Source organism: Lactuca serriola, chromosome 3 (assembly GCF_051521515.1).
Source record: "Lactuca serriola cultivar US96UC23 chromosome 3, Lser_US96UC23_V15, whole genome shotgun sequence".
Lineage (NCBI taxonomy): Eukaryota > Viridiplantae > Streptophyta > Magnoliopsida > Asterales > Asteraceae > Lactuca > Lactuca serriola.
Genome location: NC_136410.1, coordinates 208292 through 274951, shown reverse-complemented (window position 1 = coordinate 274951; position 66660 = coordinate 208292). Strand labels below are relative to the sequence as shown.

General features: G+C 38.1%; 1 protein-coding gene and 1 long non-coding RNA gene across 2 annotated transcripts; one reads left to right on the top strand and one right to left on the bottom strand.

The window, feature by feature from the left end:
- Window positions 1-43300: 43300 nt before the first annotated feature.
- LOC145091295 (uncharacterized) lies at window positions 43301-44635 on the bottom strand. The gene is made up of 2 exons (XR_013702100.1): window positions 43813-44635; window positions 43301-43734 (listed from the first exon to the last, which is right to left on the bottom strand). It is a non-coding gene; the product is annotated as an uncharacterized LOC145091295 (long non-coding RNA).
- A 444-nt stretch (window positions 44636-45079) lies between these two features.
- LOC145091294 (Eukaryotic aspartyl protease family protein) lies at window positions 45080-46895 on the top strand. Its single transcript, XM_079028969.1, has one exon. The coding sequence runs from the start codon at window positions 45191-45193 to the stop codon at window positions 46703-46705; it is 1515 nt and encodes a 504-aa protein (XP_078885095.1). The 5' UTR covers window positions 45080-45190; the 3' UTR covers window positions 46706-46895.
- Window positions 46896-66660: the final 19765 nt, after the last annotated feature.

The window sequence follows — 66660 nt, the reverse complement described above, 5'->3', positions numbered from 1 at the left end:
TAATCCGCAGCCTCCTTCCCTGCTGACCGCAACCTGCTGACCGAAGTCCATCCGTGACTGCTGATAGAAGCCCTCGGACCGCAACTTCTGTTCTTCCTTCAGACCGTAGTCACTTCGGACCATATCTCGCTACCGCAGCTCGGACCGCTGCTTGACTTGCCCTTGCTTGCACCGAAGCCAGCTCCCTCTATCCACCTTCCTTTGCATCCGCGCCCAACTCCCCATCCACACCCAACCCTTCTCCACCCGCAATCACCTCCCACCCAAGCCACCCCCTCTCATCCGCAACCTCTTAGACCCACAGCCTCCTGCCTCCGCCCCCTCCTCCTTCGCCCAGACCTCCCCCCCTCCTTCTTCTTCCTTCCTTCCCCCCTCCTCCCCCCTCCTTTCCACCTTCTTTTTCCTTCCCTCTCTTCTTTTTTTTTAAAACTTCATTTTTATTCTATTCATATTTTTTTTTCTGCATCACTTTTTTATTTAGCCAATTTTAGCCATTTTTTATTATAATTTTTTATTAAAACGAATTATTTTTTTTAACACCAATTTTTTCCACAACCGAACCTTGGATTGTCACATTGGTTAGTTCATGTCGGTTATTATTTTTGGAAGAATACTCCTACCGCAGTCAGACTTCATACCATTCTTTGTGACGCTTGCACCGCAACGGCGATTGATCAACAAAGTTGTTTTGCATTCTTCACATTATGGGATTTTATGACTTGTTGCTTATGATTTTTTTGGTTGACGAGTCATGTATCTTGAGCATGTGGACTTTATTTTCTTTGAAGCCACTTCAAGTGTTCCAGCACCGCAGTTTGGATATTTGGATATTATTTTTGGCACAACAGATTGTTTTCTCAGCACAGCTTCAGCAATATGTCACCCACCTTCTCATGACCGCAAGAGTATCTTTTTACACTTTCGTGTTTCCTATCGAGACCCTTCATACATCTAGGGAGAGCTTCTCTTAGCTCTTGGTATCCGACACTCTCCATCCGATGATTTGTTGATTTTTGATATCCGGTCATTGGTTATCAAAAATAAGGAGATAATATCATCTGGATTTGGTTATTATTGTTTGATTTTGGATTTTTGAAGACTTCTGAAGACGATTATTTATTTAGTGATGCGATGTGGCACTTATTTTTGGTCTTCACGGATCAAATTTTTGGCATTACTCGATGTTTTCTGATTCAGATTATTTATTATTTGGACTCTACCACGGGATGATTTTGTGTTCGCATCCGGTTCAGATCTTATGGTTTCACGAGTTTGGATTTGTGATATGTTGAAGACGAATATTATTTTGGCGATGTGACGTGGCACTTATTTTTGATCCTTGGATCAAATTTTTGACATTGTTGGACCATGTTTTTGGACTCACATTATCATTATCTAGATTACATTTTATGGATGCTTCACATTTTTATCAGGTCATTCTTTGAAGAATTTCGGTGTATTATGATTTGAGAACTCGAGATGTTTTTCAGACTTTTGAAGCCGAAGTGTTTCTTTTATTGGATCTTCTACTTGATCATTGTGACCTCCTTCTTTGGGTGATTATGACTGGTTTAAAGATTTGGATATTATCTTTTTTGCTTCATTGGTTGTGCTTTGAAGCCGAAGTCCTTCATTTCAGAGATTCATGGCGAGTTTTAGACTTCACAGACACTTCAGAGCTTCAGAGACATTTCAGCACTTGATTTCATTTTATTACCATACTTGCTAGTCAGATTACTGTATTATAGCCTTGTATCACTTATTGTATCTCTAATGATTTGTAAGCATTTTGGGAGAGAATGTTGGTGCATGTAAATGCTCCACAAATAATGAGTGATAATTAGGTTGTATTTTTCCTTTATTGTATTTATGGCGTAAATACTCTCCCTCCTATATAAAGGGAGAGTTGGTCATTTTTTACTTAAGCTAGCTCATTTTTCTTAGTTAGAGATTACTTTTGTACTCCTCACAATGTAATCTAGAGAGAGAAAAGTGGTGGGTTCTCCCACCCAGGGAGAGTTTCTCTGCCACCATGTTCTTCATTAATATTATTATTCTCTCTTTATTCTTAGCTTTCTTCCATGAACTCATAATATGTTCTTCGTGTTCATACTTACAAAAACACGATTAATCTCGAGATATCTTACTTCCACATTCACCGTTCGTTATAAAAATGGGTCTCTACAATTTCAACATCAAAGTTTTCCCAAAATAATAAGTCAAAACATGAGGATGTGTATGGTCATGCCTTCGCCTTCCCATGGTAATCTAAAGTACCTGAAACATAACTTGAAACTGTAAGCCAAAGCTTATTGAGATCCCCCAAACTACCAACACACAAACAAATAACATATACAATAACAACATGTCGGGTCCAATCAACCATCGGGTTGGAATACCATATGCTCCTCAACCACCGGATTGGAATTCCATTACATTATGGGTCCAGTCAACCATCAGATTGAATACCCCACGCCCATCAACCATTGGGTTGAAATACTAATACACAATGGGTCCTGTCATCCTTGGGATGGAATACCCTTGGGGGAACTCAACAATCGGGATGGAATGCCCCCGATCTGTTGGCTCATGCACAAAGTTGTAAAGCCTCAACCACCAACCAAATATGTGCACGTATACATAACAGATAAACATATAGTCAACCAATAGACAAACAGACAGATCAACTGATCATTGGGCATAACAACATCGTATATACTAGGATACCGATCTAATAGATCACTACAACATAATAGCGTACATAACAAGATATCAAATCCAAAGGTTCGACCTTGGTATCTTCGACCCGCAAGTACAATGAGGAAAACTCACCTCACAAACTGAACAAAAGCTAATGAGGTCCCGACTCTGAATCTCAGCTCTCCAACAACACATATTCCTTCCAAATGATCAATTTCCATCAAAATCCCAAAAAGACCCAAAATACCCTCAAACTCAACTTGGATAAACTTGGTCAAAGTCAAACTGGTTAAACCAACTAGTTTAACTGAGTCAACCCAAACGAGTCAACCCAACCGAGTCAAATCGACCGAGTCCACTCAAGGCAGGTACGTGGGGCGAACTTTGGAGGTACGTTGTTCGCATGTTGACCACCATCAGGGTGGTTGACCTCGTACGTGGGGCTTACTCCGAGTATGCGGGGCGTACCCTCGTAAGTCCCACACTCCATTTAAGAGCTTAATGTCTTAAGCTCTTATGTCCATATTTCAGATCCATGGCCAAAATCCTCCTATGAGTCCTAAAGTCTCCAACTTTATGACCTATCATGTCCAATAAGTGCTTAACACAATATATTATTCCATAAGACCTTCTACAAGATGCATGAAGCAAAACTAACCATTGGGACTTCATTTTTATGACTTAGGACCCCTCGTAGGGTATGAAAGGACAACTCAATCGTCAAGAACATGCCATGCTCAAGATTTGACATTTTGGGACCAAAAAGCATCACTAAAACACCCATAGCTAGATCTACATGATTAAAAGATAAAGTTTCAAGCTTTAAACCTTTTTGAGGTTGCCAACAAGCTAGAAATTCTAGATCCACAATGCACTCCACTTGAAGGTCTTCATGCCACCTTCTTCTTCTTCTTCCAAAACTACCCCAAACTCTCTTGAAAACTCACAAATGGCTTATTTGTTTCTCTAGGGTTGCTTGGGAGTCGAAAATACTGAAAAAGGCTGGATAAGGATAGATTTTATGTCCATAAAGGTGTTTAAATATGATCCAAGACCTTAAAATTAGGGTTTGCTTGACACCCTCGTACGCCCAGCGTACGAAGTGTATGCCCAACATACACCCACGTACGTAGGGCGTACCTCATCCTGCCCAAACTTCACAAAAAGCTAATTTGGCTCCCTTTTTGCCATTTCTCAAATTATACGTCAAAATGCAATGCACTAAATCATAAAGCCCAAGATTAGAAGTAACTTAACATTTAGATGTTACAAGATGATTGTTTTTTCTTTGCTACTTCTTTCTTCAGTTTCCATGCAGTTCTTTCAATTTCAGGATCAAAAACTAAAGGTGTACCTGTACGAAAATTTCTTGGTATAAAACTATTAAAAAGCACTATGCCCCCGACAACGGCGCCGATTTGTTAACACGTTGTCGCGGGCATATTAAGCAAATAAAATTTCACTGTCGGTTGCACTAAAAACATAACACACATAAGCAGAGTCAAATCCTCAAGGATACATCCTAACGGTCAATGCCTTTTTGCATCAGGCACATTCTAGTCAATAAAACAAAATATTATAAATGGGGGGGTTTTGAATTAAACTAAAAACTAAAAATTGTAGTGAAAATAAATTAAATGAAAATCATTAATAAAAACGATTTTAGTTTTGCTGTGACTTTCCTTATCATGCAATCAATTCAAATCTGGTTATTTAGAATGCGTCTATCTAAGATGGTATTGATAAGAACTATCAGGCTCTGGTATAATCTCTTTTACCTAAATCAGTTAACCAAAACAAGCTCTTTGAGTTAACCCTAACTTTTTATTGTTCAATTAAACAAGATCTTAATTAAATCAGAAAAGCAACTTTATAATATGTGTAAAATTCCTAGCAATACCCAATACTTCTCACATGCTCGGAAGCGTAAAGATATGATATTACAATTTATACTAGAGTTAAATATCAAACAGGAAACCTTTCTAATACTTGTTACTTATTACCAGTTGACAAGAACAATTACGGATTCTATCAACTAATTAACTAGAATGATAAAACCCTAGCTAGGTGTTCAAACTAACAAGAATTAAAAATCAAATGTTCATTAAGCTCAAAACTGAAAAAATCAAAATAGAAACACAAAAAAAAAAACTAGATATGATATTGATCACATGAAAAGTACTAGTCCAATGCAGAACTTAAAACTAGGGTTTTAGACAGACGTGGCTAAAGACAAAACTAAACTAAATAAAAGAAAGATTAACTGAATAACCTTCTTAACTAAACGAATGAGATTATTCACAACCTTTAGATCTTCAGAAATCGCTGAAAGGTATCAGAAATTGCCTTCAAAAGTATTTTCCGTTACCTGTAACTTTCTCATCTTTGAATCTAGTTATGAGGGTCGTATTTATACTCAAGAAAAACGCGTCCGGAACAAGTTAGTGAAAAATGTGATCGCAGAAAAGGGAAATGTGATCGCAGAAAATGTGATGAATTCCATAAATTCCATTAAATGATGTAGGAAGTAGTTTATGAAGTTTCTGAGGTTGTGACACAAAAATGTGAACACAGAAAGGCCTTATATGATCACATATCTTGCTCTTTCTTCTAGAATTGTGTTTAAATGAAGTACTATGCCAAATTTGAAGTTTATAGAATTGGATAATAGAAATGTGATCGCAAAAAGGCATTATGCCATCACATATTTTGTATTTTCTCCCCAAATGGCCTTCAGATGACTTATTTCGGTCCTACAAAACTTCATGGCATTTAAGCGGTCATAGAAACTGAAAATGAGAGTTTCTGGCTCGTTTTGGACGTAATTTTTCAATTTAAATACTTCATGTTATTCCTTAGTATCCTTCTTTAGTTCCATCTCCATTTTAATCTCCAAACATGCATCCAACTCTTCCCAAAGTACCGCTCCACTCGATTTATCTTAAAACGACACAAAAATGCTAGCAATACAGGGATTCTTATAAAAGACATGAGTTGAACATTATTTACACTAATGACATGAAAATGTACAAAATATGATGCTAAATGCCAATAAAAACAACCCTAAAAATGTATAAAATGGCATCTATCAGAGAGCCCTTTTCTGCCCAGAGTATGCCTCTTTAGAATAGGTACATATGTTGTGATACTTAAGTATGATCAAGACGAAGATTTGGGAGTTTGTGTCAACTCAGCCATACCGGTATTTGGTAGAGTTTCAGTCAAGTGCTAGGAGGAGGGAGATTGAGTTAAAGATCCAGAGGAAATAGGATATTTCAACTTCAGTGCAGTTGTAGCCATCAGCCAAGCGGTTCAAGTCTGCCGACTCGAGATATAGACTAGTAGAGCAGAGGAGTTCCATGTGTAATAAATGTGGGAAACTTTATGGCGGAAGGTGTTGACCTGTTAGATATCACCAACGTAGCAAGGAGATGTATTTCATCAAAGATTACAGGTAGAGCAGACGAGTTTGTTTCCATTGCGACCAGGAGGGCCACATTAGAGCTCATTTCACCCGTCTGTTATTCGGTGAAGCTTAGGATCCCACACCTTTAGCATGTAAGATCTTAGATGGGCATCGTGGGAGGTTTGAGGTGCCCAAAGCTAAAGAAAGATCCTACTAGTTTGTTTTAAAGGATCTAGATGTGCTGACTATGTCTATTCAGGGTGTGTTTTCAATTTATTTGTTTACATCTTGCATTTATGAATTGGGTATTACTTTTGGAAGTTTCCTTCTAGGAGAAGTTATTATGTATATAACATTTGTATTGGTAATTTTTCAAGGCCCTTGATGGACTGCATTACTAGGGTGACTCAAAATCAAGGATATCTTCTTCATTTCATTTATTCATTAGGGGGAAATAAAATGTAGTGCTCGAGTTAGTTTGAGTTAAAATTTTAGCTTTGTGACGGCCGTGTTTGAATGATTTGTATGTTCCAAGTAGGGAGAGTGGAGATTTTGAGCTAGAAGGATTCGTGTTAGAATACAGTTTTCAGCTAGATTGATCAGGATCAAGACTTTCGCGCAATTATGTCATCTTCTAATTTTTGCATAGGGGTCACCGCCAATTGTTGAATTTCTTTCGAGTTGTTTTAGTGGCAGTAAGGTTAGCAATCTATATGAAACGTCCCAAAAATTATATGGTAAAAATTTCATTTTCAAATCAACCAAAACCACCAATTATCTTTTTCCAAAGATTCAAAAGTATATCATAATAAAACAATTATCAAAGTAAAAGCCCAAAATCATCAAGTTGCGGAAACATGTGTGGATGTGTTGCAATCAATTCGGGCCTTCCCTTTCGAACCGGAAGTACCTGAAACCATAACCATAGAAACCCTAAGCACAAAGCTTAGTGATTTTTCCAAAATACCACATACCATACATATCATAATATAATGGGCCCCGCCTGTCATCGGGCCCCGCTTACAACAGATCTATCAGTCATTAGGCCCCACATGGTATACATTTAAGCACATAACACATGCAAGAGTCAGGCAAAAAACTAACATCCTAATCATAACAAACCATGGGTCGGAATTGGTGCATTCAAACCGTTTAACACAATGAGGAAACTAACCTCAATCCAAGATAACCGAACATGTTAGTTGCTGCTACCGGAATCCTCACCCTGAAAATAATCAAATTATCTATAATCAATAATTAACATAAATTCCCAAAGTCTAAGGCCCAGACAATAATTTGTCTTCCTAAAGGGTAAAAGACCATTTTACCCTTCCCATAACTTTTCTAACAACTCATGGCCCAACTCCTAAAAGACCCAATGCCCAAAAGGCCCAAAACGAGTTTCTCGGGAGTATCCCCCACGTACTGCTCTCTGATGCGCAATGTACATGTCTCGAAGCCGGATCCATGAAGTCCTCCCATTGCACTCGTCAGAGGGACAAAAACTCTCATTAAGCACTTAATGCTTAAGACCAAACTTCCAAACTTGGATCTAACCTCTAAATAAGGTCTTAAACCATAAATTTGCCAATGTTACTCCTTTGCATGCCTTAATGGGGCCCAAAAGCCATTTTTATCCATCTAAACTTATAATATGAACATCAATTTAAGCATGATTCATAATAACCAGTTGTTACAGGTAGTGGTGCGAGAGCATAAGTTGGATGACTTATCAAGATCTTTTGATATTAGACCAGTTGTTATATGTAACTGTTGTATGGTCTATCTTTTGTTGTTTATGCTTTTGGTCTGTTTATCGGAACATGACATCCCAAATATTGTTATATAATGAAGATACATCTCTTGATGAAATGCTTTGATAAACTTTATTTTATCATATTTTGTTTTGGGAACAAATTCCGCAGCTCTTTTAAATCAATGGATTTACTTTGAAATTATTTTAAAAGCATAAATTAAAACGGTCTTTTCTGGCCATGATTTTGGGGATGTTACAATGTCAGCCAGGAAGCCCAATCCAAGAGATGCTCCAGTGAAACAAAGACCGGTTACGTCAAATTCATCTCAACGGCCAACATCAAGTTCAAAAGCAAGTACTGAGCCATCCATTAGATCAAAAAAGAAATGGGTTAAACCTAGCTACCAATGGGTACCAAAGGCTTAATCTCCTAAATCTCCTAATGATTCTAATATTTCTACATCTTCTATTTATGATAAACAGGACATGTCATCGGAGAAAGTATTGTGTGTTGATGACAAAGGTCGACCCAGTTTCAAAATGGACTGGGTTCCAAAGACCAACTGATCCCGCTCTATGTCGGAGCATCTGTGGAGGCATATCATCAGACTTCGGTTTGTTGGTAGGGGTTGTTCCTGGCACATGATAGGGGACATCTCTCAACTATGCAACATTCATATTTTTGTTTGAGAGTATGTGTTCTTTGCGGGAAGGGAAGAAAGGATGGGATCACACATGGGTTTTGTGCTTAATGACATGAAGAATTTTCGGATCTGTTCTGAGATTATGCGTGCTGTTCTCAGACCTTCTGGATGAAAATTCAATCGGTGAATTACGGTTTGCGTTTTCTTCTCTATACTCCTGAGTTTATCTTACTCTGATTCATTTCAAAGACAAGTTTTCATTTTCTTATAGTTTTCGTTAGTAGGTATTGTTTGGGGAAATGATATCAAGAATGTGATAATGGGCAGTCTAAAACATGTGTAAAGGACTGAATCTGAATTGTCTAGACTCTGTGATCAATGTGCTGGTAGGCACGAAGGATTTGAAAGTGTGGATTTAGATAGGATTGTTTGGACTGACCATACGACGCTCGGGTACATTGAGCAGTGAGATAAACACGGGAACCTACAGGATACACTAAATTAATACACATCTAGAATAGTGGTTTGAATTTTCCTTGATGTACGGACTTATGTCCTTAATTCTAGTTCTAATAGGGTGACTGGGGGGTTCTGATAAAGTAGGTATATAGAAGATTATTTGCTTTCTGTCTGTCTGTTTGTCATATGTTGCTTCCTCTACGTGATTGGAAGATCCGACCTGGAATGCAACATATGCAACTTTATTTCTACACATCTCTTTATCTATGAAATTCTTTCTATCTATTAGCCATATGTTTTCCCCTCTATGTGATCGGAAGATTCGACCTGGGACACAACATATGCAACATTCTACCTCTCAATCCCTCTATCTCTGTTAGTCATATGTTGTCCCCTCTGTGTGATTGAAATAGATCTGACCTAGGACACAACATATGCATCTATCTCTAAATCTATCTTCCTCCTTAATAATTGTTTACTCGCCTAAAGTAAGGAGTCCTTAGGAAGTTCTTGATAACCAGGGTATATCGGGAAGTGGGGAACACATTCTAGTGCAACTAAAATCGAGTCATTTAGAGGTTGCGTGTAGATCTCGCTGCTTAATTTAAGTGGACAACAATACCCGTGGTCATCGTCAGCTAAATGGTTTATTTAGAAAAGTTTTTCAATATTCTTCGTGTTTAAGTGGACCGCAATACCGGCAATTGACCAGATCTATTCATGAAAGTGAAGGTACTGATAAACAAGTTTAGGCTGTCTCACAACTTTGATCCCAAATATTTTTGTTTTTGTTAAATTTGTTCATAGTTTTCCTCTATGCACAAATTTAGGGGGAGAATTAAAAAAATTCAAAAATCAAACAAAAATCTGAAAATTCAAAATCAAAAAATAGTGTTATATTCTGTTTTATTTCTTGTTCAAGAAAATCAAAAATCCAAAAAATATTTTTGTTTCTATTTTATTTTTTTCAGAAAATATGAAAAACCCAAAAATATTGTGTGCTAAATTTTCTTTTAGTTTTTTTTGTCTTGAAAAGTGAATTCAGGTGAAGATGAAACTCATGGAGTTTGTGTGGAAGATTTTTGAGCCAAAGCTTCATCCGTGATCATCGAAGAATTCTCATTCGAAGGAGCAAGAAATGAAGATTATTCTTTCAACATTCAATCCTTCAACCCCAGAAGCAAGGTGACGATGAAATTAAAGATTATGTGACTGATTGCATTGAAGCCTCCTCAATCAATCTGCTGCTATCTTGAACCTGCTAAAGTGATCTAGAAGATTTGTTCTCTCTGATGTTCTCTCTGAAGATTCTCAAGCTGAAAGCGCTATCTTTCAAGAATCAGTACGTCAAGCCTCCTTACCAAATGTTCGTTCAATGCCAAATTATGAAGAAAAGCTCAAGTGCTCAAGATGAATTCATTCATTGAAGATTCATCAAGTTTATTTTGAAGCTGTGAAGTCATTGAAGATAAACGCTGAAGCCAATCTCCAACTGAAGATTAACAAGAAAAGCAAGCTACTTTTTAGGGGGAGCTTGTTGGGTCATTTAGAAAAGAAAGTTATAAACCAAGGGGGAGATTGTTGGGTCAAAAATCTGGTTTATATTTTACTTTTCTAGGAAAATGTATTTTTTTGTCTTGGACCGTAAACAGTTTGGTGTTTACGGTCGTATACGTGTTTACAGTTGTGTTTACAGCCGTAAACAGGTTTACGGCCGTAAACCCATTGACGACCCATGTTCACCAAGCCCATGTTTCTCATGTATAAATATAATTGTAAGGGTGAGGAGTAGATTGATGAACAGAAAATGAGTGTACGGCCAAGAGAGAAAGTAAGAGAGAAGAGAAGAGCTTTAGTGTGTGTAAGTGTGTAAATCTTGTGTAAAGGATCTTCATTCATATCAATACATACAAGATTCATCATATTATTCTTCTCCTTCTCTTCTATTTGATCTCACATCATCTGTTTGATTGGGATTCTGCACCATCAAACGGATTTGATTGATACACAGGCAGATTTGGGACTTACAATATCGTATTAGAAATATGGACTTTGGAAAGAAAGTCAATAAGTATTGATTTCTAGAAGTCCAGCTAATTTCTAAATCCATGTGAAAGCTAGTGGGAGCATAAGTGTTATGTTGGTAAAGATATAATTATCATGTTATTGGGAGCATGATTATTATGTTGCAAGTTAGCAATATTAGTTATAGAAAACAAAAGTTTCAATTCGCAAAGTTGCAGAGGTTGAAAAGTTGTTTTACTATAATTAAGGGAGAGGAACTTATACTTTATTTCAAATATAAAAGCTTAGATCGAGAAATTTTAATCAAATTTAGTCAAAAGACATATATGAATGATATGTTGAAAAGATTCAACATAAGGAAATTCTATATATGAATATATTATAGCGAGAGACTGGTAAAAGTATCATGTCTTTATGTAAGACATTATGTATTGTATCCCATACGCTTCGGGTATAGGATCGATTGCATATGTTGTAATATTCGTCCGTTCTGATTTTCCAAATGCCTAGGGCATTAAGAGGGAAAAAGGACCAGAACCAGATATGACGGAAATCAATTAAAAAACTGTCAAGGACAATCTAAGGTTCGCCAAGGATTGGTCACTTGTGGACAGTTGGAAGTATAATATTGGATGGAACATATTGACATTATTATGAATAGATAGGACTCTCTTTAGAATGAGTTGTCATATGGCAAATATGGAAATGTTTCCATAAATGGGAGTTGGATATCAAGAATCTATGTCTAGATTAGAAAATTTTATTCAAGAAAGATGTTCAAAGGAATGTACATTGAATATGAGACTTCATATCTATGGAATTGCCTTGTAACAATCTCTAATAGAGCAATTTGTAATATCATTGGCAAAGTCTTTGTGGCTTTGGTGTTGTGACATTACGAATGGATTGTTGCATAAAATGTTAGAATCTAACATATTCTAACAGTGACAAGAATTTGGTATTCTTACACTTATGATAAGGATTAGGAGTTATGAAATGAGTATCATTGGAAATGTGTTCAATTGATCTATTTCACAAAGTAATGACCATAGGTAAACATAGTGTGCATGCTTGGAGCATGGGACAATTGTTGTTATAATTCAAGTGATAAGTTGATTATCCGAAACATTATACAATGAATAATGTGTAATCAATATGGTGACTAAATAAATGGTGTTTTATTTATACTCAAAAGTTTGGGGCCATATTAGGTTCGATTATTCTTGTGTTTCACTTTGCATGTTTTGACTTCTGGAATAATAAGATTATTCAAACCATCCACATTCGCTCATACTTTGGAAGTAGGTATAAAAGAAGACTGTCATGAATTGGCTTATATATTGTCTAAAGTGTATTATACATAACAAAAGTCCGATGCATGGTTCATGAGTACTTATGAAATAAGATTTGAGTATTGGATTATACCCAAGCTCACTTGAATCACTTCATGGATTTTATCACAAGTGATTAGTGAGACGATGATATCTTATATTCTTGAAACCGAGACATGTGAGTTGTAATTTACAAGTCGGTTGCACATTGATAATATGTAAACACACCAGTAACATGGTGTTATAAACCATATTGTTGTGTGTGATTTGATGAGTAGGTACAAGCGAGCATTTGAGTCAAAGATTATCCTTTCCTTTTACCCTAAGAGGGATAAAAGCGATATATGTAGGCCCCTCGGTGATTTAGTGATGACACCTAAGTTCTTGGCCAAGTCAAGACTAAGTTGACGTGTTCAATTGTAGTCTGTTGTCAGTCGTCATAAATCGGAAATCGGGAACCAACACATGAACAGAGAGTATGATTAAAATCCATGTTTCATTTCATACGATATCTAGAATGGAGGAATATATGATCCCTTATCTAAAGGACATGTTACTGATAAGAACAGAGTTGACAACGGCTTTTGAAAGCTACAATTGTTGATCAGGTTCGGAAGTCGTACTTGCAAAATAGTTATTACACTTATCCAAGTGGGAGATTGTCAGATTAGGTGTCTAAGCTCATAACTATTTTGGTATGTACTTTACCCGATTATGAGCATGGTCCTTTTGGGTTGCCTTCACCATAGCAACTGATAGGATGAATTAAGGAGAAAGAGGATTTATTATGATTTATTAATATATTAAGAGAAATCATATTGTTTAATTAAGATTAGTCTAGAATTAATTAAGAATTAATTTTGTGGCTAAAAGAGATTAATTAAATAAAGGGTATCGATACTGTAATTATAAGATAATTACAAAGTTGGGCTTAGGGTCCATAAAGGAAGCATGGACGAATTCTATATGGAGGTCCATATAGAAATCGTCCAAGGGCCTTCTGGAAGGGTCTTTGGGCTGCTTAAGGATTAAGCAGTTGGATTAGGTTTTTCTAGTTGATAACCTTAGAAGCCTAAGTATAAAAGGAACCCTTGGGCAAGCCAAAAACGTGCCTAACCTTGGAAGAGAAACCCTAGGACGTTTTTGGTGCCTCTTCCCTTGTGACAACCCGATATTTCGAGTCAATGTAATGTAAAACCGATCAAAATTAGGTCAAAATGTAACCTTCCTAAAATCTTGTTCGGATTAAATAAAGTAGTAGGAATCATATCAAGGTTTGCGTACATAAAAAGAACGTCCAAATCTGACTTCGTAAGAGGAAGTTATGAAATTTTGAAGAAATTCCTTAATCACGTCATTTTAATAAATAAATAATGAAAATAATTTCGGAATTTGCCAACGGAATCTAAACGAAAGTTGAAGATCATGGTCTCACCTTCACGTGGATATAAAGAACGTCAAAAACGGAGTTCGTATGAGGGAGATATGAATTTCTGAAGTTTATTTATAATAAATGTAAATTTAATTATAAATTCCCGGTAATATCCGAAGGGGAGTCATCGGATTGGACCGAAGTACGCCCTGCGTACCTTCGTACGCCCCGCGTACTGAGATCGAGGGTCTCGGATCGTCCACGTCGCACTATCCGAAGAATTCTAAACCGTCCGAAGCTCCGACCCATCCGACCCGCTGTCCCGTCCGACCCGCCGTCCCATCCGACCCGCGTACCCAGCAACCCGTCCCATCCGAACCGAGGCAGTCGAGGCTTCGGTCATGCATGACGTACGCGTACGCGCTGCGTACGGGCGTACGCCCCGCGTACGGAGGCAGTTCAGCCTTCCTATAAATAGGATGCGAGGCTTTCTAAAAATGTTGCTCATTTCTCTTCTCTCTCTCACAACCTTGCCTCGTTTTCCGTGCCCGTTATAACCCGAAGCTCTGGTCTTTTTGCTCAAGTCCCGAGGGTCGATTTTATTCCCGAGAATCCCGAGAAAAATCCGTTTTCCGAGACGAAACTCTGCCCGGTTTTCCATCTCGCTTTCTTCAATCAATCATGTGAGTTTCATACCCCTTAATCAACCTTTTTAAATATTCTAAATGCTTTTATATGCTTTCAAGGGGGGGGGGGGATACAAGTTAAATACTTATAGTTATTGTTTCAATCACATGTGATTGCATTAAGCACATGTGATTAATAACTAGGGAAACCATGATTTTATCACTATTCAAACTACCTATCAAACTGTTTTACTTCTAAATGTTTTCCAAACCCATTTACTTTTCGAATTTACACTGCAACTGTGATTTAAACAAATGTTCCATATACTTAATCTGTTTTAATCAAATCTACGCCTTCAAATTGTTTTATAGATTGACATCAAGTCAATCTTTCTTTAAAAATAATACTTATGTTTCAAATGTCTTATAAATACTTATTTATGTTTTTATATTATAAATTGCATGCCCATATATGTATAGACGTATAAATAATGTTTAAATGGCTTAGGAAGGCCATCCACCCTATTTCCTTTTCCTCGATTTGGATGTGGTCTGGTGGGATTTTGGGTGACCATCTGAAGGTCGTTTCCATGTTAATTACATATCAAATATACATATATAGACATAAAAGTACTTCCATAACCATACATACTAGACGCACCATTAACAAGTTACCATCGGGGTAACACAGAACCATACTATTACAACTGCTAGATCAATGAGTCAGTTCATTCATGAGTCTATACTAGGAAGAGAATATATACAACTATACTACGAGAACATATACAACTATACTAGAACAAGAAACATTTCATCACATATGCAAGAATACGATAACAAATGTGATCCACTGTATCGGAGCATGCCTTAAATGTCATGGCCCGAGTTGTAGCCAGAATTCTCTTGGAGGGAGAGCGTTGAGTTTGCGTATAGATCTATACTGGATTGACTATTCTACACCTTGCTGCTAGCTACAGCCGGACCTGCAGGTCTGCGGGTGCCAAACGTCATTCCGTTATTACGACCGTTCTTTATGTTGTTGTTATCAGTCGATAGTATGGTGCAATTATCACATTATACCTTAATATAAATCCGGTTTAAGGTAGTAGTAATTAGTACAACAGTAGTTCTTATTATACAAAACTACAGTACTACAATGATTTACCCATTACATATTTTGGTGATAATCTCACTTAAGCATTAATGTATGAACTATATTTTATCAAATGATAGTTATACTTGGGTAATTACACACTTTTACAATAGACGAGTTTACAAAACATTTAAGCCTCGGTAGAAGGTTACTTTTATAGAAAATATAGGATTTTCTGAGAGATTCAAACTTTTGCAAACACTTTTAAACATTTACTTACATTTTTACAAACTTATACATTGAGACAGGTTCAAACGTTTTTGACAACGAACATTGACACTAAAATACTTATGAACTCACCAGCTTAATGCTGATAAACTCTTTCAAAATAACTTGTATTCTCAGGTCATCAGTAGACAGGTACCGATGCCAGCTTTTGAGATAATGGAGCGTACTCAAGACTCATCATTTTATTATTTTGATTTATGTTATATTTTTGGTGTCTAAAACTGTACAGAACACGCATGTATTAAAATTATATATTTAATGCAATGGATGATGTTGTTTGCCTATTTACATTTACTGTGTTGTGATTACCTTACATGACGTCCTCCGCCCCAGAATGTTTCCGCCGTTCTTGGTTTTGGGGTGTGACAGATTGGTATCAGAGCATTGTTTATAGTGAATTGAGTATATCAACCCATAAAAGATATACTAAACTATAAACCCATTAGGGATTAAACTCTTACCAAGAGTCTATACTTTAAAGAATAAAATATTTAACTAAGTATACTAGTCTGCATTCATACTAAAATAAGTGTCACAATGACAAGAACAAAAGTATTACGATTGTTAAATATCACAAGTGAGCTCGGGGATGTATGGTCAGTCCTGGGAATGGCATAGCCTGATCAACTATGCTGATCCTAGGAGTGATTAGCACATGCCTTAGAATGGTTGTGATAGGTTAACAAGTCTAAAAAATTACCAACAATACCACAAGAAGATCAATAGAACTTAAACTTAAAATACTATAGGAGTATTTTGCGCTACTGGTTACACGTATACTATATTCTTATACCTCTATTCTCGCGTAGATCTTGATGGCTAGATATCCATCATGACGACCTGTACTTTCCCAATGAAGGCAATGCCGGGTGGATCGATGAAGAGCCCGAAGTTGAGCATCAAATTCCTTTGGATGATCGCCTCGCAGAAGGCTTTTCAGATGGATCTGACTCCGAGCCTAAAGTCAACAACCTGAACCGCTGGAGTAAGGATCAGGGTCAACCCTTACAATACTTTGGGGACCGAACCTTTTACAACGTCAGCGATGGTGGCTCTACTGACCGGGCTCTGCCTGTCATTATCCGCAGAATAGCTCGTATGGTCGAGCAAGGTGGAGCAGCCGTCGACCGGGTCATAGAGATTGATGCCGACTCAGGTATCAACACAGTCAGCATCCGCCGTCTTGAAGAAGACATGGAACGGACCCAGAGGACAAATAAAACCCTGCAGTAGCAGTTGGCTGCCTCACGAGCTGAAATATTGGAACTTCGAGCTCGTCAGAGGACTCAGGATCGACCCATTCAAGAGGTGTTTCGTCAAGTATCCGACCGCAGTACTCGCCCGGGACTTTCCCATCGCCGTTGGTTGATGTCTAGTACATCTCCGTCTTTTAATTAAAGGATAGCCTTTAACATCTGTGCCCCAAGTAACACTTGTGTGTAAAATGTCTCTAACTTCCGTACTCAAATTTGAAATCTAAGAACTGTCAAACTTTTCTATATGGTATGATGTATGACCTACTGTTAGGTCGATTTTCCCTGAACTTATTACATCAGTAATGCCAGTATTTTTTTTTTTTGAGATCTATCTATCTGGGAAAAATCCATACACTTATGCTTTCCTTCTAATATTTCTTATTGTGGTTTCAAGCACTCTTTCAACTGTTGGACTATGGTTAGTTAGTCCATGTGTCACTCTCACGTTGCTTACAAATTGATTATTACCATCTTTCTTATCTTTATAAACTTATAGCTGAAGGATGCCTCCTCGCAAGTCTCCCAGGATTAGGAATAATCCTGCACCTCCACCACCTCCTCCGCCTCCGGTCATCGATATTGTAGCCCTGAATGCTGTCATAGCTGCAGCAGTGGCAACTGCCATGGCTCAGTATCACTCTTCTGATGCCAGCAGAGGTGGAACCCCTGTGGAATCTATCCCGATCGAAATCCATGTGCGCTCAAGGGAGTGCTCTTACAAGGATTTTACAAACTGCAAGCCGAAGCCTTTCTATGGCACCGGCGGAGTCATTGCTCTCTCGCAATGGTTCGAGAAGACTGAATCAGTCTTCGAAATCTGTTCATGCCCTGCTGCGTGCAAAGTGAAATATGCCGCATGCACCTTTGAGGGTAAAGCCCTAACGTGGTGGAACGGCCACGTCAAAGCACTAACTCTCGTCGTAGCCAACGACATGGGCTGGGAAACAATGAAAGACCTCATGACTGAGGAATACTGCCCGAGGGGCGAGATCCAGAAATTGGAGCAGGAACTCTGGAACCTGTCGATGAAGGGCACCAATGTGGTCGCTTATATTGCCCGATTCAGCGAGCTGGTGGCCCTCTGCCCCAATTTGGTTCCCACCGAGGGGAAGAAGATCGAGAGGTACATATGGGGGCTAGTGCCTCCGTATCAAGGGAATGTGCTAACGTCAAACCCCGCTACCTTCGACAGTGCCAAATGATTGGCACAACGACTCATTGACCATGGAGTCAAAACCCCTGCAACCACAACCACCCTAGCCATCCCGGAACCCTCCAAACCCGCCGATACTAAGCGGAAATTCTGGGATGAAAGGAAGAAGCATCAGGCTGCCAAAAAGCAGCAATTGGTGGCAATTCATGCCGCAGTAACCCCTACTGCTGCTACTACTGCTCCGGTAAGTCGGTATGCTGGAAGTTCGCCCAAGTGCAACAAATGCAGCTACCACCACAACGGCCCCTGCCGTGAATTGCAGTGCTCTAACTGCAACAGGAAAGGACACGCCCTCCGATTTTGTAAGTTCCCGGCACAACCTATCAACCAAGTCCCTGGCTCTGGCGCGAGCCCAACCTGCTATGGATGTGGTGAAGCAGGCCACTTTAAGAGGGACTGCCCCAAAATGAGGAATGCGGGAGGAGCAGGGAGGGTACTAGCTATTGGCCACGGGGAAGCAGTTGCTGACCCGACAGTGGTGACCGGTACGTTCCTCCTCGATAACTCCTATGCATGCATTCTGTTCGATAGTGGAGCGGAGCGAAGCTTCGTAAACCATAAATTTGCTCGCATGCTTAATCAACCACCGCACGCACTCAAAGAACTATTCACAGTAGAAATGGCTAATGGAAAAACTGAAAATACGAGTAGCATATACTTAGGTTGTACCCTAACTCTAGATAACCATTCATTTCCAATCGACCTCATGCCAGTCTCAATAAAAAGTTTCGACGTCATCATTGGCATGGACTGGTTAAGCCTTCATCGTGCAGACATCATGTGCTTCGAGAAAGCAGTCCGTCTAAACCTTCCGTCTAACGAAACTCTTATATTCTATGGCGACAAACCCGGTGCAAGTCTTCGCATCATATCAAGTATTCAAGCACAGAAATACCTGCGTAAGGAATACCACGCATTCCTTGCTCACGTCGTCGACACGAACCTAGAAACGAAAGAACTAAAGAACCTCCCAGTAGTGAGCGACTTCCCCGACATTTTCCCAGAAGAACTACCCGGGTTGCCTCCGCAACGACAAGTCGAGTTCAGAATCGACTTAGTCCCAGGAGCTACCCCAGTAGCCAAGTCGCCCTACCGTTTAGCACCAGCCGAGATGCAAGAACTCTCTGGTCAACTTAACGAACTGCTCAGCAAGGGCTTTATAAGACCGAGTTTCTCACCTTGGGGAGCACCGGTCTTGTTCGTTAAGAAGAAGGACGGATCCTTCCGTATGTGTATTGACTACAGAGAACTCAACAAACTGACGGTCAAGAATCGTTATCCTCTACCACGCATAGATGATCTATTCGACCAACTGCAAGGGGCGAACTATTTTTCTAAGATTGATCTGAGATCCGGATATCACCAGTTACGAGTGCTAGAGGAGGATGTACCGAAGACAGCCTTCCGAACTCGTTACAGACACTACGAGTTCGTGGTGATGCCATTCGGATTGACCAATGCGCCCGCAGTCTTCATGGATCTGATGAATAGGGTATGCCGACCCTACTTGGATCAGTTCGTCATCGTTTTCATTGACGACATCCTAATCTACTCCCGAAGTAAGAAAGAACATGGCGATCACCTACGACAAGTTCTAGGGACATTACGAAAAGAGAAACTTTATGCGAAGTTCTCGAAATGTGAATTTTGGATCCGAAGAGTCGAATTCTTAGGACACGTGGTAAGCGAAGAGGGAATCCACGTGGACCCATCCAAAATTAAGGCCATTGAGAACTGGTCAGCACCGAAGACGCCTACAGAAATTCGTCAATTTCTAGGTCTCGCTGGCTACTACCGCAGGTTCATTCAGAACTTCTCACGAATAGCGAAGCCTCTTACAACCCTAACCCAGAAAGGCGTGGCCTTTGACTGGGAAGAGAAACAAGAAAGAGCGTTCCAAACGCTCAAACGAGCCTTGTGCACCGCACCAATACTATCCCTTCCAGAAGGAATAGAAGACTTCGTAGTTTATTGCGATGCATCGAATCAAGGGCTCGGATGTGTTCTGATGCAGCGAGGTAAGGTCATCGCCTACGCCTCGAGACAATTGAAGACACACGAGGTTAACTACACGACCCACGATCTTGAACTAGGAGCAGTAGTGTTTGCTCTGAAGATCTGGAGACATTACTTGTATGGAACGAAGAGCACTATCTTTACCGACCACAAGAGTTTACAACACATTTTCGATTAGAAGGAGCTCAACATGAGACAACGACGATGGGTCGAACTACTCAGTGATTACGAATGCGATATTCGTTATCATCCGGGTAAATCCAACGTAGTAGCAGACGCCCTAAGTCGGAAGGAATATTCTGGTCGCAAAGTCAAGTCGTTATCGATAACCATCCATTCACACCTGACTAAGCAAATTCAGGCGGCTCAACTTGAGGCCATGAAACCTGAAAATGTGTCAAGTGAATCCCTTAGAGGAATGGACAAGAATTTAGAAGCCAAGGGTGACGGAGCTTTATATTTCATGAACCGGATCTGGACACCGAAACATGGTGGTTTCTGAGACTTGGTCATGACCGAGGCGCACAACACTTGGTATTCCGTCCACCCAGGTTCAGATAAGATGTATCTGGATCTTAAGAAGCTATACTGGTGGCCTAATATGAAAGCAGAGATTGCTACCTTCGTAAGTAAATGCCTTACTTGCGTAAAGGTTAAGGTCGAGTACCAGAAGCCCTCTGGTTTATTGCAGCAACCAGAGATCCCAGAATGGAAGTGGGAGCAGATCATTATGGATTTCATAACCAAGTTGCCCAAGACGACGGGTGGACTTGACACCATATGGGTCATCGTTGATAGATTGACCAAGTCTGCACACTTCCTGCCTATCAAAGAAACCGACAAGATGAAGAAACTTACGAGAACATACATTAGGGAAATCGTACGACTGCATGGTGTACCTATGTCCATTATCTCCGATAGAGATAGTAGGTTCACCTCAAGATTTTGGCAATCACTACAACATTCCCTAGGAACGAGGCTGGACATGAGCACAGCCTACCATCCTCAGACCGACGGACAGAGTGAGAGGACCATCCAAACTCTAGAAGATATGTTGCGAGCCTGCGTGATTGACTTTGGGAAGGCATGGGATACTCATTTACCCCTTGTTGAGTTTTCCTATAATAACAGTTATCACACGAGCATCAAGGCTGCTCCATTTGAAGCCCTCTACGGCCGTAAGTGCAGATCCCCTCTGTGCTGGGCTGAGGTGGGTGATACCCAATTAGCCAGGGGGCAAACTTCCGACAGTACTCTTACCGGTCCGGAGATCATTCGGGAAACAACAGAGAAAATCGTTCAGATCCGTGAACGATTGAAAGCCTCTAGAGACCGACAGAAGAGCTACGCTGATAAGCGAAGGAAACCTTTGGAATTTCAGGTGGGAGACCGAGTCCTCCTCAAAGTCTCACCCTGGAAGGGCTTGATACGCTTCGGCAAGCGTGGAAAGCTTAATCCGAGGTACATAGGGCCTTTCGAGATTCTTGCAAGAGTCGGCCCCGTAGCTTACAAACTCGAACTACCAGACGCACTTCGTAACGTACATTCTACATTCCACGTATCTAACTTGAAAAAGTGTCTATCCGACGAGACTCTTGTAATCCCACTCGACGAGATCGAAATCAACGAGAGCCTCGACTTCGTGGAAGAACCTGTAGAGATCATGGACCGTGAGGTCAAGCAGACAAAGCAAAGCCGTATCCCTATCGTGAAGGTTCGCTGGAATGCCAAGCGAGGACCGGAATTCACTTGGGAACGTGAGGATCAGATGAAACTGAAATACCCTCACCTTTTTGCTTAGTTATTTGTAATTTCTACCTTGCTTAAAATTCTAATTTCGGGACGAAATTCCTTCTAACGGGGGGATGATGTAACAACCCGATATTTCGAGTCAATGTAATGTAAAACCGATCAAAATTAGGTCAAAATGTAACCTTCCTAAAATCTTGTTCGGATTAAATAAAGTAGTAGGAATCATATCAAGGTTTGCGTACATAAAAAGAACGTCCAAATCTGACTTCGGATGAGGAAGTTATGAAATTTTGAAGAAATTCCTTAATCACGTCATTTTAATAAATAAATAATGAAAATAATTTCGGAATTTGCCAACGGAATCTAAACAAAAGTTGTAGATCATGGTCTCACCTTCGCGTGGATATAAAGAACGTCAAAAACGGAGTTCGTATGAGGGAGATATGAATTTTTGAAGTTTATTTATAATAAATGTAAATTTAATTATAAATTCCCGGTAATATCCGAAGGGGAGTCATCGGATTGGACCGAAGTACGCCCTGCGTACCTTCGTACGCCCCGCGTACTGAGATCGAGGGTCTCGGATCGTCCACGTCGCACTATCCGAAGAATTCTAAACCGTCCGAAGCTCCGACCCATCCGACCCGCTGTCCCGTCCGACCCGCCGTCCCATCCGACCCGCGTACCCAGCAACCCGTCCCATCCGAACCGAGGCAGTCGAGGCTTCGGTCATGCATGACGTACGCGTACGCGCTGCGTACGGGCATACGCCCCGCGTACGGAGGCAGTTCAGCCTTCCTATAAATAGGATGCGAGGCTTTCTAAAAATGTTGCTCATTTCTCTTCTCTCTCTCACAACCTTGCCTCGTTTTCCGTGCCCGTTATAACCCGAAGCTCTGGTCTTTTTGCTCAAGTCCCGAGGGTCGATTTTATTCCCGAGAATCCCGAGAAAAATCCGTTTTCCGAGACGAAACTCTGCCCGGTTTTCCATCTCGCTTTCTTCAATCAATCATGTGAGTTTCATACCCCTTAATCAACCTTTTTAAATATTCTAAATGCTTTTATATGCTTTCAAGGGGGGGGGGATACAAGTTAAATACTTATAGTTATTGTTTCAATCACATGTGATTGCATTAAGCACATGTGATTAATAACTAGGGAAACCATGATTTTATCACTATTCAAACTACCTATCAAACTGTTTTACTTCTAAATGTTTTCCAAACCCATTTACTTTTCGAATTTACACTGCAACTGTGATTTAAACAAATGTTCCATATACTTAATCTGTTTTAATCAAATCTACGCCTTCAAATTGTTTATAGATTGACATCAAGTCAATCTTTCTTTAAAAATAATACTTATGTTTCAAATGTCTTATAAATACTTATTTATGTTTTTATATTATAAATTGCATGCCCATATATGTATAGACGTATAAATAATGTTTAAATGGCTTAGGAAGGCCATCCACCCTATTTCCTTTTCCTCGATTTGGATGTGGTCTGGTGGGATTTTGGGTGACCATCTGAAGGTCGTTTCCATGTTAATTACATATCAAATATACATATATAGACATAAAAGTACTTCCATAACCATACGTACTAGACGCACCATTAACAAGTTACCATCGGGGTAACACAGAACCATACTATTACAACTGCTAGATCAATGAGTCAGTTCATTCATGAGTCTATACTAGGAAGAGAATATATACAACTATACTACGAGAACATATACAACTATACTAGAACAAGAAACATTTCATCACATATGCAAGAATACGATAACAAATGTGATCCACTGTATCGGAGCATGCCTTAAATGTCATGGCCCGAGTTGTAGCCAGAATTCTCTTGGAGGGAGAGCGTTGAGTTTGCGTATAGATCTATACTGGATTGACTATCCTACACCTTGTTGCTAGCTACAGCCGGACCTGCAGGTCTGCGGGTGCCAAACGTCATTCCGTTATTACGACCGTTCTTTATGTCGTTGTTATCAGTCGATAGTATGGTGCAATTATCACATTATACCTTAATATAAATCCGGTTTAAGGTAGTAGTAATTAGTACAACAGTAGTTCTTATTATACAAAACTACAGTACTACAATGATTTACCCATTACATATTTTGGTGATAATCTCACTTAAGCATTAATGTATGAACTATATTTTATCAAATGATAGTTATACTTGGGTAATTACACACTTTTACAACAGACGAGTTTACAAAACATTTAAGCCTCGGTAGAAGGTTACTTTTATAAAAAATATAGGATTTTCTGAGAGATTCAAACTTTTGCAAACACTTTTAAACATTTACTTACATTTTTACAAACTTATACATTGAGATAGGTTCAAACGTTTTTGACAACGAACATTGACACTAAAATACTTATGAACTCACCAGCTTAATGCTGATAAACTCTTTCAAAATAACTTGTATTCTCAGGTCATCAGTAGACAGGTACCGATGCCAGCTTTTGAGATAATGGAGCGTACTCAAGACTCATCATTTTATTATTTTGATTTATGTTATATTTTTGGTGTCTAAAACTGTACAGAACACGCATGTATTAAAATTATATATTTAATGCAATGGATGATGTTGTTTGCCTATTTACATTTACTGTGTTGTGATTACCTTACATGACGTCCTCTGCCCCAGAATGTTTCCGCCGTTCTTGGTTTTGGGGTGTGACATCCCTCTCTACTTGTTCATCTTGTTGCTTATGGTGTTTGTGACTCCATTAGAGGTGTAACATTTCAGGCACTAAGCTTTCAAAAGTCAAGATCAAGAAGTTTTGTGATTGTTATTGCTACATAACAATCAAGGTAAGACTGAAACCCTAATCATATGTTAATTTCGATTATAATATGCTAGATCTAGGTTTTATGAGTTTTGGATGGTTATTGCATGTACAACTAGATAAACTAGATCCAAAGCTTTAGGGTTTGCATGTGCACCATAGGATTGATGTAATGCTCCAAAGCCATCACTTTCGTGTGAGATCCAAGGTCCCAAACTTCAGATCCAACTTCTCCTAGTGTAGTTACCACGTAAAGTAGCAAATTTTACGTGCATGTAATGCCCCACAAGGCTAAAACACCAAAACTAAGGTTCCTACAAGGTCCTAATGCATGGAAAGGGACTATAAAGTGAGCAACTTTATGCCATTGAAGACCTAGAGATGTCTAGATATGGAACCATGTCCTTGTGACAAGTCCAAATCCGAGTGTGACACCCTTTTGGCACCAAAAGTGACCATTTACTTCCAAGAAAGAGATATAAACAACTAAAGGTCAAGATAGTGACTTTATACCTCAATATAGTTGCCAATACAGGGTAGATGTCAGATCTACTGCTTCCCTCTTTGCTCTTTCTTCTTCAAGCTCCAAAATCTTCACAATCACACCAAAAATCACTCTCAAAAGCTCTCTTTCTCTCTCAAGAAGGTGCAAGCCTCATACTAGGGTTTCTCTGGTTGTAGGAACGATGGAAGAGGCTGCAAATGAGCCATAAGTTCTTTAAATAGGGTACAAACCCCTGAAAATTAGGGTTTCTCTTTACAGTGCCTACTCGTCGATTCGGGCCTTCCGACTCGTCAAGTAGGTCTGAAGTCCCGCATCCTCATTATAACCTCTACTTGACGAGTTAGAGCTCCCCAACTCGTCGAGTCCCAGCACAAAACCCTAAAACTTATAAAATTAAATAATACATGGAACAGGTGTTACAAATCTCCCCCACTTGAACAAGACTTTGTCCTCAAAGTCTGCTGACGCGAACAAGTCCGGGTAGTGATCTCGTATCTCCTCTTCCGGCTCCCATGTCCATTCGGAGCCCCTTCGGTGTTGCCATTGTACCTTTTCTAGCTTCACCTCCTTGTTCCGAAGAACCTTGGTCTTCCTATCTAGAATCGCAACAGTCCTCTCAATGTAGTTCAGGCTCTCGTCCACCTGAATGTCGTCCAGAGAAACGATCGTGGCCTCGTCGGTGACAAAGTTCTAAAGTTGTGACACATGGAAGGTGTTGTTAATCTAGCTAAGCTCGTACGGCCGATCCAAGCGGTAAGCTACCTTGCTTAATCAGGCCAAAATCCAGAATGGCACAATATATTGCGGCCCCAACTTTCCTCTCTTCCGAAACCTGAAGAGTCCCTTCCATGGCGACACCTTTAGTAACACAAAGTCCCCCACCTGGAACTCAAGATCTGATCGCCGCCGATCAACATAGCTTTTCTGACGGATCTGCGCGACTCGTAGCCTGTCACGCACCTATTGAATCAACTCGTTCATCTTGAGCACCACCTCAGTGCTCCCCATAACCTGGTGCCCTACCTCGCCCCAACAGACATGGGTCCTACACCTCCGACCATACAACATCTCAAATGGTGGTCGGTCAATACTAGCATGATAACTATTATTATATGAAAACTCTACTAGCGAGAGGTATATATCCCAACTCCCTCCAAAATCCAACACACATGCCCGAAGCATATCCTCAAGTGTCTGGATCTTCCTCTCACTCTGGCCATCTGTCTGGGGTGATACTTTGTGCTAAAATGCAACTGAGTTTCCAGTTCCTTGTGGAACTTCTTCCAGAATCTATATGTAAATCGAACATCTCTGTCAGAGACTACCAACACTGGAACCCCGTGTCTAGCCACCACCTCTTGCATATAAATATCCACCAACTTCTCAGGGGATGATATTTGCATAATTACTCATATATTTAGCATATATTTTTGTTCATTTTTAGCTAGTTATGTGTATAATGTGGACAAAAGGTACTTAATAATGCTTAAATTTTGTTTTCAGTCCAAAAGGCATACTTGGAAGTGAAAGGGAACAAGGAGAAGCAATTAAAGACCAAAGAATGAATATTGAGGGACAAAAGCATAGCTACTCGGCTAGTCTGCGAGCTTACTCGGCGAGTACACTAGAATATTCCAGAAGATAAGTCAAGACTCCCAGTATAAGACGGATAACAAGCATCTACTCAGCGAGTTGGGTCTGCTACTCGCCGAGTACACCCTGTTTTGTGATAATTATAAATACCAAATCATTATCCTAAGGGAAGGGACTTCTGATGTTTTTGGAGCTTCATCTACGATTGAAGAACCCTTGGAGGAGCTAAGGAACCCTAACCTTCAATCCTTTGAAGAATCAAGGCAAATTAGGTTATTCATTCCACTTAGCTTTAGGAATTAAGCATGTTTAGCTTAGTTAAATTTGTTTTTGAGTGTGTTTTTGCTATGACTATGAACTAAATTCGTTTTGTTTCTGTTGGGGAAGACCAAGTTACTCCTATAGTTTAATTATACTTTTTGATTGATTGTTATTTGGTGATTTTATTAAATTAAGTTTGTTAAAGAACCTTATGCATTAATGACAACTATCTTCTGTTAATTGGAAGGCAATTAAGCTGCATGAACATCTCTTAGTTGTTAACCTCATATGTTATGTGAACACTTCATCATATGCTTAGGAATAATGAATATGAAACTAGGATTAATTAGAGAATGGGTAAATTAATGTGTGAGCTTGTTTGAGAAACCAACAAACAAGAGGTTAATTGAAACACCAACTTGATTAACCAATTACAAATCTTATTTAATCCAAATAATTAAACTAGGGAATTAATTAGTTTAAACAATTGGCCACTGCTTGAATTGACTAATTGTCTAAGGGTTAGGAGTAATGAACATGAACCTAACCATTATATTTGGTAACCAATAATAATTAATCTATCATTTAAATAACCATAGGAGAGAATTGGTTGAACCTAAACAGAAACCCTTTATTAAATTTGGTGAGTTTGTCATTTGCTTAAATTGTTTAGTTAGTTAAGTGATTAAGTGCTGTGTTTAAGTTTCTAGTCTTGTAAAACTAGAGAAAAACCCTTTTACTTTTATTACTTGCTTAGTTAAAACTAGTTATTAGATTAATTTCCATTCCCTGAGTTTGACACCCTACTTATCCAACTATACCACTAAAAGACAGGTTCACTGCCTTTGTGTGCTTAATTTATTAACTAAAAGTTGGATTAAAACTAGCTCATTCGACACACATCAGGGGATATACTCTCAGAGATCGGAATAAAGTGGGCATTCTTCGTCAACCTGTCCACAATCACCCATATGGCATCCACACCCCTCGCTGTCCTCGATAACTTTGTGATGAAGTCTATAGTGATCTATTCCCACTTCTAAATGGGAATGGGTAGTGGCTGAACCTTGCCATGCGGCCGCTGATGTTCGGCCTTGACCTTCCTGCAGGTCAAGCACCGCTCCACGAACCAAGCGATCTCCCGCTTCATGCAGGGCCACCAATAACTCAGTCTCAGATCTCTATATATTATCATGAGTGGGGTAGTTCGCCTCATGAGGATGCAACTGCCTCGAGGCGTAAGCTATCACATGCCCCATCTGCATTAGTATTACACCTAACCCTAAGATCGATGCATCACAGTACACTACCGAGTCATCCAACCCCTCGGGTAGTACTACAATCATAGCCTCACATAGCCTCTGTCTCAGGGTCTCACAAGCCAACTATTGATCCACTCCCCCATCGAAAAGTCACATTCTTCTTGTTCAAGCGGGTCAAAGGCAAGGGGATCTTGGAGAAATCCTGGACAAATCTCTGATAATAGCTCGGTAAACCCAAAAAGCTACATATCTCAGATGCGTTCTTCGGTACTTCCTACCGCATCACTGTCTTAACCTTTGCCAGATCAATCGAAATGCCCTGCCGGTGGATGATGTGCCCCAAAAACTGCACCTCACGCAGCCAAAAATCACACTTCGAGAAATTGACATATAGCCTTTCCGTCCTCAATGTCTCCAATACCACCCTCAGATGTTGCGCATGCTGCTCCTTGGTCTTAGAATAGACCAATATATCGTCAATAAAAACGATCACTGACCGATCCAACATCAGTCTACACACTCTGTTCATGAGATCCATGAACGTTGTTAGGGCATTAGTGAGCCCAAATGGCATCACCACAAACTCATAGTACACGTACCAAGTCCTGAAAGCTGTCTCCGGAATATCCTCATCCCGAATCCTCATCTGAATGACTATGATCCATCAATTGCGGAAGAAACTTCTGCCAATGTCAACTAACTATCATACGGATACAATTACATGTAGAAAAAATTAAATAGTCCTTCGATTGAAAGATCATGCACTACAATGGTTGGACTCAAATGAGAGTTGCGCAATAGGGCCAAATCAAACATTCTAAAACTATTTCATCTTTATGGCATGCAACCTAATGTATTCACTTAATAGTTAATTAATATCAATGTGGGTTTCACCTAGCACAAAGCAAGCAACATTCAAGCAACAAATCCATCAGGCAACAAGCCATCATAAAGATCAGGAAATTCTAACATGTAATTCATGAAGATCCTTAGCCTACATGCTATCAGTCATCTCTAACAGTTCACATATCACACAAAAAAAAAGAGGCATCTCTCCAAAGCAAGTGTTCTAGCACACAACCTTTAACAACAATGAAAATTAGGTTTATGTTTGTCAATACCAATTGTTACGAACACACAATGTAATAGACCTAATGTAACATATTCCACTCATTTTAATACAAATAAAGTTTTATACTTGGAAATTCATATAGAATACCATTAAAGTCTTTGATGGGTATAGATCATTAATCTATAAAAAAAAATTGTTATACATAAGTTATGATTTAATACTGACTAAGATATATATATATATATATATATATATATATATATATATATATATATATATATATATATATATATTAATTATTATTATACATATATGATACACTAAACAGAAAATACACGAAATTACGAAATCGGGAATATAAAAAACGTTGAAAACGAAGTTTATATACAAAAGTTGTGAGCTTTCGAAGAAAACGAACAGTCAAATAACAATCAATGGCTTGTAATCGTAATAACAAAACTTCAAACATGTCATTAAGTTCCTGAAACTATGAATTCGAACTTTCAACCGACTCATTCGCCTGGTTGCATGACTCGTTAGGTGAATAGTGCTATGTTTTATGGAAGGTAAAATCAAATAGTATAAATATGTAACTAGAAAATTTTTACGAGAAATCGGATCGAGACGCTCGGGACACGGGACACGAGAACATGTGACACGAAACGTTCTCATATATACACATTACCCAATAAAAGTTGTTATAAATTGAAGGGATCATCCACTTATCTCCCTCATATATATATATATATATATATATATATATATATATATATATATATATATATATATATATATATATATATCTCCTGATTTCTATCTCTCCCTAGTTTTTTCGGCCGATAAGCCACCGCAAACCACCGTTAGTGTTGACGTCGCCATCACAACCTCCATACGCCGATCTACCACCAGACAACGCCCTTTCTACTAACAATCACCGATGACCCCTTTGCATTGATGTCGACGGTCCAGCAATGGCAACCCTTTTTTCGGATGCCACAATCGCCGACAACCGTTTTCTATGAAATTTTGACGACCAGAGACATTTATCCGCGACGTTTTCTGGTGAAATATTCCAAAATCCAACCCTCTTTGTTCCGACCACTTTCCAACCAAAAATCCGGTGAACCGCTGCCCGATTATTTTTCCGACATGATCCAACATTTTCGACAAAAAATGCAATATCTAAAATCATGAGAACATTACGTTTAGTGTAGAAGTATATATATATATATATATATATATATATATATATATATATATATATATATATATATATATATAATCACTTATATATAGTAAACACAAAGGTTTTGGTTTAAAAGTACACATATATAAGTTTGGAAATCACTTATACACAATAAACATATACTTTGGTTTAAAAGTACATACATGCATACACACACATACACATATATATATATATATATATATATATATATATATATATATATATATATATATATATATATATATATAAGTTAGGAAAGAACTTATATACAGTAAACGTATACTTTTTGGTTTAAAAGTACTTAACGGTTTAAACGTTACAAGCCTATGAACTCACCAACATTATGTTGATGCTCTTTTTAAATGCATGTATTCTGAGGAACATAAAAATACAAAAGTTACACACACTTTGTATATTCATAGGATGATAAGTTACTTATCACTCTCTTGTTTTTCGTTGTTGCCTAATTGTTAAGACATGCTCAGTATTTTTCATATTTCATGTACCACTAGACTAGGGATGATGTGATTTCCCTTTTCATTCATATAAGTTTATACATTATGTTATGTTTTTTGTATTGTTATATGTATCTGAATGACTATGATCCACGATATCTTCTCACCGTCCGACATTTTCACCCAACGAGTCGTTGATGCCTTAGCAAACTAAAAAACTATTAGAAATACCACATTCAGCCTAGGTGGTGGAGGAGGTGGAGGTGGAGGTGGAAGTAACTGACTTGCTCTTACAAGGAGTTTATGAATTGCAAGCCTTAATTTTTCTATGGAAATGAAGGGGTAGTTGGATTAACATGTTGGATCAAAAGAATGGAATTTGTGTTCTATATCAGCTTCTGTGATGAGGATTGAAAAGTGAAGTTTGCCACTTGCATGTTAACAGATGCAACCCTGGCCCACTGGAATGACCATTCAAAAACCATGGGCGTTGAATCAGCTTATACACTCTCTTAACATGACCTAAAGCGAATGCTCATTAAGGAATATTGAACTAGGGATTATATGCAAAAGATATAGCAGGAACTTTGGAACCTCATGATGAAGGGAGAAAAAATTGCAGCTTACACCACCTAATTCAGCATACTCACCACTCTATGTATGAGTTTCAATACTCCGAAATATAAGAAGATTGAATGGTATATCTGGGGTCTGGCCCCAAAAATCCAAGGGATGGTCACTGCTTCAAGACCTACTACCTGCAATAGTACCAAACATTTGGAATTAAACTTAACTAACCAAGGAATCGGTTAAGGAAACATGGCTCGGAAGGCTGATACCCCAAATACTAGAGATCATAAGAGGAATTATGATGGTGATTATAAGGGAGACTCGGTACAAACATCGTAAAAGGAACGAGACATTAAAAATATTTATGTGACAACAACTATCCCACAAAAGAAGCACACTAGAAGTAGCCCCGGGTGTGACAAGTGTCATTACCACCATCGAGGTACATGCTAGGAACTATTATGTCACTGTTACAACAAGAAAAGGAATGAAGAAAAGTATTGCCGAAACGCAAACCCTAAAGTGAGTACCTGTGGAAACAAGGGATGTTATGAATGTGGCGAACAAGGGAATTTCAAGAGGGATTGCCCAGAACTCAAAGATCATGTAGGAAATGCTCAGGGTGGAGCATCCGTGATAAAAACAAGGGACACACTTTAGGACTAGTTAGTGATAACTGATATGTTCCTGGTTAACAATTTGTATGAAATTGTGTTATTGAATATTACCCCGCTTACGAATAATACAAGTTAAATTTTGGGACGATCTTTCTCTTAACGAAGGATAATGTGGCAACCATGAAAACCAAGTCAACGTTTGTCGATAACAATTTCTAAAAACAGATAATGTAATACACCAAATGTAACTTACTCCACTCATTTCAATTCAAATAAAGTTTTATACTTGGAAATGCATATGGAGTATCAAGTCTTTGATGGGTATAGATCGTTGATGAACAAACATTATTCACTATACATAAAAATGATTTGATACATATGATTGTGATAGATATATGTATTATGTATTTTAATGCATAGATGTTACAGTAAAAAGAAAGTACACAAAATTAAGAAATTGGGAATATAAAGAACGTCGAAAACACAGTTTGTATGCAAAATTTGTGAGCTTTTGACGAAAATAAACAATCAAATAACAATGTGCGACATGTAATCATAATAATGACACTTCAAACTTTTCGTCAGGTGCCATGAGCTATGATTTTGGAATTTCAAAAGATTAACCCTTAATCACCATTCAATCTAGTGTTTGATTCTAACTATAACTTTTTATGCCAGAAAAACCCCGACACTGTTGTAGATAAGATCAAGGTAGAATAATATTGGTTTTCCCGATAATGAATCATCAAGCAATTCGTTTGGTTAGTTATGCGGCTCTTCATAAGCACATATTAACATTTGATTTAATTCCTAACTTTTCCGTTTCGTGTCAAACCAACAGTTCCACGGATTTAGTCGAATCTCTGCGAGCAAGAATCCTCTGTTAATGAAATTTCTATCGACTCATTCGCCTAGTTCCACGACTCGTTAGGTGAATGTTTTTATGTTTATGGAAGGTAAAATCAAGTAGTGCAAATCTATAACTAGAAAATTTTCACGAGAAGTCGGATGGGGACGTCCCGAACACACAACACGAGAATGCGCCACAGTACACATTCTCATCCATACATGTTAGCCAAGAAATGTTACTATAAATAAAAGTGATCAAAAACTTCTCTTCCTCATCTCTCTCTCTATTTATCTATCTATCTATCTCTCTCTCCTGGTTTTTGGCCGACAAGCCAACCGGCATGCGTTGTTGCCTCCTTGCACCGATCTGCCACCAGTCAACCCCTTCTTATGACCAAACTTCGATGACCTCTTGTGCTCTGATGTAGGCTGCCCTGCTCTGACATCCAACTTTTTCATACGCCACAACCACCAACAATCATTTTCGGTGAAATTTCAGCTACCAGAGACCTTTTTTGGTGATGTTTTTCGATGAAATATTGCAAAAGCGACCCTCTTTGTTCCGACCACTTTCCAACCAAAAATATGGCAAAGCGCTGCCCAATTGATTTTCCGATGTGATCCAACTTTTTCAATAAAAACATGATATTTAATAGCACGCATCGAAAGTGAGTTCACGACCCCATTTTAAAACCTTTTGCACGTTTCGGGGGAGAATACACGTTTAAACCGGTATTTATCATTTATTTAAATTTAAGTCATTATTTAGTTGTCGTTAAACTATAGTGTATGTAAATTGATAAACTATTATGTTGTACTATGTTTACATAACTTAGATATTGGTTATGCACTATTGTTACTCTATTCACATAACGTGGATAATAGTTATGCACTTCCGTTACTCTACCCACATAACATATGTAATAGTTATGCACTCTTAAAACTTTTATTATAAAGTATATACAATAGTTATACACTGTTCAACCTTATCCTGGTAACTTGACATTTAAATTTAAGGCTACAATCTTTTAGAACTACCCATTCATGGGTTTACATGAGACATATTCATCACCTAAGTGTAATATCTAATCGACCCTTAACCTATAATCGTTATATATTAAGTGAGCGAGAGAGTTATATATAGATCTATAAGGGTTGAGACCCTTCTTGCGGTAGCTAGCTACAACCTCGATGGTCAAGTCAAGGGTGATAAATATCTACACATTTACGAAGTCCGATGAAGCATCAGGAGGGGGACATAGTAGTCAATATATCGGTTATAGGGACTCATTGTAACATTCAGAGTGTTTTAAATGCATTAACATATAAGCTGAAATAGTACTTATATGCAAGGAAAACATTACTTTTTGGCATAAAAGTATATTTATATATAAGTTGAAATAGTACTTATATACAACGAGAACATTACTTTTGGTTTAAATGTATATTAATATATATATATATATATATATATATATATATATATATATATATATATATATATAAGTTTGGAAAGCACTTATATACAGTAAAACACAGACTTTTTGGTTTAAAAGTACACACATATAAGTTTGGAAACCAGTTATATACAATAAATCAATAAACCACTACTTTGGTTTAAAAGTACACATATATAAGTTTGGAAAGCACTTATATACAGTAAACACATACTTTTTGTTTTAAAAGTACTTACAATTTGAACGTTACAAACCTGTGAACTCACCAATATTATATTGCTGCTCTTTTAAAACATATGTATTCTAAGGAAATTAACAAGCTGGAAGTCACACACACATGTAATAATCATGGGATAATAGGTTACTTATCACTCTGTTATTTTTCATTGTTGCCTAACTATTAAGGCATGCTCAATATTTTCAAATTTCATGTACCACTAGACTAGAGATGATGTAATTTCCCTTTTTTTTATTAATAAGAGTTTATTCGTTATGTTGTGTTGTTGTATTATTTTATGTATACTAATGAATGTGATCCATGATGTCGTCTCACGGCCCGACTTTTCCATTGTCGGTTGGAGGTTTGACACAACCCTGAGGAGATCCTTATTATAACCTTTAACATTCATATCATACTATAACACATATTACATATTTACATGTATAGGTATTCTGGGAATCACTTAGATGAGCTCCGGTTGATTGCACGTATCACATCTTTTTCTTTTTGTAAAAAAATTTCAGAAATATTTTTGTAAAAAGGAATCCTCCATTCCCCAGTTTGAGTTTAGATATACTACAGAGTGCACTGAATCCCTCAAACTAAGGCTATAATACCAACTTGTAACATCCCAAATCTCAAACCAAAATTTTCATTTTAAAATCAAAGGAAATCATGTCATTCATTCATGAAAGTAAATATTAAATTGTTTAGAAAACACATATTAGAGTATTAATATTATAATGTTGAACATCTTGGAAACATAACAGTAGATGCAATGCAATCATGACATGCTCTTCCCTGGTTGCCAAATAGACCTACAACATTTAAACTTAAAACTGTAATCACAAAGCTAAGTAAGTTCCCCAAGATACCACAAACAAATACAAGCCTCACCCATACATAACTTGCATTGCCCAACATACATAATGGGCCTCGCCCAACATAAATAACAGGCCTCGCCCAATAATATAATCAGTCTCACCCAACTGGTCCTTCCTACTATGCATATAAATGGGGCTCACCTAGGGGTCTCACCCAATAAACATATTAGTGGGCCTCATCCAACATACATACAAACATCCATGCAAGAGTCACAAAGACAACAATCATCTAAAGTCCTACATAGTTTAGTGAGAAGACTCACCTGGATTACTTAATAGAAGCTCAAAAGCAGAATAGATAACTCAAGCTACCTAAAGCAAAACCGAGACCAGTCCTTAGTCAAATACTCAATTCTCCCCATGTTTGGCCAAAAGCTAAACTAGTCAAAAGTCAACGGTCAACCATCATTGACCATCGCACTGCGACAAAACCCCTTGATTGCGTCGTGCTCACAAAAGGAAAAAATAGACACGATGCACATTGTGGATTGCGCTGTGGCAAGCCCTTCACCGCATAGTGGATCATCTCATGATGACTTAATCTATTAAGCTCCTAACCCTTAATGTCTATAGCTTAAAAGATCAGATATAAAGATTCTAAGGGACTTAATGGATAAAGTTCCTCAATTTACCCATTACAGCATCAAGCCAACTCCAATTCCAAAACTCAAACCCTAATTCTCACATTAATCCAAAATGACCATTAAGACAACCATGACACTCAAATGAAGATGAAGTCCAAATCTTAACACCACAATAGGTCTAGAATACTTACAAATCGAACCTTTAAACTTAGAGTTGTCCAAACCCCAACTCAAATCCATCAAAAGGGGCCAAAACATGCATATAAACAAGATCCATAAAACAATAAGCATAAATGTGTACGTTTGAAGAGTTACAATGGTCCAAATGAATCAAGAAGGCTAGTAAAGCTTGTATAAGAGCTAAGAATACCAAAAAAAATCTTGAATCTTCACACCAAAGGCTTCCCAAGACACCAAAAATCTCTAAAGAAGGAAGAAGGGAGTGATGAGAGGCTAGGGTTTCATGGTCAGGATTTTCTACAAGTGGAGGCCGGAGGAAATGAGCAAACCCTAATCAAACATTCCTTATATATGGCCCAAGGCCCGAGACCTAGGGTTTTGGGCTATGGCGGCCACCAAGTTGTGGTTACCAAGAAGACCATCACTTCATTTAATGATGTGGTCGTGCTGCAGACACCAAATCACCATGCTATAGTTGAAGGTTTTTCCCCAAAACCTTATTCCCCAATACTCCAATTCCTTAAGTTGATCAATCTAGAAAATGGGTATCACACACACAGTAAAGGAAATTCCCATTCTCGGTAAGTTCTTGAAACCATACACAAACCCTTATATAATTTTGAACATGTATGTACCATTCCTAGACTTTGAAACAAACATACCCAACCATATATGCAAAAACCCCCCATATGTTTGTGACTATTATACCAAAGATACACATGTTGTTTATGGTGTCACATCCATGTGAAGTTATTTGAACTCATAAACCCTTTTTGATAAATCGTGTGTGTAGTATACGAATTGGTAAAGCGTGGTGTACATTCCTCTATTTGATAATGATATGGAATAAACTGTTTAAATCTCCAACTATATACCTAATGAAACAACCCATTAAACACTACTAAATTTAGATGATTATGATCCCATGCATGATTAAGTATGCATAGTAGATTGGTAAGTATAAAACTTTATGTATATTTGATCTTAGAGTTAGCGTAACACCCGATATTCATGTATGAATTTTATGCTTTAATATTATGGAATTTTGGTCGCCACGGCTTGGTGAAGAGGATCACCACGACGTGGAAACACCATCTGGGGTTGCTATCATTTTAAGTGGCCACGACATGGTCTTGTATTAGCCACGACGTGGTGACGTCCCAGGCTTAAAACCCTAATTTTTGGGCCTAAGGCCCTATTTAACGGATGTGATAGCTAGGGTTTGTCCACCCTCAGGCTCCATCACTCCTCTGAGTGCATAATATCAAACCCTAAACTCCTTTCAAGATTTTGAGCTTATGTTGGTAATTTTGTGACATTTAAAGGAAGAAGAAGAAGTTTTCTAGTGCAGGGATCCATCAAGAAAATCATCTATGACTTTGTGATCATCTTCTAGGCCATTGTAAGTCTTCAAGGTTTGATCTTTATGGTTTATTTCTTATGGATCTAAGAAATTTATCATATTATGGTCCATTGTTGAAGTTTGAATGAATGTATTTAATAAAGTTAGCAACTTTATAACTCACCAAGGTCTCTAAAATATTGTATCTTTTGGATCTAGAAGTTGAGAGTGTCATGAAAGCCATGCATGACATTTATGTCATTTTCTTATCTTTTGACATAGTTTGAGAGAAGGACATGCATGGGTCATGCATGTCCATAAAGTTTGTTTTTTATGAATCTTTAGGGTCCCAAGAAGCCTTATGGAAAGTTTGATCAAAGGGCTTAATCTGTTAAGATGAACAAGTACAGAAACCACGACGTAACAAGATCATCACCATGACGTGGTGAAGGAGGATTTCATGATTGCGTTTTCATTTAGATGTCATACATGGTAGGCGTTGACCATTAACTTTTTGACATGGTTGACTTTTTGTCAACTGAGTAGTTTCAGATGGTGAACTACGGTTTGACCTTGAATGTTTCATTAGGAGGTGCGTAGCACCTACTTTTCATCTGTGAGAGCTTTGGTATTTTCAAATTTGATTGTGAGGTGAGTCTTCTCACTATACTATGTATGATGTTAGATTGTCTTTGTGACTCTTGCATTGAAGACCAGGATATGACCCCTGACAGTTGTATGAAAGACCAGGATCTGGCCCCTGACAACTATATAAAAGATCAGGATCTGACCCATGGCAATTATATGAAAGACTGAGAACTGCCCCTGACACTTGTATGTAAGACCAAGATTTGGCTCTTGGTATTGTAAGGAAAGGCCATGGTTTAGTTCATAGCAGGAAGTGTTTGTAAGACTATGATTTTGCATATAGCATTCACTTGGGGTTGAAATAGACCCGTAATTTTACGTATGGTATGTGATAATTTATGGAACTCACTAAGCTTTGTGCTTACAATTTTAAGTTTATTGTTTTAGGTACTTTTGCTTCCAAATGGAAGGACCCGTCTTGATTGCATTTCATCCCTTGAAGTTTTTCCGCACTTTCTATTTTTACGAATTTACTCTGATGTTTTGAGAATACATTATACTCTGATTATCTTCGGAATTTACTTTGTATTTTTGGGACGTTATAGTTAAAGAATAGAAAGTTAACGTATATGGATCTTATAGACGAACGAACTAGTAGACTATCTTGGACCCTCTAGAAGGTGAGGCCAAAAATATAACCCCATACAAAAATCTATGTATACTCTTCTTTTCTCCTTCCCATTTTAGGACCTTACTGCCAATCTACACTTTCTTAGCTTTAAGGGATCATAATTGTTATACAAGATATGTAGTTTACATCAAAAGTTTAAAGTAATAAATAAATTGAAGAATTATTCGTCTTTTACATTTGTTGGGGAAGTGCAATTTAAGTAATGGTAAATCAGAATGAACATGTCCATCAGTGCATATACATGTTTTTAATGACTATTATCATATTAATATAATATACTTGAGAGGTGTTTCAAATCAATAAAATCACACGAACATTTTAGACCTATGATAATATCTATTCTTGAATTTTTTTTGTTATTTATGATAATACGAAATTGCTCAGAACTCATTATATTTTGGATAACTATCACAAAAGTCATTACGTTTTAGTCTTTTTATTCAATTTTGACATCCATAATGTGATGTCACCAAAGAGCATCAGGTCGACATGCCATATTAGGTGCCACATCAACAAAGATTGTCACGTCAACGCAACCGAGTGACTGGGTAATGGTCAACATTGAAACAAACTGGAAAACAAAATGTCCAAGTTTAGACCAAAAAAACGCAATGTCACAATCGATTTTTCATGTAAACTTAATGACTTTTGTGGAATTTACCATAAAAAGCTCGTGACATGAATCTTTTAACGCAAGACAAAAGTACTACACCATGGAGGTCCGGGAGGAGTGCGAAGTGGTTTTGAGAGTAAAAGCCAAAATAATGAAAAAAATGTTTAACATATATATATATATATATATATATATATATATATATATATATATATATATATATATATATATATATATATATATATATATATATATTAATTTCATATTATGTTTTTTTTTCTTAAAGTTTTTAGGTTTTAATTTCATATTATGTATTTTTAATTTTAATTAATTAAAGTTTAAGTTTTTACTTAAATCAGAATGTTTAAATAAATTGAAAACAAATAAAAATAAAATGGTATGGTGACTATATTTTATGTGTAACATAAAATAATAAAAAGTGAAATCAAATATTCTTTTATTTTTTGTTTATATTTATATTGCTATTTATTTCTACTTATTGTATTTAAAGTGATTATCAAAATCAAATGAAAAAAGTTAAAATAGATTATTAATAGATAACAAATGCTATTATTTTATATAAAGAGAAAAAATAATATATAAATATTTAATCATTATAACAAAAATATGGTTAAATTAAAATGATTTTTATATAATATAGTTAATTGTTAATTTTATATATACCATTAATTACTTCATGTACCCTTATATGTGTACCCTTATATGGAGTGGATAAATATATATACCTTTTATAATTTGATAATTATATATATATATATATATATATATATATATATATATATATATATATATATATATATATATATATATTGTGTATTATAACACCTATATAACATTCATAAAGAAGTAAATCGTAATAACCATGAAACTAGGGTGCGGCTAAAGAGCGCTTAATGTGCATCTAGTTTCTTAAAATATGTTTATTTCAAAGGTAGCAATACAATAAAGAATAAATTACTAAAATGATCTCTATGGTTTTTAAAATTTTCATGTTTGGTTTATTTTTTATCTTTTGCATTCAAATAGTCCTTAATGTTTGATTTCGTTGTGTTTTTTTTTTTTTTGTCCTTAGACATAAAAAGACTATAATCCCTTCATATTTTCTTTTTTAGTTTTTTATTATTTTTTTTATTATTTATTAATTAAAGAAAATATATTAAAATACATAGGTCCCACAATCACCAACGCCTCTCAATGTCAATCGTCACCTACCACCATCTGAAAACTACCAGCCACTGACCACCGCGATCGCCAACCACCACCCAGTCCTGCGTCTACCTCCTGCAACAACCATTACAATTGAACACAACTACTAGCCATTGATCGCCACAACCACTACGGTCGTCAACCATCACCATTTTCGACGAACACCACCCATTACTGTCGAGCACACCTGTAGGTTTTGGGCATACCTGCAAATCCCGTCTATATCTTCAGTTTGGACTACACGCTCTCTCTCCGGTACAACCAAAAAAATACATGCACGCCCTTTCTTTCTTTAACAAAACCCACAAAACAAACCATACATTGGAGCTGCTATATGCACCAAATGAAAGAACAAGTAGAACTAGAAAATAACTCAAATCTGGAGAAGCAGACAATGAAGTTTCTAACAGAAGGAGATGACAAGGTTTCTGGTGACTCTTTAAGCTCCGTTTTTTAACAAGCGTATATGGAGTTCAAGTTTTTTGAACAAGCAACTATGGAATCGGAGTTTTGAACAAGCAGATCTCTGAGCTTCGATTTTTGGACTGGAGTTGCAGTCTTAAGCTCGTGATGAATTATCTGAATACGAAAGCTTTTCGACCAGTGGCGTAGCCAAGATTTTATTTTAGGGTGGGCCAAATAATTTATAAAATATGAACGATATATAAAATCTAGAATTTAGAATGTGATGTGTCAAACACAACCTTAGTTCATTTTATATAACAGAAATATATATATATATATATATATATATATATATATATATATATATATATATATATATATATAAACTTAAAATTTTATGGTGGGCCAAGGCCCACCCTTGCCTCTATGTGGCTACGCCGCTGTTTTCGACGGACTATATGCGGAAAAGATGGGGTAGATCTTCCCCGCGGACCGTGGGTTGTTTCTTGAGTAGGTGGCGCTAAGAAGATTGAAAGGAAGGAGAAGTAGAAGGAGACGGTGGGGAAGGAGAAGTAGAAGAAGGTGGTAGGGAGGTGGATGTGGGTGACGACAGTGTAACAAAGTCGACGTAAGTGGTGGTTCTTAATGAAACTCCACTGGCATAGAAAGATGGACATGGCGGTAAAGAAACAATAAAGAGTATGAACCTATGATTATATGTGTTGTGGTGGGTGAGGGTTTAAGGGTTGGCACATCTTGTTTATTTAAATATAAATTATAAATTAAAAGGGAAAAATAATATATAAAATACATTATAGTCTTTTTATGTTTAAAATGAACCAAAAATGCAATGAAATCAAAAGTAAGAACGATCTTAATGCAAAAGAAAAGATAAGGGCCAAAAATGAAATTTTTGCAAACCTCAAAGACCATTTCAATAAATTGTTCTACAGAAAATTACCCAGCAATCCTACTAAGTATTTCAAATTTACCCATTCAATCCCTTAAGTTATTTATATGTTCTCTGATTGGAATAAACTTGTTAATGACCTGTTAATGATAGACCATATAACTTAATGAAATGCCCCGTAATAATATTTTTTATGAAATGAGGGCCACACAATAATATTTTTTATGAAATTAGGGCCACGTTTAGGGGTGTCAAAAAAACTCAAACCCGATTAACCTGACTCGATCCGAACCCGATAATAGGGTCAAAATTCTAAATCGGGTCATTCGGGTCAACCCGATATACCCGAATTGCATTTAGGGTCAGGTTTAGGGTTGATTTTTTTAAAAAAATCGGGTTGCGGGTTAACCGATTAACCCGAATAAGGGCATACTTGATAAATGTCATGTTCACACAGAATAAGAGGCATACTTTATTAACTCGAACAAGTATTTCATATTTAACTTTTTACCATGTCAATTTATTAAGTAAGTAACTAACTAATTACAAATTACTAAAATACAAAAAAATGACATATTTGATAAATGCTATGTTCACAGAGAGTTCAAAAGCTTATAAAAAATTCTTTATATATAAGTTACAAGTTCAAAAGGTAACAAAAATTTTGTATATGTAAGTTAAAGCAAGTTTATGAACCCACGTTTTTTAGTTTTTAAATTCATTTTATGTACAAACAGTTTATTTTTTAAAACGTTACATTTTAGGTCCTTATATTTGTAAGTTATTTGATAAAATAAACAAATATTATTTTATTTCTATTTAAACCCGACTAACCCAACTCGGTTAACCCGACTAACCCGAATCTAAGTAGGGTCGGGTTTAGGGTCAAATTTAAAAAAAAAAAAAAAAAAAAAAAAAAAAAAAAAAAACCGATTAACCCGACCCGTTTAACCCAAAACCCGATCGGGTTGACCCGATTAACAGCCCTAGCCACGTTGATTAGGCATCTTGTTGGAAAACATCATTGACTTCTTTCAGACATTTCATCGAACAGTTATGTGCATAATTCATCATTGATGTGAAGTGACATGCATCATCCTTACTTCAACGTACTTCAACATAGAAATACATCATGTGCTCCTTCTGTTCGTAGTACATTCCAAATATCAAAATCATAATCAGAACCAAAGGGTTAAAGATCCCAGAATTAGAATTAAACACTCATGTTAATCTCTAGTGGTGTTGCGGCGGCTTTGATGAACCGAGTGAGAAACACATACAACGTCTTTCATACACACTGTAATTCTCTTATAGCAATAGTTTCAGACGCCAAAAATTGGTCAACAATGTTGATCGTTGACGTCTCCTTCATTAGCTCGAATTTGATGTAAACCTCAATCAGCCATCAGAATCACCCTCATCTTGTTGTTAATTTTTGTTTGTGAATGCATGTAGTCATGGAATTTGTTTTCATTCTGCATCACAAACATATAAAATCTTTCATTATACAAACATCAATGAGTTAGTAGAAATTGTATATTTCTTCCACATACTCAACTTCAGCCAATTCGTTGTCGATTATGTTGAGCATCAATGTCAATGATATTTGTTGGTTTTGGTTTGTAGTTAAGGCCACATGTAGTTTTGCTCCAGGCGGTTAGTGTTGAAGTGAGTGGCAATTGAGTGTTCTTGTTTCGGGAAGATGAAGAAGATCCTGATTTCTTTTCTTTTATTATTGGGTGTTCGCATTGATTTCGTTAATGAAAAAATATTTGAAGACAAGTTTAAGGGGGTGTTTGGATTAGCTTATTAGTTTATTGTTTATAGCTTATTTGTGGTGGGAATAAGCAATAAGCATAGGGAGAGATGCTTATTAAAATTAGCTTATTTAGCTTAATAAGCTGGATTTTATCCAAACACTCAAAATTAGCTTATTGGGGGAATAAGCAATAAGCACCTCTTTATTTTGTCCAAACACCCCCTAAGTGAGTAATCGATAAAAAAAATTGAGAAAAGATTCACATTTTTGTTTTCAGTTGCTCCTCATTCGGAAGAAATAATTAAGGAGGGGGGGTTTTTTGACTTTATGGGCCAACGTCTATGTGGAAAAGCGTAACCGGGTTACCCCTTTATTTTGTCCAAAATGATTAAATTGACTCAACAAAAACAACTTTAATGATCTTACAAGCACGTAAAATAGATGTGCAAACGAACCAAACTACTTGCGAGCTACTCGGGATCGGCTCGTTAAAAACTCGACTCGAAACCGGTTTTAAACGAGCTCGAGCCAAGCTCGAGCTTAATATAAAGCTCGTTTATTAAACGAGCTCGAGCTCGAGCCTATGTTACTAAGCTCGATTAGGCTCGCGAGCCTAAACGAGCCTTTATATAATATAATTTGTTATTATTTTTTTATATTAAAATAAAAACATATTTGGGAAAAAATGGATTTCGGGTATTAGTAAACGATCTTCTTAACGAGCTTGAGTCAAGTTTAAGCTTATTTAGGCACATCAAACAACAAACAAGCCGAGCTTGTATAATTCTTTACGAGCTCGAGCCAAGCTCCGTAAAAGAAAGCTCGAATCGAGCTCGAGCTCGAGCCTCGTATAACTTAAACGAGCCCGAACCGAGCCTGGCTAGGCTCGGGCCCGGTTCGACTCGTTTGCACTCCTAACGAAAAATACTATAGGGATCGAAAGGATAAAATTGTAGACAAAAACAACTTTAATGATCTAACAATCACGGAAAATACTTTAGGGACGGAAAGGATATAATCGCCGTACATTACTTTCCTAAATTATAAATTATTGAATGCCATTCAAAACCAAACGTTCCACTGACCTCCGTTTTGGATTTTGCAGCCACCACAACCTTCTTCCTTTAAAACCCCCTGCCACTCCTTTTCTTCTTCCTCCCAGACAACGGTCAATGGCTTCCTCAGTTTTCTCCATCTTCTTCTTTGCCTTCTTTTTATTGATTTCTGTAGCATCTTCCAAGTTGCTTCTCTTTCCACTCACCCACTATCTCTCTAATTCCCAATTCAACACTAATCAAACCCACCACCTCCTCAAATCAACCACCGCTCGCTCCGCCGCCCGTTTCCTTCGCCACCACAACCGACAAGTCTCCGTCGCCCTCTCCCCTGGGAGTGATTACACTATGTCTTTCTCTCTGGGCTCTGCTCCTAAGAAGACAACCGTGACTCTTTACATGGATACTGGAAGCGACACCGTTTGGCTCCCTTGTAAACCTTTTACGTGTATTATGTGTGAGGGAAAATCCGACCCCAAAACCACGCCGCCACCGTATAATATATCTACCTCTGCTGCCCCTGTCACGTGCCAGTCACGTTCTTGCTCTGCTGTTCACTCCGGCCTCCCAACCTCCGACCTCTGTGCCGCAGCGCGCTGCCCTTTGGAATCGATCGAGATGTCGGAATGCAATAAGTTTTCTTGCCCGGCTTTCTATTATGCTTACGGCGACGGCAGCTTTGTAGCACGGATTTACACGGACACTCTTGAAATTCCGATGTCTGCGCCAACGTCTTTGGTGATACGGAATTTTACATTCGGCTGCGCTCATGAATCGCTCGGCGAGCCTATTGGTGTCGCCGGTTTTGGCCGTGGAGCGCTTTCTTTGCCGGCGCAGCTTGCTAATTTCTCACCTCATCTCGGCACTCAATTCTCCTACTGTTTAGTCTCTCACTCTTTTGACACAGACCGAGTCCGACAACCGAGTCCACTAATTTTAGGCCGGGTTGACTCTGGTTTCGGTGTAAACAAAGCGAAACGGGTCCGTGCTTCACGACTCGACGACTTCGCCTATACTCCGATGCTTGAAAACTCAAAACACCCTTACTATTACTACGTCGGTTTAGAAGCTATAACTGTTGGAAACCGCCGGTTACCAGCGCCGGAAAATATGAAGAAGATTGACGGAAAAGGCAACGGTGGTATGGTGGTTGACTCCGGTACGACTTACAGCATGTTACCCGAAATTTTGTATAACTCAGTGGTGTCGCAGTTTGGCAAATGGATGAAGTCGGGTTTGGGTTATAAACGAGCAAGAGGTGTCGAAGACCGGACCGGGCTTAGTCCATGTTTTTACGTTGATGGGCATCAGCCCGGACCCGGTACCAAACGGAAAGAGGCTGTACTTGTGCCTCAAATGGTATTGCATTTTGGGGGGAATTCCAGTGTGGTGATGCCTAGGAAGAATTATTTCTACGAGTTCATAGACGGCGGTGATGGAAAAGGAAAAGTGAAAAGAAAAGTGGGGTGTATGACTCTAATGAACGGTGGTTATTTTCCGGATTCGGGTGGGCCGGCGGGATTATTGGGGAACTACCAGCAACAAGGTTTGGAAGTGGTTTATGATTTGTTGAAGAAACGGGTCGGATTTGCTAGGAGAAAGTGCGCATCTTTATGGGATACCTTGCGCTGATTTTAATTTAGTAATTAATATGAGCTCTGGTTGACCTTGGGACTTGGGTAAGGTGAGATTGACCACACGTGTGGGGAATAAAATATGTAAATAACTAAATATGTTAATCTGGATAATATTGTACAGTACTCTGGTATGGTATGGGTTGGCATATCACTTTTTGCTATTGACACGCCACAGAGTTGAAGTCTGTGTACAAAAATAAATAACCCGGTACGTCGTCATTGTGGACTGGAATTATTCAAAAGTAAGTTAAGTTGAACATTGAACACAATCAAATACGAGGTTATAAACTTGATCATTAAATTGATCAAATAATAGTGTATGCTTTTGACCGCATGACAAAGCAATAAAAAGACGGGCTTGACTAAATAGGTATTAAAATATTTTAGATGGGATTGATTAGGTTTATTATAATAATAATAATATAAATTATCAAATTTAATAAATATTATATTAAATTACAATTAGTATGTTTTTTTCATTTCTTAATAACCATATTAGTTTTATTCCTAGTTAGTATTAAAGTATTTTAACATGGGATGGAGTGACTGAGCAGGTATTAAAATATTTAAGAATGAAGCTTGAGGTAAGTAATAGTGAACAATACATGATTGGTTTGTAAAGTGGTCGATGAAAGATTAGAATGTCAAATTATATTGACTTTGGTGACGTAATAGATGATGGGCTGGCCTTGAAAGCCCAAAAATTGGGATGAGTGTTGAAAAGAAAAGACAGCTGTGCTGAGGCTGTAATGCCGCTATGCTACAAACTACAAACTACAATGAATTTGTCTTAAAAGTTGCAACGATTCTCTCTCCTCCTATCATTCCTCCTAGGCCGATAAAGAACAAAATTAGTGGATAACTCTTTCTCAATTTTGTTGCTAAAAATATAGAGAAAATTACAAACATAATCAAAACTTTAAATTATCTTTTACTATTTAATAGCTAAAATTAGTCGTTAGCCAAAAATAATCAAGAAAATAATAGTTGATTAAATGTAACATCTCAAAATCATAGAAATTTATAATTTTCAAAAACAACCATTATCCATAATTGTTTACAAAAAAAAAAAAAAAAAAAAAAAAAAAAAAAAAATCCATTGTTTCAAAAGTAAAAATCATATCAGAGTTTTCTGAAAGTCAATATCAGAAAAATAGGAAGATGTGCACGATTAGCCCTTTCGTTTTCCCACAATCCTCTAAAGTACGTGAAATAATCAAGTGAAAACTATAAGTCAAAGCTTAATGAGTTTGCCCAAAGTACCATCACACAGCATAACAAACAAAAGCATGCAAATATGGGCATTCAACCTGACTTGACCGCATCCCAGGGCCTACAGTCTATCTGGACCGCTCTACGGGCCTTTGGTCTGAATAAACCGCCTCGTAGGGCCTACAGCCTATCTGGACCGCCACGTGTATTGACATTTAGCACAAAGCAAGATCGCCTCAACCCAACCACAGTATATCGACATATGTAACATGTAAACATAAACACAGATCCAACAAATACAGATGATCATATAGATCTACTAATTAGTCATATACTAGCATAATATTATCCTATAATCAGGATACATAATCTAGTGGGCCAACATTGGTGCCTTCGACCTATAAGTACAGTGATGAAAACTCAAATTTTAGCCCAACGAGTAGCAGAAAGTACACAACACCAAGTACAACTCCAAAACCGACTCTACCGATCACCTAAATGAAACTGATGACCTAAGCTTAGTTAATAATCCCAAAAGACCTAAAATACCCAAACTACCCTTAGGTCAACCTTGGTTAAAAGGTCAAGGTCAACAAAGCATCTGAGTCAACCCATCCGCGTCAACCCAGTCGAGTACATTGGGCTTCCTCTGCTGTAACACCTGTGTTTCTGGGCTTGTCATTAATAGCGATGTAATAGTCTAGGTAAACCTTTGTAACCCATCTTGAAATAATAAAGATGTATTATTTGAGTATTATGTGTTTTGTTCTTAGTTGTGTGACTTAATTAAATTAAGAATGAAAATAAGCGTCAAAATAAAATGTTAGATAAAGCCTATATATATATATATATATATATATATATATATATATATATATATATATATATATATATATATATATATATATATGGATAAGGTTGTAGTAGTTAAAACAAGGTTTCCGAATATATATAGAATGCCGAAATCCGAGTTATAACGAAGAAGTTATGACTTGTCGAAGTTTCACGACAAAACCGGCACGACGCTAAATGACGTAAAATGCGAAATTAAGATAGAAGGATATTTAGCCCTAGTAATCTAAACGAATGTTGTAGATTTCATTAAACCGAGAGCGTGCATAAAAAGAATGTCCAAATCTGACTTTGTATGAGGAAGTTATGATTTTTCGAAGTTTCGGCTTAGCAGTAGACAGCCCGAATACTCGATTTGAGATCGAGCGGTTTTTAGCCGAAACAATCTAAATGAGAATCGAAGATCTCGTCAATGGTAGTGCAACCATGTAACGCCCGGGTTTCAGGGCTAAGCATTTTTGTCAATGTAATAGTCTAGGTCAACTCTTGTAACTCTTTTTGAAATAATAAAGATGAAATATTTGAGTATTATGTGAATTATATGTGTTTATTATTTAATTATAAATGTATAATTAATAAAGAATAAAAATGAGCGTCAAAATTAAAGTGTGAGATAATCCCGATATCTCTACATAAAGTTGTAGAATATGTCTCAAGGTTTCCGTTCATATAAGGAACGCCGAAATCCGAGTTATAACGAAGAAGTTATGACCCGTCGAAGTTTCACGACAGAACCGGCACGATACCGGGAAGCGTGAATAGTGAATTTACGATAGAGCGAGATTTAGCCTTAGTGATCTAAACGAAAGTCGTAGAATATGTTAAAATAAGAACATCGATAAAAAGAACGCCCAAATCTGACTTCGTATGAAGAAGTTATGATTTTTCGAAGTTTCGGAATAGCAGTGTACAGTCCGAAATTCGAATATTAGATCGAGCGGTTTTTAGCCGACACGACCTGAACGAGAATCGGAGATCTCGTTAAGGGTAGCGTAACGAGAAAAAGATGGGTGAAAACGGATGTCGGATGAAGAAGTTATGAGGATTTAACGGACCAATCGTGTCCCGGCCCGTTAATAATATAAAATTTAAAATCGAGCCAAAATTAGCCGACGGAGTCTAAACGAAAGTTGTAGAGTACGTTCCCACCTTCGCGTGGATATAAAGAACGTCGAAAACGGAGGTCGTACGCGAAAGTTACGAATTTTTAAAGTTGAAGTGTGAAAATGCGAAGTCTGTTGCGAGGCTGATGACGTGGCTGCATCTGGGCCGCCCATCGCTGATGAAGGAACGCGCTTCGGATGATGACACCTGCCCTCGCTGTACGCTCCGCGTCCGAAGCCAGTACGCCCCGCGTACCCTCGCCCTTATCTCTTCCGGAGTGCTAGCCAGCTGGTCCGAGGTGGCGCTCCTATCCGATGACTACGCCCCGCGTAGGTCCGAGGTACGCCCAGCGTACCGAGGCCTCGCAGGGCTATAAAAAGGGGTCGATTTTCCTTCATTTCTCACACCTTTTTCACTTCTCTCTCTAACTTCTTTCTCTCTCTACAACCCCAAAACACCTCTAAACCCTAGTTAAGCCCCTTAGCACCCTAGGGAAGCCCCGAGGCTCCCGGAGTCCCGAGAAAAAGGAGTTTTTCGGTTTCGAAACGTTGCTCCAATCAAGTCCCGGTTCTCGATAAAAATCGTTGTAAGTGTGCTACGCTTACGCAATTTTTAATATAGCTTTCAAATAATTATAGGAATGTTATTAGGTCCTTAAAATAATTATTTGGGCTATTATTATGAGTTATATCGAGTATTATTAACGCTTAATAATACTCGGACTAATTAATTTGTCGCGGTTATCGTTAAACTAAACCCTAGTGGTATCGATACTAGGTTTTATCGAAGGAATATCGTTTTGAGAGTATCGAAGCGCTGTCCGAGTGCTGAGTCACCACCTAATCAGGTGAGTGCATAGTTACTTTCAACTTACACATAGATATGAAGTATTTTATATAAATTACGTGCTATGTGTGCATATTATCTGAATACTTGCTATCTATGCTAGATGAACGTTGTTATACATGTTTTCAATGATTTACACTGTATATGTATTTTATATCTACGAAAATGTTGGGGTAAAACATGGGTAGATGCAATAGGTGATGTGTGATAAAATGATGAGAGGCCTCGATGTTGATGTTGTTGATTCTGTCATCTAGCGGAGTATGGACGACGACCACGGACTCTTCTAGACAGTCCAGTGGAACACTAGCAGGCTCGCAACCTGTAGGTGTTTGTGAACAATGTGTTCACCGGTGTACTCCATCCCCCACATGGTTGCCTTTAGGACATTTATTGCTGAGGAATCCCCTTAGCAGTAGTGTCCGTCCCGATGATGATCCTTAGGCTAGGTCCCTTATGATAGGTGTTTAGGGACGTAAAGTGAGGATAACGGGAACGGGTAATCGGGTTATTGTTGATTGATGAAATTAATAAACTTATTTATTGTGGGTTGAAAACCCTATGTGCTCACCAGGCTCCCAAGCCTGACCCACTCAGTTTTATGTATTACAGGTAGTGGCGCATGAGCATAGGTGTGATGTTTTGGACGAGGGATTACGGATATAGGCCTATAGATATGAAATATTGTAGTAAGGCTTATATTGTACTGTTTATGCTTTTGATCTGTACGAACATGACATCCCGAGTCTTTTAATGAAATACATTTCTATGGAAATGCTTTTGATAAATCTTTATCATATTTTTGTTTTGGGACAAATTCCGCAACACTTTCATTTAAAATGTAACTCTGATTTTTAAACAAAGCATAAACAAACCGGTCTTTTCTGGCCGTGATTTTGGGGATGTCACAGTTGGTATCGGAGCATTAGTTTAAGCGAACTAGGAATTTGTAGGATTTCTAGACTTAAACTTAGGATGCTAAGCGATGATTGTGAGGTGTGAACACTAGCTTATTTTAGGAATTGTGCCTAAAATGCTTTTATGTGCTAAATGCTTTGTGCATGATATGTTGTTATTTGTTCGGATCTATGGTCTGTTGCCGACCGGATCTGGAAACCTTATGTGTTTAGGATTCTAAACGTACGACTACGATATTAGAACTAGCATGTAAACGTTTCGGAGTGATAAGGACGATTTAAACGTCTATCCTAAATAAAGATCTAAATTCACCTTATTCGGTGTATAGATCAAGATGGCAAGGACCCGTAGCGGAAACGTGAACGCGAATGGAGATAGGAACCAACCCCCAGTGGTTCAACAAATACCTGTTGTAGAAGAAGTTGCACCTGAGCCAGTCACGATGGCCGGAGTGCAAGCGATGATCCAGGCTATGTTGGATCGTCAAATGGAGGAAACTAGACGTTTGCTCCAGCAAAATCGAGAGGAAGGCACTATTCAAATCGAACAGCCCGAGTTGAACGAAGGGCAGACTAAGGAAGGAGACTACAGTGGAACTGTTGGTCGAGTCAACCAACCAATAGTTCAAGAAAATAACCAAGATGACGGATTCGAGAGAAATGGATGCAAGTACAAGGATTTTCAGACTTGCAAGCCATCGACTTTCACGAGAAAGGAAGATCCAATCGGAGTCATGGATTGGATCTCGGAGATGGAGTTAGCTTTCATGACATGCGGTTGCAGAGGGAAGCTACAGACCACGTTTGCAGTGCGTCAGTTTCGAGGAGGCGCTGTACGTTGGTGGAATACTTTGGGGAAGACTTTAAGCCCCAACAAACCCCTGGAACTGACATGGGCAGAATTTCTGGTACAATTCAAACGAAAGTACTGCTCAGCTCAAAACCTGCTTGAGCTAGAGAACCAGTTTCTAACCCTAAAGAAGGGGAGCATGTCAATCGATGAATACACGAACAACTTCACAGAAAAGATGGAATTTGCCTTGCGTCTTGTTCCGGACGAGCTGACGAAAATTGATAAGTACGCAAAAGGATTACCATGGGAGTACGCGGTGCCAGTGCGTCAGGCACCTACTTTGGAGGCAGCTATCTGGGCTGCCAAGTCTGTGGAGGATATGATTAAGGGAAGAGCTGCCAGCAAAGTCGAGGTTGGCGAGAAAAGGAAATTTGACGGATCCTCAAGGTCCGGTAAGAAGGGTAGATTCTCGAAGTTTGGTTCGAGAGGAGGAGGATCAGAAGCGAAGTGGTGTGACAAGTGCAAGAAAAAGCACTCTGGGAAGTGTGACGGAGGGGTCACTTGTTACAAATGCGGAAAGCCTGGGCACTATGCCAATGAATGCACGTTCACTAAGAAGGTCTGTTATGAGTGCAACGAGGAGGGGCACATTTCAAGGGATTGCCCGAAGAAGAAGGAGACGGGAAGACCCAACATACCACCGAAGCCGAAGGCAAGAGCCTTCCAGATGACGCTCGAGGCTGCAAAGGAGGCAGCGGACGTCGCTTCAGGTACCTTTCTTGTAAATGGTTTGCCTGCAAATATACTATTTGATTCCGGAGCCAACTACTCCTTTGTGTCGCATAAATTTGGTGGGAAATTAGCATTGCCTGTAGAAAAACTAGATAATACCCTGATTGTAGAAGTTGCCAGTGGCAAATTCGTACCTGTTAGTAATCGTATTAGGAACATCGTCATTGACCTAAACGGAAACGAATTCCACGAAGAGCTATTACCCATAGAGTTAAACGGTTTCGACATCGTTTTGGGTATGGATTGGCTTAGCGCTAACGATGCTGAGATTCAATGCCGAAAGAAGATAGTAAAGGTAAACCCACCCGGAAAAGAATCATTTATGGTGTACGGGGACAAATGCAGAGTGAATTCTGGAATCATCTCCCTGATGAAAGCCAGGAAATGTTTGTCAAAGGGATGTGCATCATACTTGGCATTCGTAATCGATGCCAAGGAGAAGAAAGAGGTGCAGAATATACCGGTTGTGTGTGATTATCCGGAAGTCTTTCCCGAAGATCTTCCCGGATTACCACCTGATAGACAAGTGGAGTTTCGTATAGACTTGTTACCAGGAACAACACCAATAGCAAAGGCACCTTACCGATTAGCACCGACGGAGATGAAGGAGCTCATGACGCAACTTCAGGAGCTGTTGGACAACGGTTTTATTCGACCTAGTTCATCACCCTGGGGAGCTCCGGTGTTATTCGTAAAGAAGAAGGACGGAAGCATGAGGATGTGCATAGACTACCGAGAGCTGAATAAGGCAACGGTGAAGAACAAGTATCCATTGCCGAGGATTGATGACCTATTCGATCAGCTGCAAGGTTCGAGCTACTTCTCAAAGATCGATCTTAGGTCAGGATATCATCAGCTGAAGGTGAGGGAGCAGGATATTGAAAAGACTGCATTCAGAACAAGATATGGACACTACGAGTTCTTGGTTATGTCATTCGGACTAACCAATGCTCCCGCAGCATTCATGGATTTGATGAATAGGGTTTGTAAACCATTCCTCGATAAATCTGTGATAGTGTTCATCGACGACATTCTCATCTACTCGAAAAGCCAAGAGGAGCATGGCAAGCATCTACGGGAGGTATTAGAAGTGTTGAAGAAGGAGAAGCTTTTTGCAAAGTTCTCCAAATGCGACTTTTGGATACGGGAAGTCCAATTCTTGGGTCATGTTGTTAACCAGGAGGGAATAATGGTTGACCCCGCAAAGATCGAGGCTGTAATGAAGTGGGAACGTCCAAAGAGTCCCACGGAGATTCGAAGCTTTCTAGGATTAGCCGGATATTATCGACGATTTATCCAAGGCTTTTCTTCGATAGCTGCTCCATTAACAGCTTTGACTCATAAAGGAGCCACATATACATGGAGTGAGAAACACGAAGAGGCGTTCGAGAAGCTAAAGAAGAAGTTATGCGAAGCGCCGATACTTTCTCTACCCGATGGAGTTGAAGACTTCGCAGTTTACAGTGATGCATCTGGAGTCGGGTTGGGTTGTGTTTTGACCCAAAGAGAAAAGGTGATAGCATACGCATCTCGACAATTGAAAGAACACGAAAAGAACTACCCCACTCATGATCTGGAGTTGGCAGCGGTAGTTTTTGCCTTAAAGATATGGAGGCATTACCTCTACGGCACGAAGTGCAAGCTCTTCACTGATCATAAGAGTCTCCAGTATCTCTTTAATCAGAAGGAGTTGAACATGAGGCAACGACGCTGGCTAGAACTTCTCAAGGACTACGACTGTGAGATACTTTACCACCCAGGTAAAGCAAATATTGTTGCTGATGCTCTCAGTCGGAAAGTCAATCTGGAAAGGAAAAGGCCAAGAGCGTTAAGAATTGAAGTCGTTTCGACGATTGTCGAAAGTATCAGGAAAGCCCAAGAAGAAGCTTTAGAGAAAAATGACCGAAAGGAAGAACGTTTGGGAAGAACGTTAGTGTTCGGTACAAACAGTCGAGGACTGAAGGTATTCCAAGATCGAATTTAGGTACCTAAGACGGGAGGAATAAGAGATCTTCTGATGGAAGAAGCACACAAGACCATGTACTCAATTCATCCCGGTAGCACTAAAATGTATAGGGACCTAAAACCCTACTACTGGTGGCCGACGATGAAGCTCGATGTTGCAAAGTATGTGGCCGAGTGCGTAACATGTGCGAGGGTTAAGGCACAACATCAGAAACCGTATGGGAGTTTAGAACCTTTACCTGTACCCATGGGTAAATGGGAAGACATCACCATGGATTTTGTGACTAAACTGCCCAGGACGAAGAACGGTCACGACATGATTTGGGTAGTCGTGGATCGTTTCACCAAGAGTGCACACTTCATAGCAGCCAACGAGAAGTGGTCTATGGATAAGCTCGCAAATGCTTACGTGAAGGAAATTGTAAGACTTCACGGTGTTCCTCTTACGATTGTATCAGATCGTGATAGTCGTTTCACGTCAAGGTTTTGGAGGAGTCTACAAGAGGAGTTGGGTACAAAGTTATGTTTGAGTACTGCTTACCATCCGCAAACTGATGGCCAGAGCGAAAGAACGATTCAGACACTGGAAGATATGCTGAGAGCATGTACCCTCGAATTCCAAGGAAATTGGGACGAGCACTTACCTCTGGTAGAATTCTCCTACAACAATAGTTTTCACTCAAGCATCAAGATGGCACCTTACCAAGCCTTGTATGGACAAAAGTGTCGTACGCCGTCTTGTTGGCTTGAAGCCGGAGAGAAGCAGTTTATGGGCCCCGAGATAGTCCATGAGACTGCTGAGAAGTTGAAGGTGATTAGGGAAAGAATGTTAGCAGTTCAGGATCGTCAGAAGAGCTATGCTGACAAGAAAAGACGACCGATAACCTTCGAGGTTGGGGATTCCATTCTGCTTAAAGTCTCACCATGGAAGGGACTTATACGATTTGGGAAACGAGGAAAGTTGAGTCCAAGGTTTATTGGACCGTTCAAAGTTCTTCAGAAGATAGGGAACCAAGCTTACAAGTTGGAATTGCCCGAAGAACTCAATGGTATTCATAACACTTTCCATGTGTGTTATTTGAGGAAATTCACGGGAGATGTTCCCGACATAATTCCAATCTCAGAGTTAAGGATGGATGAAAATAAAAGGCTGATCGAAGAGCCTGAGGCAATTGTTGACCGTAAGACTAAGAAGTTACGACGCAAGATGGTCGACTTGGTGCTAGTCCGACGGAAACATTCGAATGGGCCGAATCTCACTTGGGAAACAGAGGATGACATGATGAGTCGCTATCCACATCTGTTTGCTGATGCATGATTCCGAGACGTAATCATCCTAAGGGGGAGAAAATTGTAACGCCCGGGTTTCAGGGCTAAGCATTTTTGTCAATGTAATAGTCTAGGTCAACTCTTGTAACTCTTTTTGAAATAATAAAGATGAAATATTTGAGTATTATGTGAATTATATGTGTTTATTATTTAATTATAAATGTATAATTAATAAAGAATAAAAATGAGCGTCAAAATTAAAGTGTGAGATAATCCCGATATCTCTACATAAAGTTGTAGAATATGTCTCAAGGTTTCCGTTCATATAAGGAACGCCGAAATCCGAGTTATAACGAAGAAGTTATGACCCGTCGAAGTTTCACGACAGAACCGGCACGATACCGGGAAGCGTGAATAGTGAATTTACGATAGAGCGAGATTTAGCCTTAGTGATCTAAACGAAAGTCGTAGAATATGTTAAAATAAGAACATCGATAAAAAGAACGCCCAAATCTGACTTCGTATGAAGAAGTTATGATTTTTCGAAGTTTCGGAATAGCAGTGTACAGTCCGAAATTCGAATATTAGATCGAGCGGTTTTTAGCCGACACGACCTGAACGAGAATCGGAGATCTCGTTAAGGGTAGCGTAACGAGAAAAAGATGGGTGAAAACGGATGTCGGATGAAGAAGTTATGAGGATTTAACGGACCAATCGTGTCCCGGCCCGTTAATAATATAAAATTTAAAATCGAGCCAAAATTAGCCGACGGAGTCTAAACGAAAGTTGTAGAGTACGTTCCCACCTTCGCGTGGATATAAAGAACGTCGAAAACGGAGGTCGTACGCGAAAGTTACGAATTTTTAAAGTTGAAGTGTGAAAATGCGAAGTCTGTTGCGAGGCTGATGACGTGGCTGCATCTGGGCCGCCCATCGCTGATGAAGGAACGCGCTTCGGATGATGACACCTGCCCTCGCTGTACGCTCCGCGTCCGAAGCCAGTACGCCCCGCGTACCCTCGCCCTTATCTCTTCCGGAGTGCTAGCCAGCTGGTCCGAGGTGGCGCTCCTATCCGATGACTACGCCCCGCGTAGGTCCGAGGTACGCCCAGCGTACCGAGGCCTCGCAGGGCTATAAAAAGGGGTCGATTTTCCTTCATTTCTCACACCTTTTTCACTTCTCTCTCTAACTTCTTTCTCTCTCTACAACCCCAAAACACCTCTAAACCCTAGTTAAGCCCCTTAGCACCCTAGGGAAGCCCCGAGGCTCCCGGAGTCCCGAGAAAAAGGAGTTTTTCGGTTTCGAAACGTTGCTCCAATCAAGTCTCGGTTCTCGATAAAAATCGCTGTAAGTGTGCTACGCTTACGCAATTTTTAATATAGCTTTCAAATAATTATATGAATGTTATTAGGTCCTTAAAATAATTATTTGGGCTATTATTATGAGTTATATCGAGTATTATTAACGCTTAATAATACTCGGACTAATTAATTTGTCGCGGTTATCGTTAAACTAAACCCTAGTGGTATCGATACTAGGTTTTATCGAAGGAATATCGTTTTGAGAGTATCGAAGCGCTGTCCGAGTGCTGAGTCACCACCTAATCAGGTGAGTGCATAGTTACTTTCAACTTACACATAGATATGAAGTATTTTATATAAATTACGTGCTATGTGTGCATATTATCTGAATACTTGCTATCTATGCTAGATGAACGTTGTTATACATGTTTTCAATGATTTACACTGTATATGTATTTTATATCTACGAAAATGTTGGGGTAAAACATGGGTAGATGCAATAGGTGATGTGTGATAAAATGATGAGAGGCCTCGATGTTGATGTTGTTGATTCTGTCATCTAGCGGAGTATGGACGACGACCACGGACTCTTCTAGACAGTCCAGTGGAACACTAGCAGGCTCGCAACCTGTAGGTGTTTGTGAACAATGTGTTCACCGGTGTACTCCATCCCCCACATGGTTGCCTTTAGGACATTTATTGCTGAGGAATCCCCTTAGCAGTAGTGTCCGTCCCGATGATGATCCTTAGGCTAGGTCCCTTATGATAGGTGTTTAGGGACGTAAAGTGAGGATAACGGGAACGGGTAATCGGGTTATTGTTGATTGATGAAATTAATAAACTTATTTATTGTGGGTTGAAAACCCTATGTGCTCACCAGGCTCCCAAGCCTGACCCACTCAGTTTTATGTATTACAGGTAGTGGCGCATGAGCATAGGTGTGATGTTTTGGACGAGGGATTACGGATATAGGCCTATAGATATGAAATATTGTAGTAAGGCTTATATTGTACTGTTTATGCTTTTGATCTGTACGAACATGACATCCCGAGTCTTTTAATGAAATACATTTCTATGGAAATGCTTTTGATAAATCTTTATCATATTTTTGTTTTGGGACAAATTCCGCAACACTTTCATTTAAAATGTAACTCTGATTTTTAAACAAAGCATAAACAAACCGGTCTTTTCTGGCCGTGATTTTGGGGATGTCACAAACTATAAAAAGACAGACGAAACGGACGTTGGATGAAGAAGCTATGAATTTCGAACGGAGTTTTCCTGTCCCGGCCTACTAAAAATAATATATTTATAATATATTAAAAATAAAGTCAAAATTAGCCAACGGAGTCTAAACGAGAGTTGTAGAGCATAATCTCACCTACGCGTGGATATAAAGAACGTCGAAAACGGAGCTCGTATGCGAAAGATATGAATTTCTGAAGTTCGGGGCACGAACTTCCACCCCTGTCAGAGCTCACGAGGTGAGCATTAAGTGGCTCACGAGGTGAGTAGATGATGGATGTCTTCCAGGGCAAGTGGCCATGACGAACGCAATGACGTATCGAGCTCACGAGATGAATATTAGAAACTCACGAGGAGAGAATTAAAAACTCACGAGGTGAGTTTAGCATTTTTTCCCTATAAATAGAATTCAAGGGTCAGCCAATTTAGGTTGCTCATCTCTTACTCTCCCACTCCCGATACTCTCTCTAAGCCCTATTTTAACCCCCCCTCCCCCCGAAGCCCCGATATCATTCCCGAGACCCGAAGCGAGTCTCGAAGCCCGAAGATCCCGAGAAGAAAAGAGTTTCTGAGTCGAAGCTCTGCCTGCGAGAAGCCCGGTGTGTGAAGATCTTCCAGATCTACCGAAGAATACTACTTCTGCAAGTCGTAGTGTTGTCTGATCATCTTCTTATCAAATGAGTGTGTAGTTACTTTCTTCAAACGCATAATTACGAAGTATTTTATACGAAATACGTGTTATGTGTATATTTTGTTGTTATATGTGTGAATGTATATTCACTTTCTTCTATCTCATATATATGATTTATTCTCTATGAAATACGTGTTATGTGTATGTATCTCATCTGTTGTTTGAAATATGTATTGAATGAGAATGTTATACAGGTTTTAAACTATGTATAATATATATATATATATATATATATATATATATATATATATATATATATATATATATATATATATATATCTACTAATATGTTGGGTAGAACATGGGTAGATAGTTGGTGTGTGATAAACATATGAGAGGCCTCGATGTTGTAGTTGTTGATCTAGTTATTCAGGGGAGTATGGATAACGACCACATACTCTTTCTAGACAGTCCTGTGGAACGCTAGCAGGTTCATAACCTGTAGGTGTTGTGAACGATGTGTTCACCGGTGTATTCTATCCCCCTTATGGTTGCCTTTAGGATATCTATTGTTGAGGAAACCCCTTAACAGTAATGTTCGTCCTGATGAAAATCCTAGATTAGGTCCCTTGAGATAGATGTTGTTTTAGGGACATAAAGTGAGGATAACGGGAATGTGTAATCGGGTTATTGTTGGTTGGTGAAATTAAATATAATTATTTGTTGTGGGTTGAAAACCCTATATGCTCACCAGACTCCCAAGTCTGACCCACTCAGTTTTATTTGTATTACAGGAAGTGGCGCAAGGGCGTAAGATGGATGAATCATCGAGTTGTTTTGTTTACAAGTCTGTATATGTATATATTTGTTGAATGACTTGTAGTTTTATCGTTTATGCTTTTATGGTCTGTATCGGAACATGACATCCCGAGTTTTGATTATATAATGAAAATGCATCTCTTGATGAAATGCTTTGATAAATATTATTTTATCATATTTTGTTTTTGGGAACAAATTCTGCAACTCTTTTAAATCAAAAGGATTTACTCTGAAATTATTTTAAAAAAACTTAAATGAAATAGGTCTTTTCTGGCCGTGATTTTGGGGATGTCACATCTGCTGTATGCGGGGTGTACTCCTCTTGACCAAGAATTCGTGGATTTGACCGCGTACGTGCATCATACCATCTGGTACGCCCCAACGTATGCACATGGTCACCTCAACTTCTTATTAAGAGCTTAACACATCAAGTCCTTACGTCCAAGTCCAGATCTAAGCCCAAAAAATCATTCTAAGTCATAAAGTTTCCAACTTTATGACTGTAACGTCCCAAAAATATGATCCAAAATTTTCATTTTTAATTTAATAAAACAGTATTCCAAAACATATTCCATACAAATCAAAAGAAAATAAGTATTTCAAACATTATGTCAAATCAGAGTAATATCTTTAAAGTGGAATCCATGTGGTGTGTGCGATGCAGTCATCCCGAGCTTTTCCCCTTGGAACCGGAAGTACCTGAAACATAAACTGAAAACCTTAAGCACAAAGTTTAGTGAGTTCCCTAAACTACCCCATATCATATATAATAAATCATCTTATGGGCCCCCGCCCTCCCTCAGACCCCGCCCGGTATTGAGTCACACTCGGCTTCGGGCCCCACTCGGTATATAGATTTGTTATTCTTAGGCCCCACCTGACATTGGTCCCCGCCCATTATTCGTATACGATATATCACACATAATCATGCTAACACATACAATGATCATAAAACAATAACATACGAGTCAGTCATCGGGCCTCGCATGACGTCGAGCCCCGCCCGATATACATAGAAGCACGTAACACATGCAATGGTCATGCAGACTCCTAGCATCCTAACATACAAAAATAGGGCCAACATTGGTGCCTTAGACGTGCTAACCCAGTGAGGAAACTCACCTCGAATGCTGAATGTCACAAAAGAACCCAAGCCACTGTCCTGACGACTCCCCGTGCTATCAGTACAAAATAACACCCAATTAATATTTAGGCTTCAATCCATAACCATAAGCCCAATAATCCATACTAGGGTAAAAGGACCATTTTACCCCTCACTTAGTTTGGCCCAAGATTAAGGCCCAAACTCAAAATCTCAAAGGCCCAAATCCAAATAATCAACCAAAACCCACTTATGGCCCAATTTTCTAAATTGGACCCAAACCCCTTTATGGTCCGTACCCTAAAGCCCAACAATTTTCCTAGTCCAAACTCTCAGCCCAAAAGCTTGATTCTAGATGGCCCACTAAGGCCCAAAGCAACAAGGTCCAAAGAAGTGACCTAACCGAAGCCCAAAACATGCAAAGCCCAACAGACTGAGTACGCGAGGCATATTCAAATGTACGCTAAGCGTACACGCAACCTGGGTTGTACATAGCATGTACAGACTTGTACGCCCAACGTACGAAGCCATTAAGCCAAAATTAGTCTTAAGCTCTTAATTCTTAAGACCAAAAGCCCAAAACACGGATCTAAGTCCTAAAGTCACTGACTTGGTGACTTTGCATGCCCCAAAGATCGCAAACTCAAGATATAGCATAATACTTTCACAAAAATGGCATAAAATCATGCATGGATGGATCTAAACCTTAAAGGTGACAACTTTATGCATCTAGAACCTCAGAAACACCAAGAGTAGCAACTCAAAGCTCATGAAGTGGTATCAAACAACTAGATCTCATTTATGGGCCAAAAAGGAACAAAACGCAAAGGATAGTAATTATGTAAGTTGTCCAACATTCAACATGTTACTATCACATTTGAATGTGTGATTTGAGATGTATTCTTATTAGCCCCATAACTTCTATAGGGAATGTGATTGTAACAGTCAGAAAAATATTGGGATGCACCCTTTCTAATATAGTCCCATAGTAAGAATTAGAGATGTAATTTTATCGATCTCATGTTCGGGATGTATCTATTCTATGTTAGTTCCATGTTGGGTATTTTCGGGAATGAATGATGTATGAAGTACAAAGGATAGGATATACTTAAGAAGCAAATCAATCAGTATAGTATAGTTTCCATTTCAGGAAGTCTGGGACTCTTGGTTTTGTATTGTTTGGGTGTTACATGGTTAAAACTCATAGATAATAAATAATATTTCAAATACATAATCCTTACCCTCTGAGAACTTCAGTTGTGGCAGCTTGCATATTAGATATGAGTGTGAGAATGGTTGTCATTGTGCGTCTTTCAGGAATGGTTGTTGGGTTTGCTTGGCGACTAGACATCCCTCACAAACCTGTGTGGGATGGTGGATTCTTGGCACTCCTATCACCGATTCTTTCTCCACCATGGACTCGATCAAATGAAAGTTTACATGCCCCAGCTTTGCATGCCAAAGCCATGCAACATCGTCTAAACTTGCATTGAGACATATTGGTTGTGAGGTGTGAAGTACAATCTTGTACAACCTATTTTTTGAGCGTTGTACCTTCATGATCAACTGATTTCTTACGTCATGAACTCTCAAAAGTTCATGAAGCATTTCAATCTTGTACCCCACCTCTGTTATTTGACCAAGGCTGAGTATATTACTCTTCAAAGTTGGGATGTAATATACTTCATATATGATTTGGTGCTCCTCGCTTTTACACTCTAACAAAACTGTTCCTCTTCCTTTGATTTGCACTTTGGATCCGTCCCCGAATCTCACTTGCCCTGTTATTCTTTCATCAAGTTTTGCAAACTACTCTGGCATCTCTGTCATGTGATTGATGGCCCCATTATCCAAGTACCATGTATCCTTCTCATTCCCGTTTGTTGCTGGGAAAACTGTCTTCATTAAGCAATACCTAGTGATCTGTATCTTCACCCCCATACAGTTAACAGAAAAGCCTGTACGTGTGTGAGATTAACACCAACTTCCTTCCACTTGGGATTTGGGCACTTTGATGCAAAATGCCTAAACAAGTCACAGTTGGGCACTTTATGTGACTTTTGACTCTTCTTTTTCCTTGACGGTTGTTGGTATGGCGTGATTGTTGAGGATTGCCTCGACCTCCTCTTCCACGATAACCTCCTCAACCTCCCCTCTCACTGTGAGAGGAGTCACGACCTCTTCCACCTGTAGTAGGATGCATGATGATCTTAAAGTGCAAAAATACAACATCAGTGAAACTGATGTTGTATATATTCTATTGATTGTTATTTGTAGAAAGCAGTTGAGGGATATTTTCAATTCTAGTGTACTTGATGAAACAATTATGCATATATCGAACACGTTCATGAGCAATGGGAGACCTTATCACTGGGTGGATTATTTGATGCCCAAGGCAGGCAGGCGCGTCACTAAACTACATCAACTCATGGGGGAGAGACGAGCAGTTTTATCAAGGTACTTCTTTCTAGTACAGTTACAGTGGTTTAGTAAGTGTAATTTGGTTTTTTTTTGTTTTGTTTTGTAGTTTTGAATTTGGGAATATTCTAGAGATGTCGCTGAAAAAAGTGGTGGATGGATTGATGGACATGAAATTATAGTTTGGTATTGGTGTTGGTGGTGATGGGAGTTTGGGTATACCGCTTGCCAAACTTATTCCACGCGTTGTACAAATTAGTCCGTTGCTGCTGGTGTTGATGTCGGTGTTGGTGGTGATGGGAGTTTGGGAATATATATAGTCCTTTATTGTATATATGATCTTTATTTTAATCATTTATATTATGTAACTTGAATTATTACACGTTTGATCCTTATTTTACATATTTATATAGAGTATGTATTCATATTTTAATATTAAATAAAACGTATTATTTTTCAAAAAATATTAGTTAGTAGTCTCGAGCACTTAATACCATTCGACTAAATAGTTTTTTTACCACTCAATATATAGAATGGTCAATATATTTTTAATTTTTCTACACTAACTTATGACTTAAAATAAATGTCATTTCATCAATATTCACCTCCAAATAAAAGATTTTCAGTGGTTTAGCTTATTTAAATAGTTTTTTTTTTAAATTAACTAACATATCATCATCTATCTAAAATGTTTTAAAAAAACAATATCTTTTAATTAGTCAATTTTTTAAACATAAATCATATTTTAATACGATCGTACAAAAAAAAAACTATATTCATTCTTTATTTATATAAGGCTGAGATGTACATGTGATGAAATTGTATTGACCACTTAATAATATATATTGACAAGTTGGGTCTAGCACACTTAGAGCATCTCCAACTCACTCTCATTCTCCATTGTTTTCTCCATTTCTTCCCTCATTTCTCTCCAACCCTACCCCATTTTGAGGGAAATAAATAGTATAACACCGTATTTGGTGTTATACTATTCATTTCCCCCAAAATGGGGATGAACTTTGAGTTGTCGATTTTAGTCCCTCGTTTTATATATTTATACATTTCTGGTTTTTTTACCTACTAATTATTATTTAAATGTAATATTTAATACTTATAATATTGTGTTATATATTAAATTATATTATTTAATTATAAATATAAATTTTCTTTTTGTTTATCAAATTCATATTAGAATTTAAATACATATTGAAATTTTTAAAACACAATAACGTATTTTACAAAAGCTTATAATTACGTATTATATATATAATATTATTTATTTAATATTATTGTAATGAAAAAAATATAGATTATATATTTGTTAAAACCAAATTAATAGAAGGGGTGTATCTGACAATTTATATAAGTTAAAAGAATTATTTTATACTTTTTGGAGGTAAAAATTGGGTAAAAAATAGAATATGGTTGGAAATAAACACTATTTACCCCATTTTTATTTCATTTTTTAAAGAAAAAATAGTAGGTTAGAGATGATTTTAGCCAACACGATGTCTAACAAAGAGATCTTGGGTTCTATCTCAAACATATACTATCCAGCTGTACCAAAAAAAAAAAAAACTAATTAATTAGTTAACTAATAATATATATTGAATTTCAAAATAAAAAATTTATGTAGTCTAATAGTATTAAGGGGTCAATTAAAAAAACGTCTATAATAATAAGTTATAAAAAAACTTCTAGAATATTCTCTTATTTAGCCCATCATGCCATAAAAATAAAAAACAAAACAAAACAAACATGTTTATGCTTTCTTTTGAATACATTGAAATAATAAGTTTCAAGTTTTGTTTTCAAAAACAACATTTTAAATCATATGGTGATTTATACATTCTCACTGATTAAAAGTATTACTTGATTAAGACTCAAACAAGTAAAGCAACATATTTTGTCATTTGTAGTGTTACGGGCCTTATACTTTAATATTTACCATATTTGTGATTTTCTACCAAAACAATAACTTTTGATCGGAGGAAAAACTAACCACCTAGTATTTTGTTTATTTTTTAAACCATTTCAGATATTAATTATACCTAACAATCATACATTTACCGACATACATCCATAATAATATACAAATCATAGACATACATCCATAATAATATACAAATCATACATTTACCGACATACATCCATAATAATATACAATGATGGTTTGCATATCTATAATTAAAGATCATGGTATTTTATCATATAATTTGTTTTATATTTTCACTTTATTCAAATTTATATTGCATTGTACAAAATCATGACTTTATCAAATATCTATACATATGCAGATCGAATATTCATAACAATATATATACTAATTTCCACTAACCATTATATAATTATAGACTAAACTTCCATCTTGTAAATTAATAATTTTTTTGCAAATCTTTGATTAGTCATTATGATTAAAATTATCAATAGTATTTTTCTTTTTCAATCGTGGTTTCCACAAGTATTACTCTAATCTAGTAAGTTAATAAAATACATCTTTTCCATCATAAAATATTCATCTTAAACAATAAATAGTTATAGCATCTAACAAAATTAAATTCAGAAGTATTCTAAGATGATAGGTGATCGATAATTGCCTCCTCCAACATGAACTGACTACATGTTTAAATTTGATAAGCATAAAGTTATGATTCCTCTCATCTTAAGATAAATATGATATGTGAT

Coding starts and splice junctions, on each gene's coding strand:
- LOC145091294 (XM_079028969.1), top strand. CDS start 45,191: ATGGCTTCCTCAGTTTTCTCCATCTTCTTCTTTGCCTTCTTTTTATTG.